Source organism: Rhipicephalus sanguineus, chromosome 3 (genome assembly GCF_013339695.2).
Source record: "Rhipicephalus sanguineus isolate Rsan-2018 chromosome 3, BIME_Rsan_1.4, whole genome shotgun sequence".
Taxonomy (NCBI): domain Eukaryota; kingdom Metazoa; phylum Arthropoda; class Arachnida; order Ixodida; family Ixodidae; genus Rhipicephalus; species Rhipicephalus sanguineus.
Genome location: NC_051178.1, coordinates 178248960 through 178315648, shown reverse-complemented (window position 1 = coordinate 178315648; position 66689 = coordinate 178248960). Strand labels below are relative to the sequence as shown.

General features: G+C 46.3%; 1 protein-coding gene across 1 annotated transcript; it reads left to right on the top strand.

The window, feature by feature from the left end:
• Window positions 1-8242: 8242 nt before the first annotated feature.
• LOC119387735 (nascent polypeptide-associated complex subunit alpha, muscle-specific form) lies at window positions 8243-61271 on the top strand. The gene is made up of 21 exons (XM_037655220.2): window positions 8243-8366; window positions 11810-12100; window positions 19889-19924; window positions 20981-21106; window positions 21721-27483; window positions 30057-30098; window positions 30222-30341; window positions 34113-34418; window positions 38792-38845; window positions 40640-40687; window positions 40794-40835; window positions 41573-41611; window positions 42230-42373; window positions 43932-44153; window positions 49840-49947; window positions 50794-50847; window positions 55144-55182; window positions 55282-55326; window positions 59005-59055; window positions 60033-60164; window positions 60986-61271. The coding sequence occupies exons 1-21, from the start codon at window positions 8330-8332 to the stop codon at window positions 61147-61149; spliced, it is 7863 nt and encodes a 2620-aa protein (XP_037511148.1). The 5' UTR covers window positions 8243-8329; the 3' UTR covers window positions 61150-61271.
• Window positions 61272-66689: the final 5418 nt, after the last annotated feature.

Here is a 66689-nt window from a genome sequence, read left to right as displayed (position 1 = left end):
GTGCTTGAAAATTTGGGGGGAAAACCCAAGTGGTCTTATCTGAGAGAAAAATAAATGCTTGCAATGTTTCTTGACTTGATACATGCTACAGTGCGGAATCTGCAAACTAATTCGTCCTCATTTCCTTTTTTTGCAGACAGAAGACCACTAGGAGGCAACGAATCCGGTAAGGCTTCGAGGCGAGCTGTCAGGAGCACTTTTGTTCACAACGTCGTCAAACGGTGGAAGGGCACTCTTTCTGTTGGGAAGAGGCTGCTAATCGCCTTACGCTGCGAAAAGCGGGGATGCGAGAGCGACGGGCGACAGCAGAGAACGTCAACTTTGTTCTGGGAGCTTAACTTGCTATATGTAGGAACAGCAATAATGTAAAAAAACGACTCCGCAGGAGCACATAGTGCATACCCACTTACACATTTATGAGCACAACGCAAATGAATTAGCGGTGGTCTGACGTGGCGATTATTAGCGGAACAAGGCCAAAAATGACACAAAGAAAATTAATAATTAGAGCGTATTTAACAATTCGTCACGTTTTCTAAGTTTATGCGTGTAGACGTGCTTGCGGGACGTTTCAGGTGGTGCGCAAGTAAGTACCTAACAGGAAATCATCGTAGGAATGTACTTTCGCGGACGCTCTGTCCATCGAAGCACACTCTGAGAGCAGGAGCATACAGGTTCATTGCAGTAACAAAAGCGTCTGATGGTGTATTTGTTTTCAAAGGGGAAGATCCAGTCAATTCTTACATTAGACATATCATTGGCGAAGACAGCTGGCCAGTAGAGAAGGGCTCTTCCGAAATAAGTGCTTTGGCGATTTGGCAACGGTAGGCAATTTCCCAGTGATTTCTGGAGGCCGGATTTTTAGGCATGAGAAAAAGCGTGTATTAGGCGCCCAGAATAGCCACGCAAAACAACGTTTTAGGCATCCGACATCGTAAATATATAGGCACAATAAAATTTTACGTAAATGCAAATGATTTCAAATGATGACGTGCGCCACCCGTATCTACGACAGCCAAACAAAAAAAAGTGGTTTATAATGGCCCGAACAGGAAAACAGAAAAAAGCTCTGTTTTTAATGGCACCAAGACCCCGAACAATTGAACACAGCCGTGCAATAGTCCTTATTCCCGCACGGTTCGCGGAACATGGTCTCGCCGCTTATTCTGTAGCATGCTGAGTCAACTGTCCACTCTCCAATCAACACACTCTTGGGTGTCTTTCTTTTCAGCATGGCTGAGTACAGTAGAGTAGGAGCAGATAGCCAGACCGCTAAAAGACCAGAGGGGAGTGATGCCTTCTATTAGCCGGGTCGAATCGCGTAGAGCCAATCCGCATTTCTGCCCTGGCGGTGAACACCTTAAAAAAGTCACAGTTTCGCCGCAAGGGCGAAGCAATGAATGCGATAGCAAGAAACTAATGCTATACCAGGGATGCCACTGACTTTCGAGTAAATGTCGCCAAACGACGAGCAGAAAGTCGCCAAAAGTCGCCATTTTTTTACGAATTTCGCCAAGAAAGTCGCCATTCTAGATATGTGCGGCATATCCTAGTAATAAGAATTTCTACTGATGTATAGCCCCGTAGAATACAGTGCCATTCAAAGCCCTTAAAGTATATTGACATTTCTCAATGCCAGGCGCATCGCCCCTTCACCATGGGAGTGCTTGGTGCACCTAGTTCTCCGACTAGCCGCAAGATGTGCGCGGAGGCGCAAGTATGAAAGGATAAAACGCTCATGATATCCTTCCATCCCTGTCCGCTCGTTTCAAAGATAAAAGTGTGGTAAACCTTAGGCAAAAGCCGCGAAGGCGTTGTTTGTAGACATCTTTACATCCCCTCATAAGAAAAAAAGGATTAACAGGTTCATTGAAAATAGTAAGACAGAATTCTGACATGTATCGTTCATTAGTGAGTCTTATGCCTTTCAGTGTGAACTAATATGATACCGGACGCCACTGTCCCTTTCATATATAATCACTTATATCTACCCGCGTCAATCCAGTGCGTTTTAATTGAACAGGTAGACATTGTAAAATGTTATATAGCAATTGTTTTCATTGCACACTTCCACCGAGAACAGAAGAAAATGCCTGAATAAATAAGTTTTTATTGCACGAACACCCGCGTATCCGCCCATCTTCGCTATATGAGCTCGATTAGGGGATACTGCAGCGGTGAATAGGTCGCCAAGCTATTCAGAATAGTTGGAGCTTTGGCGGAACAAATGGCCGGAACACACGACCAACCCGTCATCTAGCCCCTTCAGAAGCGAAACTAGCGAAGCTCTGAAGCATCTAGATGAATCTAGATGAATTGAGTTAGAAGCATCTAGATGAATTGAGGAGATACACACGAGTTACAGGGAGGACATACAGAACGGCGCGCAATGTGCACCTCAAAACACAGAAAAATACAGAGAATAGTGCCGCTCATTCGTTGGGAAGGCACTGAGGTTAGGATGCATAACTCAGTGGAGACCTAAGCTGAAAATCGCCAAAAATTCGCCATGTCGCCATTCATTTTTAGGTCGCCACGGGCCTCTCAAATTCGCCAATTTGGCGAAAAGTAGCCACCATTGGCAACCCTGCTATACGAATTGAGGCTCGCCAATGGATACTCTCAGTTTGAACAGCGCTCCTGTTGCAAAGGCGGCCGAAGCAGCGAAGGAAACTAGCGTGTTTTAAGTGTCGAGCTGTGACACTTGATAGTTCGCGCTCATCTTCTGTTTGTTCGTTTAGCGGCGTCCCTTGAGCTCGAGTGACTTTCGTACGCTCCGTTACATGAGCGCGGGCATCACGGTGAAAGCGTGAAACATCCCTCTTCCCCTCACCACGAGAAAACCGCGCGAGCAGACAGCGGAAGGGCAAGGTTCTCCCTGCGCAAATATAAGAAGAAGCGAGCGAGCTCGCCGACGACTTTTAAATGCGCCCGTCGCGCTCGTAGCGCCATCTCGCTGGTAATGAAGAAACGCTTATAAGCGCCGGCCGTCTCTGAGTCCGTCCAGCGGTAAAGGGTGTGTATATAACGCTCGCCGCTAGCTACGCGGAGGATCTGCGTTTCGTGGCGTAGTGGATAGCGCCACTTGCTGCGGAGCAAGAGGTCCCTGGTTCGATTCCGCGCTTGGGAAGCATTTTTCTGAATTACTTCTCTTTGGGGCTTTTATATATACATATACATATACGGTGCATGACGGCGGCGACGGCAGAATTCAGCCGAGACTGTCCATATAATTGCTATCGCAATAAAAGGAAATTGCAAACAAAACGAAAGCTTTTCGCACGTCACAATTTTTCTTCTTCTTTTGCTCCTCACTATCTTCTCTCCTCACGGCACTCCGCGGTTTCGCATTCGCCAACCGCCCGCGGCATGTCTGCGCGGCGGCGTATACGCTGGACGGCGCGTCCGACTTCACTGCTGCTACGGTTGTTTTCCGGGAATCGGTACGACTAGAGGACGAGGTTTAACCCCATAGATTTCCGAGCAAAGTGAGGTATTGGGCTAGATGGTTTCGCATGATTAAAAAACTGCGCTGCAGTTACAGGGACAAAATAAGGTAAGGAGGACACATATTACGAAGTATAATGCAGCGATGGCGTAGTGGTAGAGCATCAGCTTCGCATGCAAGAGGTCCGTGGTTCGAATCCCGGTGCCGGACAATTCCCAACCGGATTAAAAAAAAAAATCCGCGTGATGACGGAATTGTGTAAAAAGGCCTGGGGTGCAACCTCACTGGCGACCACAGCCAGTAATGCACTCCCTCACCAGAGCAGGATTGGCCACCCTGGTGTAGTACTTGGCCACTACCTCCCACATGAATACACCAATTAACCCTCGGCCCTCAGTCCCCAGCGGCTGCGAAGCAACTGACCAAGGCGGCGGTCAGACCTGCGACGCAGCAGAGGGTGCTAAGAATCTCTGGGTACGGACAGGCCGCCATTGGAATCTGAATTTGGCTACGTATAACGCTAGAACTTTATCTAGTGAGGCAAGTCTAGCTGTACTATTCGAGGAATTGGAGGGTGTTAAATGGGATGTTATAGGGCTCAGTGAGGTTAGGAGGCCACAGGAGGCTTATACAGTGCTGAAGAACGGACACGTCCTATGCTATCGTGGCTTAGCTGACAGAAGAGAACTAGGAGTGGGGTTCCTTATTCATAAAGATATAGCTGGCAATATAGAGGAATACTATAGCATTAATGAGAGGGTGATATGTATCGTAATTAAGTTTAATAAGAGGTACAAGATGAAGGTGGTACAGGCCTACGCGCCTACATCCAGTCATGATGATCAACTGGTTGAACGCTTCTACGAAGACGTAGAATCAGCAATGAGTAAGGTAAAGACACAGTATACTGTACTGATGGGCGACTTTAATGCAAAGGTAGGCAAGAAGCAGGCTGGAGATCATGCAGTTGGGGAATATGGCATCGGCTCTAGAAACGCCAGAGGGGAGTTACTAGTAGAGTTTGCAGAACGCAATAATTTACGCATCTTGAATACCTTCTACAGAAAACGGGCTACTCGTAAGTGGACGTGGAGGAGTCCTAATGGCGAAACTAAAAATGAAATAGACTTCATAATGTGCGGCCACCCGGGCATTGTACAGGATGTGGAAGTAGTTAACAAGATCCGATGCAGTGACCATAGAATGGTAAGATCTAGAATTCAACTTGACGTGAGGAAGGAACGGCAGAAACTGATACGCAGGAAGCCGATTAATGAACTAGCTCTGAGAGGGAAAGTTGAGGAATTCAGAGTTTCACTTCAGAATAGGTACGCGGCTTTAACCGAGGAAACCGACCTTAGCGTTGACGCAATGAATGATAATCTGACTAGTATCATCAAGGAGTGTGCAGTGGAAGTCGGGGGTACAGTTGTTAGACAGGACACTGGTAAGCTATCCCAAGAGACGAAAAACCTCATTAAGAAACGTCAAGCTATGAAAGCCTCAAATGCAACAGACAAAATAGAGCTGGCGGAGCTTTCGAAGTTAATCAATAGGCGTAAAGTAGCCGACATAAGAAAGTATAATATGGAGAGAATTGAGCATGCTCTAAAGAACGGAAGAAGCCTCAAAGCTATGAAGACAAAACTGTGCATAGGCAAAAATCAGATGTATGCATTAAGGGATAAGGAAGGCAAGGTCACAAACAATATGGATAGAATAGTTGAGGTAGCGGAAGAGTTCTACAGAGATCTGTACAGCAGCCGAGCCATTCAGGATGATAACGTAAGAAGGAGTAATAGCGCAGAGGAATCTGACATCCCACCAGTATTGACAGGAGAAGTAAAGAAAGCCCTAAAGGGAATGCAAAGAGGCAAAGCAGCTGGTGAGGATCAGGTAACATCAGACCTGTTGAAAGACGGTGGAGAGATTATGTTAGAGAAACTGGCCACCCTGTATACGAAGTGCCTCTCGACGGGGAGGATACCAGAATCTTGGAAGAATGCCAACATCATCTTGATCCATAAGAAAGGGGACGTCAAAGACCTGAAAAATTACAGGCCCATAAGCTTACTGTCGGTTGTCTACAAGCTATTTACAAAAGTAATTGCTAACAGAATTAATACGACATTGGAGTTCAATCAACCAAGGGACCAGGCAGGATTTCGTACAGGATTCTCAACAATAGACCATATTCATACTATCAATCAGGTGATAGAGAAATGCGCGGAATACAACCAACCCCTATACATAGCCTTCATAGATTACGAGAAGGCATTTGATTCGGTGGAGACATCAGCAGTCATGCAGGCACTGCGGAATCAAGGCATCGACGAACCCTATATAAACATAATGGAAGAAATCTACAGCGGATCCACAGCCACTATAGTCCTCCATAAAGAAAGCGACAGAATCCCAATAAAGAAGGGCGTACGGCAGGGAGACACGATCTCTCCAATGTTATTCACCGCGTATTTACAGGAGGTTTTCAGGGCCCTAGATTGGTAAGAGCTAGGGATAAGAGTTAATGGAGAGTATCTCAGTAACCTACGATTCGCTGATGACATTGCATTGATGAGTAACGCGGGAGACGAATTGCAGCTCATGATTACTGAACTGGATACGGAAAGTAGAAGAGTAGGTCTGAAAATTAATATGCATAAAACTAAAGTAATGTGGAACAATCTTGGTAGAGAACAGCGCTTTGCGATAGGTGGCGAGACACTGGAAGTTGTAAAGGAGTACGTCTACTTAGGACAGGTAGTAACCGCGGAGCCGAACCATGAGAGTGAAATAACTAGAAGAATAAGGATGGGTTGGAGCTCATTCGGCAAGCATTATCAAATCATGAATGGTAATCTACCACTATCCCTCAAGAGGAAGGTATATAACAGCTGCATCTTACCGGTACTTACCTACGGAGCAGAAACCTGGAGACTTACAAAGAGGGTTCAACTTAAATTGAGGACGACGCAGCGAGCGATGGAAAGGAAAATGATAGGTGTAACCTTAAGAGACAGGAAGAGAGCAGAGTGGGCCAGGGAACAAACGGGGGTTAATGACATCATAGTTGAAATCAAGAAGAAGAAATGGATATGGGCCGGACACGTAGCACGTCGGCAGGATAACCGGTGGTCATTAAGGGTAACTGACTGGATTCCAAGAGATGGCAAACGCGTGAGGGGGAGACAGAAAATTAGGTGGGTAGATGAGATTAAGAAGTTTGCAGGTATTACGTGGCAGCAGAAAGCACAGGACCGGGTTGATTGGCGGAACATGGGAGAGGCCTTTGCCCTGCAGTGGGCGTAGACAGGCTGATGATGATGATGATATTACGAAGTAGACACGACAAGCGCAACTAGTTACGAAGTAGACACGGTTGTACCTGTCGTGTCTGCTTCGTAACGTGTGTCTTTCCTAACTTCTATTGACCCTGCAACTGTAGCCCAGTTTTTTTAATCATAGGTTTTCGAAGAATTTTGTCGCCCGGTAACAGGTCTCAAACTGCACCCGAAAGCGAAACTTGAGGCTAAACGTTGTTCATATAGGCGCCGGCATTGAAAATAGGCATGCCCTAACACCAAAATGGGCATTTATAGGCATTATAAAAACATTATAAAAGTCTTCCTTAACCTCTAATTTAAGCTCACATATCAAAGTGAGGCGATAGGAGCGCAAGAAACAACGTAGGCATTTGCCTAAAATTTGGTCTCTTGTGGTAACAGCTCAAGAGGACAAATCGAGGCGGACGACACGTGTGATGTGGTTATACAGTGAATTGATTTCCCGGTTCGAAATGCCACCAGGCCTGACATTCATGGGAAATTATCCTAACGAGACAGAAGTTCAGGGGAAGATGGAGAAGTGAAGTTATGAAATATCGTTGAATAGGGAATGTCGATGTAGAGGAACGAATTCTTGTCTTCCTCTAGGCGGCAGCTACACTGACGAAGACAAGCCATCTTGCCTGAACGTCGGCTCCAGCGACAATGCAGCCGCCGCGAATTCATCGTTTTCTTAAGCAGAAAAAAATTGCATGTGTCGCTGGAGCCGACATTCGCTGTTCATCTAGAGGAATTGCGAGAAATCGTCTCCGCACAGCGTCGCGACAGTCGCAGAAGGTGTGCTGCAATGTCTCCTCGATACCACAGTCCTCTCAAAGTGCGTTATCGGAGAGCGATGTCGCCAGCAACTATCCTCGAGTGTCATTTCGAAAACCTATCGAGAACGAAGGCAACGAAGGCGTTGTTAAAATTTTAGGGACAGCGGCCTTGCACTGGAGGATGCAGACTGATAGTTATGCCGTATACCGCACAAGACTGGCGGACTGTGACGTTGTGTGAGTGCTCCTCCTCTCTACTATTTTTTCAATCTCCCCCGTCTCTTTTCTCATGTGCAGAGTAGCATACCGGTTATTCTAAGCTGGTTAACATCCCTGTCTTTTCTCTCTCTGTCCTGTTTTGCTTCCCTCTTCAATTATTTCCCACCGTGGGAAATTACTGTCGCTTCAACCTTTACAAAAATGTGTTTAGACAGTCTATAATTTGTCTAAATGCATTTTTAGACAGTCTATAGGCTGTCGACATACATTTTTGAAAGGGAATGTTTCTTGCGCTCGCGCAGAGAAGTTTTTCGCAATTTCCGCATCACCATATTCGAGGAAGGATACCTTGAGGCAGAGTATCAATTTTCTTTAGACACATTTTCGAAGTCGCCGCAACCCTGCGTGCTCCGTGCAAGGAGTTCGGTAATGATCTGCGATTTGTGTTCCCGTGTCGCAATTTAACAGGTTCGGCGACGTGTGTCACGGGGAGCCTCTCAATTTTGGATGACGTCAGCCCTGGGGGTATCGATACTGCGGCCAATCATATCAGCTTCATCATGCGGTCCCATTGCGACTGCGACTTTCTGCGCAAAGGTGAGCTTAACGTGCACTGGTTACCCGTGACCTAGTAGGTTTATTCACGTGGTCAGCCAGAAGCTTCCGTGTCTATTAAAAATGAAGATAACACTGCACTTTAGAGTGCGCGAAGTACAAAAACCTCGGAACACTTGGAGACTTCTGCGCTGAGTGATTGATACGCGAAAAAGTCATTGTCATTGTCATAATATTGTGATCGCCCTCGTGCGCTTTGCTGTGTATCTTTCCATGTCTTTTGATGTATTATTTTCAATTCAATTTTTCTATATTGTAATACCAAATTTGCTATGTATTGTACTATTACGTAGTGCTTGTTTAATACTGTCACACACCCCCTCACACAATGTTTCAGGTATTGGAACCCGTGAGGTATCTGTATAAATAAATAAATAAATAAATAAATAAATAAATAAATAAATATTTCGAAATTTGTAACGTCACCCTGGTGTCATCGGCGTCCTTGCTTGCGCGCGAAATTGAAGATGAAAAGCTTAACCTGCATATATCAGATTGTTAAATGCATTTCCCTGCCTGTTAATACACCACAAATACACTGGAAGGGCTAGCATTTGCAGAAATTCCTTGTAAAACAATAATACCGGACAATTATTTGGAATCTCGTGAGTTCTTGCAATGCGTGGTGTCTATATTGGGGTTGGATGTGCTACTCTCCTATTTTTTCGTCTACAATGAAATTGTGAGCTGGCGTGGTAGCTGCGCCATCAATTGTAAATTTTTTGCAAAAGACCTGTCTTTAAATGCTTTTTTTTTCATCGGATTCCTTCAGCATTAATCACAAAATTCGTATCTTCCTTTTGTAGGTCAGAATGCTGGGATTTTCTCGATGCTCTTGGCCTCTAATACTGCTTAGATACATTTATTTATACATTTACTCCGTACTCACATAAACTAAATTTCTGAATTAACATTCCACGAATCATAACTGGTTATAGATAATTCTCTTTAGTGCACCTTCAAATATTTGGCACTCCCTATAAAAATATGCCACAAAAAATGGCTCCCCAAACACTGTTCGCTGCGTCGTATAGAGGTGCTTGCCGATATGTCTGATGTATCTGAGGTGTCTTCTGATGTATCTTATGTATGTAATATATTTTCTCTTAGCCTTTACGCTATTTCGGTCTTGTTCTGTGCATTTATGTCAATAATTCATTTGTTTTTAGTGTCTAACACTTTTACTGTTTTGTTTTGTTTTGTTTTTTTTCACGAAACCGCCATGTATGCCTTGTAGTTGCCCATCGGCCCAGTCGAGCTGTTTTAAGACCGGAGCTGTTTATGCCAGACGTCGGTTGCAATCCGCGAACAGATAACTATCATCGTCATGAACCGGCACGCGTTATCTTCGTCCTCTCCTTCATCTTCTGCTTTGCTCTCAGAACACGTGCGCCGATATGTCCGGCCTGGGATGGAATAACCATGATAGGTGAGAGAATGAGTAGAGAGAGGGAGAAACAAAGAGAGAAAGAGAGAGAGGGGAAGAGAAACAGAGAAATTCTTGGCGAAGAAAATTTTTTTGAAGAGGCGGGATTCGAACCCGCGCAGCCCCGATCAGAAGGCGAGCATCGTAACCACTCGGCTATCCAGGCACGCTAGCGGAGCATGACATAGCCTTGTATAGTATAGTATACCAAGGGGATGGGAAAGGGAAGTGAGGGAAAGGAGGAGGGGAGAGAGTAAAGCAAAGCATAGAAACAAAGAAGGAAATAAATAAAAAGAAAGCGAAGAAAAACAGAAAGAGAAAGAAACCAGAAAGAGAGAGAAATATATAGACAGCAATAGAAAGAGATATAAAGGAAGAGGAAGCTAGACATAAAGAGAGAAGAGACAGAGGGAAGAAACAGAAAGAAAGAAAGAAAGAGCGAGAAATAGAAAGAAATATATTGAGAGAGAAAGAAAAAACAATAGTGATAAACAGACACGGATAAGGCAGAAAAATAGAGAAAAAGAAAAGAGGACAAGAAGAAAGAAAGAGAAAAAAAAATTGGCCGCGTATCTGCGTGCTGCGCTGCAAATGTCGTCTAAAGACGATAAAAGAAGCGCTGCGTGAGATATGGACGCCATCTGGCAATACGTCGGGAAACATGAGTGCTGTGTTGCGGGCTGGTAGTCCCGGCGCAGCAGCAGGCGAAGACCGGCGGTGACCAACGCGACCGGCGGGGACGCCAGCCAGCCCGAACACGCGGTTTGGCGCGAAGCGCCGAAGCAGAAGAAACGTCCACACTCAACGAGTACTCTCCACACACTCTTTTATTTACACGTCGCCTGGGTAATACAGGAATGCCAGAGCGGCGCCTCATGGCATTCATACAGTGCAATACGGAACCGAAACCGAAACACAACAATGAGCTCATGCAGAGGGAACGGAGGAAGACAAGTTTCAGCGCAGTCGCATTTTCAGCGCAGCTTGGGAAACTAGGGTCTCTAGCATTACGTATCTATGTATTTTCTATTAAAAGAACACAGCACCTAATATTTACCTAGTGATGTTGCGCCTCAGATATGCGTAATGGCTGATTTTTGATCAACAATGTACACAAGTATGAAAATAGTCATCCGTTCAAGGTGGCTGGCCCTTGGGCAAGTGGTTCAACTTTGGCCGGTTGGCTGAATCGAGTGACGTGCCGACAAACAGAAAGACAGACCAAAATTTCTGCGTTTAAGTTCGCCAAGAAAGACTATCGTCTTTAATAAAGAGAAACAAAGAAGGTCGCGTAGTTCCGCACTTCCTTCAGGCTTGGCACGACTAGGGTGAAGCTGACTTGATTTTTTCCAACAACTTTCATCCAATGGTGTCCCCCGGAACACTTGCATTTCTGGATCCTCGAAGAAACCAAATGATTGAAACCGGACTGAATGACAAATTACGACTGTGCACAGGCAATGTTATTTCTTTTTAAGGCATTTCTTGAAAGCTCGCGTACGAGTCGACCGTTAGCTTGATCAACGGCTTAAATTCACGGACCCCGAGAGCGAGCGGGCATCCACAAGTCATGCTCGGTAGAGACAGACCCGCTATAGATGTAACTGGAGAAGGTGGTCCCCTACAGCCTTCCTTCCTCTTCGCTACAGCATGTAGTACTTGGACGGTGCTATAGTCCTGATATTGTTTTGTTTGTTTTGCCGCCTAGTGTCGTGACAGATTATTCTTCTCTTTCATCTTTTATACCCCTTTCCCCTTCTCAAGTACAGGATAGCAAACCGGAGAGTTCCCTTGGTTAACCTCCGTGTCTTTCCTTTGTCATTCTCTCTACCTGTATTTCTGGAAATAAATCTGTATTGTATTGTATTGTATTGTATTGTATTGTATTGTATTGTACTGTGTTGCATTGTATTGTATTGTGTTGTATTGTATTGCATTGTATTGTATTGTATTGTGTTATAGTGTATTGTATTGTATTTTACCTCCGCACACAATGCAGACGCCGGGTATGCCGTGTTGCTCAGCGACAAGCCCATTCCCAGGACGGGCAGGACTGTGCATCTAGACGGAAGCTTCACGCTCGTCTCCCTGCCACTTGGCGTCACCAACCTGACGTCGTGCTCCTCCGGTGCGCCGGACGAGATCGATGTAATGCTGGGAGATCAGCCGATGACAAACGGCCAGCGTCCACCGCTCGTTGCGCCAGCACCGCCGCTTGCGCACAGTTGTCCCGTGTGTCACAGCGAGCTCGAAGCTGACCTCTACAACCCAATCTGCGGAGCCTCAACCGGTAAAGCATTTTAGCTGAGCTCCCACTGACATTGCCGGTATTTTGAGACAGATCTCAGGATTTCGAGACCTCGCGCAACCGCCCGCTCCCTCCGTAACTGTATGTACCCCTTTAACAAGTGATTCTTGAACGCAGTGACTATTTTGCGGTCCAGACCACAGAATAGAGTGCAGCTTTATTCTGTGGACCAGACCACAGAATAGAGTGCAGCTTTATTCTGTGGACCACTCAATAAGTTTGTGCGCTGTGGGCTGTGCAGAAATGTTCTGTAGCCCAAGCAGCCCACCTCTCTTGACGACGGTCTTCTGTCACAAATTCCGAGGGTTCATTCTGTGGTCTGGTCCACAGAACAGGCACTTTTAATGCCCTCAGAAGGAACTGAACCCACCCCATAAGGACTTCGGTTTGCCAACGCTCGAGCTCCCTTGACGACAGCTTTTCTCGCGAATCTCAATATGTGCTCGCCGTTTTGTGAATCGCTATTGAAGACGCGTATGCGTGAAAGGTTCCAATGTTTTGACATACGCCAGTATTGATATCAGCCGCAGATAAACTTGTTAGCAGCAAAACGAAGGCGTATAAGTACGTTTGCATTATGTGAAAAAGCGCACTAACATTTGCATGGGAGACTCGAATTTTGAGCAATCCTTCTGAATGGGCGCGGCCATAAATCACCCGTAAAAGAACGCTAACGCCACCGTGAAAAGAAAACAATAATAAGAAATGACAGCGTGTATAAAATTTTCTGGCCTTGATCCATCGAGTACACAACGCTTAAGCCACTTTTGCCGCAGTACGCTTGTGTCAAGCAAAAAAAAAAAGCGCAATAAGATTGGCGAGAACCTACTATTTGTCACTGGACACAGCACACTTTGTCACTTAATTAGATACACTTGCACGCGCCGTATAATTACGAGTACTTGTATGATCATCAACGTCTGAAAACCTTACAGAAACAGCTAAAGTAGCCCCTCGCCAATCTCAGTGCTTTTTTTTGCACGACATTAATGCACTGCGGTGAAAGTGACTGAAGTGTGTCCTGACGCGAGAGATCAGGGCCAGGGTAATTTAGTAGTGTCGCCCTTTGTCGTTATATATATGATTCCCTTCTCGCGGTGGCGTTGACTGGAGATATGTGGCTGTGTTCGCACAATCGGGGGGATCGCTCAAAATTTGAATCTCCCGTGCAGATCTTAGCGCACATTTTCTTTTTGCATGACACAAAAGTACTGTGGTGAAAGTGACTTAAGTGTTCCGCACTCGATAGATCAGGTCCAGAATTTTTTAGAACCGCTGTCATTTGTTATTATACGCCTTCTTTTTGCTGCTTCAATTCACGACAAGTTTATCTGCTTTGGCATGTCAGACCAGCAGGCATGCCAAAGGTGGGCTTCGCCTTCGTATTTCGAACCTTTCACGCATAAGCGTCTTCCATCTATGCCTGGAAATGGCCTCCTTGGTCCGGACTTATTCACAAAGGTGCGAGCGAATATTGCGATTCGCGAGAGAAGCTGTCGTCAAGAGAGGAGGGCGCAGTGCTCATTCTGTGACTTAGACCACAGAATAAACCCTACCAATTTGTGATAGAAACCCGTCGTCAAGAGACGTGGGCTGTTTGGGCTACAGCGATGTTGGTGCGCACGGTCCACAGCACAAGTCTCTTTGGTGTGGTCCACAAAATAAAGCTGCACTTTATTTTGTGGTCTAGTTCACACAACAAAGCTGCAGTTCACCCTGTGGTCTGGTCCACAGAATAGACTGGGACTCTATTCTGTGGTCTGGTGCGCAGAAACCGTCGTCAAGAGAGGTGGGCTGGTTGGGCTACAGAACATTTCTGCACAGCACACAGCGCGCAAGTTTATTGTGTGGTCCACAGAATAAAGCTGCACTCTATTCTGTCGTCTGGTCCACAGAATAAAGCTGCACTCTATTCTGTGGTCTTGACCACAGAATTGATTTGACCCCTAAAGATGCACTGCCGAGACAGTGAAGTCAGTCTTCGTACCTCCGTGCAGCAGCCCCGAAAGGAGGTGCTACCTTTCTCCTTTGAAAAAGTCCATATAGAAACAGGGAAAAAAATTATGCATGAACAAAAACGCTAGTTATCTCACTGACGATCAAACATACTAGAAACCGTCTGGGACATTCCGGTAACATTTCAGTGGCGTGCCACAAAGCACGTAAGAGGCCAGCACATTTTAATATTTTACAATGCCGCCCATGAGACACCCAGGAGCGGTATCGTCAAACAAAGCAGCAACTACACTCTTAATCAGGTCCTGGTTAAATGCTGGCCATATCCAAGAAACCAGACGAAAAATGTCCCGTTTTCTGGCTATATCTATCACTTTAAGCGGGACCTGATTAAGAGTGTAGCCATAGCTCCGAAACTTCGGTTAAGTTTAACAAACGCAAGGTGGTTACTGTTCCGTTGCAGCTTTGCACTTTATCTTGCCTTCGACACTGGCAAAGCATTCTACCATCGCCATCTATTCTCGCTGCTTTAGTACACTTTAGCAAGAGCTGAAATATGGAAGCAGGCGGTGTTACGTAACTTGCGGGAACAGAAGAGGGAGCCGGAGACAATGATAAGGTGTTGTAATTACTGCTATAATGAACAAATTAGCCAGTCAAGACGTTCTGATCAGTTTCACTTCTAGTGCGGTGGGCCTTCCTGGTAAATATCGGGTATGATTTTTTCTCTGGCAGCAAAACGTAATTTAGACGAACAAAATTATCGGCTACGCTAAATGCTGCCTGGCGTCCGCCTAACGCACCAACATCTTAAAAGAATATCGTTGCTGTCAAAAACACCGCGAATCTCGGCTAATGTCTCCTTTTGTCTTAGGCATTACCCCTACTGCTCCTCGCTCAAGCCATAATCGATTAATCTTCTACGTCAAAAACGGGCGCTTACACACTGTCACTTCCTATTTGGAAGCCTCCTGAAGTTTGTCGCAGGCATTACCGTGTCAAAAAAACGATGTTTGAAACTTCCTACGAAATGATAAAGAAAACGCGAAGAGCGGTGACATTAAAGATTCTCTTGCGCGAGAGCTTCGTAAGTAGCTCAAAAATAAGAAATTCGTTTCGCTATATGTTTATACCTACTCCTTGTTTCTAAGGTCTTTGTTTTCTTGCGTGCCGTAGCCTTAAGAGAAACTCATCCAGCAACAAAGTTTTACTGAACAGGATCGCATATGCAGGCGCATACATGCTGCGGCCTGCATATGCAATGATATTCATCATATTCATGATGAATATGATGATGTATACTGCTGCTTAGACTTGCTAAATATTTCGCAAGTAAACAAATCACGTCAGAGTAAGCTACTCCGAAGTTATGTGCAGTTAACGACCCGCGTCGCAAGGAAGACCAGCAAGTTTAAAAATGGGAGCGCCGAAAGAAAAAAAGATCAAGTCGAAGGCTCATACATAATGCCCAATCAACATACGGTAAAGTATGCAGCGCTCTTCGCGTATATTCCTTTACTTGATTGTACTCATTTGCTTTGTTTTAGCATTTGTTGGCCGTTACTAGGGCATCATTTTCTATGTTTTTCGCACGCCGTGCGAAACAAAGAACGTAACACTCCATACTGCTCGTTTTTGAATGCCCGTGCGCCTTCATTCCAGCTCGCTGTGTCAAAGCTATATAGGTTCGTACAAAAACGCTACAAAGCGAAGCACCAAAGTACAGGGCTTTCTAACAATATCGGTCATCCGATTTCTTCGGCAGCCATCATTACGCCAGGACACTGCATTGACGCTTCCCTCCTGATTTAATGCGCGGCCACGCAACGCCGACGCATTGATTTCCGGACAAACGCCTCCGCCTTTCTCCGGCAAATTTCAGCGCAGCTGGGGCCTAAGCGGATAGATGCAAAGGACATGCTCGTGCAAACAACGTCGCCCATTCTGAAGGACGTGGCATCCACTCGCCTAAGGCCACTGTCTAATAAAACGCCTTGAATAGCAATACTCGTAGTCGTTTACAATTCAAACTCGTGCTCCGTTTCAGCTGCTTCCGTATTCCCTTCCCTGGAAACCCACCAATCATGCAGCTCCGATAAGATGGGTCGTTCCTTAGAATAAGGCCGCCCCCACACGATAATGCTTCTAAAGCGGGATGTTGAAAATTTTTTATCTATTTTTTTTTCGCGGTCCGCAGAACAGTGCAGTACATACACGTTGCGTATATGACCTCCAGCCTCCCGGTGGTTATTTCAGTGTGGACTCAAAGATGTACACCTTTTTCACCATTGCGCAGACAGGTTTCGAAGTCCGTGCGTTGTGCTACATTGTAAGAAAAAGAGTCCTTTGACTTTTTTTTGTGAGTCCAGACTGGCCAGGTATATGGCTCCCTGTAAAGAGACGCGTGAACTCTCTTTGGAGATCATTATTCTCTCGTCGGAGAGTCGTGAGACCAAAAGGAGAGCTAACGTGTCTCTGTAAAGTTAGTCATATACGTGACGACTCGGGACTCACCGAAAAGGCTAACACTCTTGTCCTTTTTTTTTTTTTTTTGCTTAGAGTGTAGGCTTCGCTAATGTCCAACGCAAGAAAAGAATTTCACATTGCACCGGTGAGGTAAGGATGCTGGTGTCTTCTAATACTGTACGCGATCAGCAAACATAATGGTTAAAAAAAGAAAGCTCCATAACGGCAGTTTGACTCACCCAGCAACACGTTCGAAAATGCAAAGGCAGCAAGCAACGAAGAACCGTGCAGCAGCTCACAAGTACGTCTTTGAGAAAATAGTCATTATAAACAGAAGGAAGAGAAACAATTACAACGCTCACAAATGGACTACGCAAGCGACCATGTATTTAAAACGTACAAGAAATTCACTGCAGGATATATCCAACATAGCATATTATATAAACTTTCTTAAGCAGCACATGAAGTTCTGTTCATCAATTAAAAAACACACACACACACCCTCGCTAGTACACTTCACACTATATCGCCGCAGTCTGAGACTGCAGTTCGTAGACCGCCGCGGTGAATGAGTGGTTATGGTGCTCGGCTGCTGACCCGAAGGTCGCGGGTTCGATTCCGGCCGCGGCGGTCGCATTGGTAGAGGCCCGTGTAACTGTGCGATGTCAGTGTACGTAAAGAACACCAGATGGTCGAAATTTACGGAGCCCTCCACGACGACGTGCCTCATAATCATATGGCGGCTTTGGCACGTAAAACCCCATGTATTAATTAAATTAAACTGTCGTTCGTATGGAGTCGTGGAACGTTCACTGTGATTTGTTAAACGAAATATCGGATTTCGTGCAAAATACGCTATATATCGTACGTGCTGGCGGTTCTAAATGACTTCGGATTAAAAATTTATGAGCAGCTAGTACTTATGAATGATCTCGATTTTCAATGCTTCAGAACCTCGTAGACAAGTTCGAAGCGTGTGCATTCTGCTGGTGAACCAGTGACATAAAGCAATATCTCCTTTTCTAAGATTCTCATGTGATTCAACGATCGGTCTAGTTCTAACAGACACAAGGAAAGACAATAACACAATAAATAAAAAGTTAAGTAAGAGGGGGGGGGGTAGGGGGCAAGGCATTGTATATATATATATATATATATATATATATATATATAGAGAGAGAGAGAGAGAGAGAAAGGAAATGAGAGATAACATTTTAAGGGCTTGTTTTCCTTTGTTAGACACAATATTAATGAGAACTAACAGACAATAATGCCAAGGAAAGTATAGGGGATGTTATTTGTAGTAATTAGGATATAAGGTGAAGAAAGTAAAGTGGACGAAAAGATAACTTGCCGCCGGCAGGGACCGAACCTGCTACCTTCGAATGACGCGTCCGATGCTCTACCACTGAGCTACGGCGGCGGTCATCCTCCCATCCACTTTTATGGGTTATATATTATGGGGAGAGCGAGAGAGAAATGTGTGCGTGTACGTGTGTGTGTGTGTGTGTGTGTGTGTGTGTGTGTGTGTGTGTGTGTGTGTGTGTGTGTGTGTGTGTGTGTGTGTGTGTGTGTGTGTGTGTGTGTGTGTGTGTGTGTGTCAGTACAAACTGACAATTTCCTAACTAAGCCACCTATATTATAAAGTTTATTGTTAATATAACCACACACACATCATGTTCGCAATGACTAGTGCTTATCAAAGATTTGAAATTTTTACAGCGAAAGCTGTTATGAGATCACTACAAGGGCCGTTTTTGGCGCCGTAGTTGTCCGCCGAAGCCGCCGCCGGTGTCTATAACCGCTATCGCTCGAAATAAGAAAAAAAACTGAAATAAGAAAAAAATACCCGGGATGGAACGAGGTTCGAACCTGGGCCCGCTGCGTGCGAGTCCTGTGTTCTACCTCAGAGCCATGCCGGTTTTTTTTTTTCTTTCGTGGTATTTATTCAATACAGACATGGCACTTGAACGCAATTCAATACAGACAAAGAACTAATATGTTGATTATGCTCTTATCGCGACACAATGACTAACAGGCGGCACTATAGAATTCGGAATCATCTCTATAGCGAATACATCAAGTAACGCTATAGTAACGGCCTTTTCCGGTGCTTGAAAATGCTTTGCAAAGTGACCCTTTACAGGCTTGATGTCGGAAAAGAACCAGATTAACATATGTAATGTAGAGTGGTAGAAGAGTAAAATAACAACCAGGAGTCACACAACGCGAATTCTGTAACCAGACGTCAGGCAATGCGAATTGCGCAACGAGAGCGTTGTTGAATGCTTCCAACCCATTACAAAGGGATCTGCCATTAATTATTCATCGTCATCAGCCACAGAATCAACAAAGTGAACATAATGTCTTACAGGTGTTTAGCGGGCACCACGGTTCTCCGCAGAATGACGAAAAATTGCATAGTGGCTGCTTCCCTTGTTCACAAAAATTATGGTTTATAGCGTAGTGGGTTCCTAGCAGTGCACTTCTATTGATTGCCATGGAAGCCCATAAGGCTCCCATGATCCATTTCCTCAAGGTCTCAATAAAATTAATTCCCTCTCTCTCAGTCTTTCTCTCGTTAACGTATGTTATAAAGCACGGTGGGGGAGTTCAATAACGACCGGGCGTCACCCAATGCAAATTACGTAACTAGTGGGTCTTTTAAAGCTTCCAACCTATTACAAGGGCTCAGCTATAAATCTTCATCGTCATCAACCGTCGCATCAAAAAAGTGCACATAATGCCTTACAGATGGTACCTCGCTTCTCCGCAGAATGACGAATAATGTCGTGGTTTGTGCTTCCCAACTTGACAAAAATTATGACTTGTGGCATAGTGGGTACGTTGCTAGTGTACTTGTATTAGTAGCCACAAGAGAGTTTATAACGGGCTCTAGAAATGCCGCTCTTCCAGCTTTCGCTGTGACTGTGACTTTCCGCGCAGGCCTGGCGTTTCTTTTTGTGTGTGTGTGTGTGTGTGTGTGTGTGTGTGTGTGTGTGTGTGTGTGTGTGTGTGTGTGTGTGTGTGTGTGTGTGTGTGTGTGTGTGTGTGTGTGTGTGTGTGACCTTGAACTCAGCTCAATTGAAAGCTTCTTCAGCGACAACATGTAGAAAGCAGCATAACGGAGTGCGTTCTAACGCAAAGCTAGACCTCATATAGATAAATGCTGAATGATAACTTGATTTGACCCAGTTTCAAGTCTTCTCTGATATTGTAATTAAATAATCACTCTAAAGTTTCAAACTCGCTATAGAAACCATCAGCTTGTTTTCAACGTAGAATTCTTCACAAAAGATCTCCCCTTCCTAACTGTTTCCTGATTATTTTTTTATTTTTACTTTGCAGTTGTCCGAATGCTGTCCCTGAATCCTGCGGCCAGAGGTACGTTCATTCATCGCAACTTCCATGTTTCACACACATAGAAAACGCATACGCGTTACCGCTCATTAATGTTCGGTTAATTTCTTCTATGGCAGACGCCCCCTCCCTTCCGCCCGCCACAAAAGCTTTATTATTTTCATTCTTCGTCCCTGAAGAATTTGTGCCAAGACAAAAAATTTAAAGCGAGGACATCGTTACGCCGTCGTTCAAACTTTTGTAACATTCATTTTCCCTTTCATTCCAAAGCTGAAGGTATATGTATCAAAGGTCTTCGTCTCAGCGGTGTAATGGCGCTTGGCGTCAAACGAGAGCCATTTATTCTGCCCGGAGAGGGCAATTAATCACGACCTTTCACGAGCAGCGGTGGGTGCCGCCATATTTTGTTAACGTGCGGGCAAAACTGTGGCGGCCACGATATGCTGCAACACACGCCGCTGTTCCTGCGTCACGCCAAGCTACACAACTGCGCTCGACAAAGTTTATACGCGAAAGAAAAAAAAACAGACAAAGCCTGGTCATGATAGTAGGTACTGCCATGTCGTCTATCAATCCAACTCGAAAGAGGACAATACAAAACTACACCTATTCGTTTTCTTGCTTTTTGTTAATTGAGAACGTAGGCACAAAAATTTGGAGCCGCATTCGCGACTCAGTTTTCATATAGTGATTTTTCTTGTCCAACAAGCTCTTTCTTTTCAGATTAAGGCAAGGTAAATCATTGCGTCATTGTTGATTCATTAAAGTTTCCAGATTAGCAGCCCCTATACAATAAGTCTTTCATGTTTTAATGTATATAATTTAAAGTCGTGTTAATTGAATTTTTAATTAAACTTGTAGAACAAACACGTCCTCAGAATTATCGAGATAGGCGAAGAAATCTGCATTAAGTGAACCGCTTGTAATATGTTATTAAAAAATATATTTCATAATCGAAAGTACTTTGAAAGTTGAACTGACGCTGCAAAAAGGCTTAGGGCATTGAACTATTTGACGCTTTCAATATAAGTTCTTGCTGACTTTTTTTTTTCGTTATTTTCTGATTTATTCTGCGTGCAGGTCCACCCGGCATGTACATTGGGAAAACAAGAATCGTCCAGCCCGTGAGAGGAGCGCAGGACAAGATTGGAAATACGCTGATCTATACCTTGCCACAAAACTGTAAATGTGACTACGTGACCAAACGTAAGTATAGTCGAGAAATGTGTTATCACACTACGTGCACATGACTCTGTAAATATTAAACGAGCAATGTGGTGCGCTGCACACGGTAAGGGCTATATCACGAACTGCAAGAATTGGTAACCACTTTAAGAAGCTTAATTTCTCGTTTCTATACTGCATACGCTATGGCAAGATATCACAGTTCGAAGTGGACTTCAGTTAATTAGAGACGCCAAGCAAAGGCGGTGCTATAGCAAGGCGTGTATGAAGAGTCACTCGATTTACTGTTCACGCGAACCCTGCTGACCGCGGCATCACAAATCGATGGCTGAGATTTTAATAGCAGTCTGACTTAACCTTTTGTTTCAATCTATTTTCGTTACATGATATTCCTTTACCTGCACTACATTATACAGTAATGCAACCGTTTCCTTTCCTATGCAGCTTATAAGTCAGTGTTTGACAGAGAACAAGAATAGACAGTGCTTCAGCAGCCCAGCTCTGGCTATGCATAGGTCCTGTTATAACTCTTCTCACCGATCACCCTTTCTTTTCTTCATTTATCAGTCTATTGTTGACATCAAATCATAAAAATACAGCAGCTTTTTTACGGTGGTGTCGATGGTCCCTTACAGCGTCCAGGCAATACTTCGTCTTCACGGGACAGCTTGCTAGTGCCGCTGGAAAGCCGATGCACGTGCCGTTCACGGATCAGATGCACATCCTGGCCTACAGCTACAAGAACGCCCGACTTCTGCATGACGCTCTGTCGGCCTGTCCAAGCACTTCGAGTGCGTCGCTTGGCTCGATACAGAAGCGAATGGACACCTACGCAGTGGCTGACCAGGCTGAGTACGCTGGTAGTTACGGAGGCGCCTCTGGTCCTCTCTATGGTTCAGGCGCCGGTGCAACTCATCATGCCGAACCAAAACTCTACGCCGGATACGACACATACGACGCTGGAAGGTCCGCGCCTGCGAATTACGGAGCAGCGCCGTCTTCTGCGAGCTATGGCGGCGCTGCCCACTCAGCGACTTCCGGCAACGGGCCTGCGTACGCTCCAGCATCTGCATCCGGCTACGCCGTTCCGACAGCGACCGCCGCTTATGGGCCTCAGGCGCCACCTGCAGCTTATGGTATAACCTCATCGTCAAGCTATGGCTACGCGCAAGCGCCTTCGAAATACAATGCCGCTACTGCGACTTATGGAGATTCCGCAGTTACCACTAGTTATCCCGCCCCGTCTCCAAGCTATGGCGGTGGCGCTCCAGTCGCTTACATGCCCGCAGCGCCAAGCTATGGAGCTCTTCCTGCTCCTGCTTATAGTAGTGCTCCTGCTTCAGGACACGGTGTGCAAGCTAAGCCTTCCAACTACGGTCCCGCCCCTCAACCAACTTACTACAGTGGATCGGCTTCGACATACGGCTCTTCATCTTCGTATTCCCAGGGGCCCTCGTACAACACTGCTAATAAAGGAGCCGCAAAACCACCGGGCTACAGCCCTGCTCTTGCTCCCCCTTATGGCGCGACAGCTGGCAGAAGTTATGGTTCTGCAAGCTCAGCAAACTACGGTGCTGCGGGCGGAACGCATGCTCCCAGCTACGCGGCACTGGCTCCAAGTGCAAGCTACGGCGCTGCAGGACATGGAGGAGTGTCGGCCTCTGTGTACAACCAAGGAGGTGCGGGTTACGACTCTGGGGCACCTAGTTATGGTTTGGGTGCTCCTAGCTCTTCAAGCTATGGGTCACCACCGGCAGCAAGTCATAGTGCACATCCTTCCGCGGCATCTAGTTATGGACCATCAAGCTACAGTGCTGTACAGCAGAAAGCTCCGGCGTATGGCAGTCCAGCTACAGGCTACGGGTCTCCGTCTTCTGGAAACTATGGTTCGGGTATGGCTGCCAGTTACGGGTCTGCGCCGTCTTCGGGCAACAAAAATACTCCTACTTACGCTCCAGCTCCTAACGCCGGCTACAAAACACCTGCTGCTGCTTACAGTAATGCTGCTTTGCCTTCCCCTGGAGCATATGGATCAGGGTACAGGCCTGTTCAAGCTTCTTCGCCAACCTATGAACCACCTCCTTACACTGCTGGGACAAATGCAGCTTACGAATCCAGCGCATACGACGGCTACAGAGACGTGACTTATGTTCCTCCACACGGAATGGCCGAGTATCCGCCATCGGCTTACGAGTCACTGTACCCGACAGATGAAGACCATGCCACGGTAATATCTTACGTTCCGACGTATCCTTCTGAACACGATTACTATAGTGGCAATCAGGAGTCGCACGGTAATGCAGGATATGGTTCGAACGGGGCGACTTATTCTCCCCCGCCGTACGCTGCTCCGGCTTACGGAGGACCAACCTACGCTCCTCCAGCGTACACAGTTGCTCCTTCGTCGTACAGAGCTAATCCTGGATACGACTCGCCGTACGGTACCTATGCACCCGCTACTGCTGGAAACAGTGCACAAGCCTCCAAGGAAGTTCCTTCGAGTCCAGCTTATTCTTCAGCGCCACACGGTTCCGCTAAACCTCCAATGTACAGCCCACCTCCGGCAGCCCCAGCTTATGCTTTGCCAAGCTATCCTTCCGCCGGTAGCAAAGTGCCTGCCTACAGTGGCGCAGATGCGAGCCAATCACACAGTTCCGCGTCGCACGCCACACCGGCTGTTTCGTACTCTCCACCCGCGTACGCTGCAGCGCTAGCCTATGTCCAGCCGTCCCACGGAGGTAGTGCCGCAGCGTCACCTTATGCACCAGTTTCTCATGGCACTGCCGGCGGAAGCTATAATGCTAACGCGTATAGCGCAGGCGCTTCTGGTGCCCCGTACAACTCCGTCCGTTCTGGCTCCTCGGCTTATTTCCCGCCGAAGTATCCACCGGCATCCAACCCAATACCCGCTTCCTCAGGTCCAATGTACCCCTCTCCTTACAAACCGCCTGTTTCATCTGCTACTTCGTACACAGCAGCGTCAGCTGCACCCATCTATGCGGCACCGCAGCCATACGGTCAGGCGGCGCATAAACCTTCTGGCAGTAAGCCAAGTTGCATGAACGTGCCAGTGTCTGCTGCCACTTACGGTCCTCCGCCTTATTCTGCTCCATCGTATGGCGCGGCCGCAGCAGGACAGGGAGTGGCCTACGTCACTGCAAGTTATGGAAGCAGCAGTTACACAGCCACTGCGTCTGCGCCCACCTATACCGCCCCTAAGCCGCACGTTTCTCAGCCACAGTATGCAAGCGCGCCAGCTTCTAGTATCGGCAACTCCTATAATCCAACTGCATATGTTACAACGGCGGGATACTCAGGACCCGATGGACACGATGCATCATATGGCATGGCTCCCTCCTACCGGTCGCCAGGTAACGCTCACGAACAGTCGAAAGGCCGCAACCCTTCTTACAATGGTGAACCAGGCCCCTCTTATGCTGCTCCATCCTATGGCACAGATGACGCGCAGCCATCCTGGTATGACAGTTCTTCTTCGCCACAGGCTTATACGACGTCTTCTTACAGATCTGTTTCATACACAACGCAGGGACCTAATGCTGCTTCCTACAGCGCAACTTACGCTCCCCCAGCGCACAATGCGCCAGCTTATTCCCAGCAGTCGAATTACGCGCCGACAAAAACTGAAGCTGTGGTACCTTCGGCACCTGCAGAATATTCGGGAGCGACTTACGCTCCACCGCCTTACAGTGCACCTTCGTACAGCGATCCGAGCTACAGTGCTTCGAGCGCACCACCGTCTTATTCAGCCCCATCATACGCAGCTTCCAACACCGCGCCTTCGTCCGCTAGCCAAGCGTACAATCCTTCGTATGGCGCAGTTGGCGCGGCGATGCCGTCCTATGCCAGTTCGCCGTCGGTGCCACCAGCGGCGTACAGTGGCGTAAAACTCTACAGCGCTACCATGTCCCCAGCGGTGTATCCTGTAGCTTCATACGCGCCGCCTGCCTACGTTGCCCCCAACTACGCCCAACCGTCGTACGCTGTTACTTACGCTCCACCCGCTTACGCCGCACCCGCGTACCATGCCGCCGCTGCTGTTCCACCAACGTACAACCACCCATCATACACGCCTTCTTATGCTCCTCCCGCCTACTCTGCCCCAGCCTACGCATCTGTGCCTACCTACGGGACCGCCCCGCAAAATCCACTGCACCCTGCTCCGGCTTACATGACTGTTACTTACCCTCCGATGGCATACGTTCCTGGTCCATACGATACGCCTTCGTACACTCCCCCTGCCTACTCTGCGCCTGTCTACCCACCCAACGCCCAGCCTACATACGCAGCTGCAGCGTATCCCATTCCCGCTTACGCAGACCAGCCGTATCCTCAACCCGGCCCACAATATACTCATCCTTCATACAACCAGCCACAATATGGTGGCGCAACCTATGCCCCACCGACATACATTGCACCATCTTACGAAGCTTCGTACGCGCCACCAGCTTACTCGGCCCCTTCTTACGTTCATCCTTCGTATAACATGCCCGCCAATTTGGTTTCCTACGCGCCACCAGCGTACGCCGCTCCCCAGTACCCACAGCCGGCTTATGGCAAAGGGGTTTACAGTGTGTCTCACGCACCGCCGGCATATCCGGCACCATCCTATTCAAAACCAATGCATACACATCCATCGTACGGCGTCCCCAGCGTGCCGATGAGTTACAAGGCGCCAGTTTCCGCTGGGTCTGCGTATGGCCAGCCTGCGCACCAGAACACGGCTGCGCACATGGTCGCAGCCCAGCACGTTCCTTCATATGGCGGCTACGGAAATGTGGCAGCTGGCCCCAACAATTATCCTGCTGGACATCCTCCAGCACCGGCCTACAGCGCCAACGCTGGCCAAAATGCCGCGTACGGCAAGCCCTCGTATCCGCGCTACCCACAGCAAGTAGCTACGCTGTCTTACACTTTGCCAGCACAAACGCTTCCGCCTTACTATTCCCCGTCGTATGGCAAGCCTGCTTATGGCGCCTCTTCAAATCCTTACGGGCCAGCCAAACCTAACTACGGTCCCGCGCCTCTGCAAACGCCTGTCCACAGCGCCACGTACGCGCCCGCTGGTCCTCAGGAAGCTAATTCTTACGGGCAACCATCTGCGTATGGCTCAGGGGCAAATGCGCAGGCGACATCAGCACCGGCTTCATATTTCGCTCCATCATCTTACTATTCCGAAATCCCACTAGGTGCTAACGGTGGCAATGGCGCTTACGGGGCCCCTGCCAGCGCTTCTTCGTACGAGAGTGGTGGTGGAAACGACGGCTCATACGGACAAGGAGCATCACAAAGCGGAGCGTACACCACCGTGTCGTACACCGCTTCCGCACCAGCCTACGAGTCCGCGTACACCACCTATTCCCCATCTGCTCAGACACAACACACAACGGACGCCACGCCAAGCAGCTACACACCTTCATACACAACCTACACTGCGCCCACGAGTCAGCCGAGCTACACAACTTACAGTTACTCCCCGTCGACTTACACAACGCACTCTACGAACTACTATCAGCAGTCTTACACGACTCACGGGACGCCGACGGCATATTCGCCGGCTACTACGATGTCACCGGCGTACTCTGGCCACGCGGACCCTGACTACTGGTCTTCGTTTAACAGTGGGCCCACATCGTACTCTGCCACCTATCCACCCACAGTTTCTGCGGCTCCCGGCAACTCTCCGCCAAGCTATTATCCACCTGCCAGCTACTCCGCTCCAGCCGATTACACTACTATGAGCTACTCAGCAGCTACGCACGCGCCTCAGGGTTATAATTCTCCGAGTTACTTGCCACCCGCGTACTCAGCTCCTTCGTACGGTGAGGCCAGCCACGCTCCTCCGGGCTACATCGTCCCTACTGCTGCCGGTCATCCACCGGCCACCTACCCGCCACCCGGCTACTCCGCAGCAAGCCATCCTCTACCGCCTTACTCGGCGCCTCCCCACGCCAATCCAAGTTATCGTGCGGCTGCGCACGCGGGTGCCACTGACGCCCCTGCTGGCTACGTAGCAGCCACTCAGATGCCTTCACCCTACTCGGCCGGTGTCTACGCTGTCGCCACTCATGCTCCTGTAGCCCAGCCAGCACCTGCCTACTCGCTTTCAATGGCTGACTACCGAGCGCCTCCTCCCGCTGCCGACTACCCGCCTCCGCCTCTTGTGCAACCCGCCTACGGCAGATCAGTCCACCCTGAGGCCTTGACGCATTACGCCCCTGCGAAGACGATTGAGCCGACGTACAGCGAGGCTTTCGCGATGGGCTCGCCAGACGTGCCACCGTACAAGCCCAGATGTCCTCAGGCCTCGCACACGTGTCCTATTTGTCCACCAGTTCTGCACAAGGAGCTGCTCAAGAACATCTGCAACTACGACCTCGGTGAGTGACGGGTTCCCTTGAGGTAATCATTAAAGCTTGCAGCTTTCTTTGACGAGTCCCTTTTGTCGAATGTACTGTGATCAACGAGAAATCACGGCGACTGGGAGAGAAAAACTTGTTGAACTAAATCCAGATCATTGTTTCACGTGAAAGGTTCTAAATGTTGCCCTATAGAGTTAAGAACATCGGGAACACAGAGGGCCTACGAAGAGTAGTGCGAGAAAGAGTATAAGAACGCTGGAAAATATATGATCGCGGAATAACAGTTGAGACAAAGGTAATCACATTGATGTAAAGAGGTTAAATACGGCAAAAGAAGAAGGATCAAATAAGCCAACATTTCACATTTCGAACATCTCTTTATTTTATGGTGGAGGCATAGGACCTATACGAGAATGAGTGGGAGGCTCCCATGGTTGACAATTTGGAAGCCGACCCCAATAATATAACATATCATTTCATCTCTCCGTACCTTGGCCATTCGAACAGAATGTGTTCCAGGATTTCTAAAACACTGCGCTAATCTCGATAACTGCTGGTGTTCAGTCCAAGACGGCACAGCTTGTTACTGTTTAATGCGGCGTTCGGACAGATTTGTCTTAGAGTGGAAGAAATGCTCATGTGGAAGACGGGATTCACTAAGCACTGCCAGCAGAATGCCAGCAGACTGCCACTGCCAGTGTCTTTTTTTTCATAATTTCGAATTTACCGTAGTGTCGTGATCGCTTCATGGAAAGACGTAGTTTTCACTGTTTTACAAGCGTATTGCGCGTCGTGCGTTAAGCAATAGTAACCTGGGTCCCGCGTTCACAAAAATAACTTGCGCAAGAATTCTTCGTAAGAAAATATTTTAGTCATTCCTGATACTAGAGATGCTTCTAAATAAAGTATCTAGTTAACGGCAAGAAAACAAATGGCAGAGCTTGCACTAAGTCGCGCAAGGCTTCAAACAGCGGAACTGAACGATTCTGAAGTCTAATCTGCCTGCTTCTAGGTTGCTGCGAGGCTTTAGCTATAGGTTAGTCACGACACGGATGTCGTGTCGTGAAGATTCCTTGGCCACGTTTTGCGGATCTGCTCGGCGCCGTCGATTTCGTTCTCGTGCAGCGGCAAGCCTCGCTTCTCGGATCGCGGCTTCTTCCTCAGAAGTGCGATTTAGCTTCGGACGACCCATGGCTGCGCATGGTTAGGCGCGAGCTTTACGCTAGCTTTTATAACCGCTAAATAATCACGTGACAATGGCGTGTTTCACGGCCGTTGTTGCGTGGTTCTAAGTAGGTGGCGAGACGCTCTCGAAATGACTACCGTTGTAGATGGCGTGATCGGAGGCGGAGTACAAGCAGGTGGTACGGTATACCACGTGATTATTTTGGCGGGAACGGGTGACAGGACCAGTTAAGATGATAATAGTTTTCTGCGATCGACTCACAAGAAATGATTTGCTCAACAGCTTCGCTGTTAAAGGAGCAACGAAAATCTTTGCGAATTCCGTCATATATCGTTTCTCATTGTGAAGTCCATGCGTATCAGTTCATTAAGAATTAGTGATGCTAGGTGTGCACCCTTCAGGGACAGCAGAAATTCGCCTTGGCTAACCTTTGACTGAGCGCCTTCGGCGGCACTTTCCTATGCGACATCGCTCATTCGACAAAATTGTTTTCTCTTTAAAATAAAGAGTTGTTTTTCAATGCTTCAAATGCCAAATTTTCATTAACTTTCGAACCGGTGTACCCCTGCTGTGGAACCAGTATACCGCAGTGTATCGAAAGAATGTTCCAATTAGCTATATACTATAGTTAATGGAACATTGTGTGGAGGTAGCCCGCCAAGGATAAGCATGGATTTCAAACGAAAAGCTTGTTTAATTCAGCTCGGAATCGATTGCGAAATTTTCCCTTATGACGCGATTCATTTCGTAAATTTTAACGTTCATTGTACGAAATTGTACAGCTTGTTATTTTTAAAATCTAGTTCGTAAAGGACGATCTTACGCTCATGCTACACCGCCCTATATACCGGGACCTTGCATTCACGAGGTTTGGGGGCCAGAGTCATGCCTAATAACACGTGTCAGTCTGCAATGCTAGCAAATATATTTCTTAGCACATGCGACAAGCTCCGAGATATTATGACACTCCAAAGGAACGAAAAGCTTACAAAACTCGGAAACTTCTGGTCCCAAATGGCTCTTATAGAAAAAAATCTTTATCGAGTGGTTTTTTTAACCCTTATAGGGATTTCTTAACACTGACCGGCTGTATTTGCCACCCTGGGTAAATGTTCCAAATAAAAGTTATTACGCTATAACAGTTAGCAAGACCAACTGCCACTTACTCGTGTTTTTGGACGTATTAGCTTTTGCAGCCAGTCCCTGTGAAGCGGGACTTCAACGATAAGCTTTGTAGCGGCTCCAGTAAAGTAGCAACGACGGTGCGTCCCTCGCTAAAAGATTTGCCATTTCTTTCGGCTCGCGGTTTGGAAACGCCTACTGCTGCATCGTGTGCGAAAGCATAGTCAGAGGTTTCCTAGGTGCAACACACACTCAGTTTTCTTCTCCTTCTTCTTCTTTGTAGTTGCTGAAACCGAAGTGAGCTATCCACCTCAGGCAGGAAAATGTAAGTACAAAATAGTAGTCGATTAGGCCAAGTTACAGTAGCTCCTCACGCGTAACAGTTAGGCATGAGTGCAATTTGAATGTACTGCATCAGTAAACATCGTCACACTGTCTGTATATGTAGCATATGGAGGCCTCTGCTCGGAGATGTGCGTCGGTGAAGTGCTCCACGGAACAGCCTCCGTTATGGATAAGATTCGCTTCTCGATCAACAAGTACTGTTCCTGCGATGCCGCGTCTAAAGGTAAGTTCTTTTTTTGTTCTTTTGTTTTCGGACGAGAATCGAATTAACTTCGTAGCCTAGCTCCTATAGACTGACTTAGCAAGGCTGGTATGGAGGAATGGTTCTATCACAATTATATTACTTTTCGCATTTCGGTAGTGGTCAGAGAGTCCATCACATACAGGCAAGTGTTCACGAAAACCTCTTCAGACAGTACTGTTCATAACGGAACATTTCAACCAGTCCTGATGCCAGACAAATTATTAGCTAGGCGGGGCGGTCACAGCAAACATCATTAATGAAGAGTTTTGTGTATACGAGTCCATAAGCTGACTCCATAGTGCCCAGTAGAGAAAGGTTGAATTCAAATTAACCAGGCTTTGTGGGATAGTTGCGTGAATGATCCGTTCTATGAGGCTGTACTGCAGCAAACAGGGCGAGTCCTGAAGGCGATGTAATACAAAGAAGGACATCAAAAAGAGTGTAACTTATTATTATGCGCTTTCACAGCGCAATGAAACTTGCAGCGCTGACATTTTTCACAGCAGGCAAGTAATCGCACAGCCTAGAAATGTAGATGCGCTGAGTGAAGCACAAACGAGAAACGTAACAAGCGACAAGACCAGTGGTGCGCAAGCTTTCAACTGTTTATTTTCGCAAAATCACGTCAAAGATATACACAAAAAACACTGAAGATAACAAGAACTATATTGCAACGTGTTGTTCATGGAATCAGGTCATTTTGGTGCTATCATGCTCCGCGTGTGTATTCCTAACTAATCTGGCGGTTGTCAATAAAGTTAAACGCTGGCTCACTGAGGGCAATAGATGCAGAGCTCACGTGATTGAGTGATTTAAACATGAAAAATGCCTCCATGATTTCGCGTGTTTTTTTAGAACTGCAATGCGCCAACGTCTGCGTTTGGTTAAAAATGGGATCACATCCGCATCTTGCGCAATGAGTAGCTAAGTGCCCTGGTGACTGCAGCATTTCTGTGGCGTACCTATGTTCTCTTAATCTTGTGTTTATGCAACGCCCAGTCTGCCCAATATAGCATTTTCCGCACGTGAAATCAAGGAGGCACTTTTCATGTTTAAATCACACAATCACGTGAGCTCTGCATCTATTGCCCTCAGTGAGGCAGCATTTAACTTTATTGACAACCGCAAGATTAGTTAGGAATACACACGCGGAGCATGATAGCACCAAAATGACCTGATTCCATGAACAACACGTTGCAATATAGTCCTTGTTATCTTCAGTGTTTTTTGTGTATATCTTTGACGTGCTTTTTGCGAAAATAAACAGTTGAAAGTTTGCGCACCACTAGTCTTGTGCCTTGTTACGTTTCTCGTTTGTGCTTCACTCAGCGCATCTACATTGCTATGCCGTACCAACTAGCCCAAATTGAAGCTTTGCTGAACCACACAGCCACAAAACATGGCGTAGTAATAAATTAATATAATTTAGCTCACCACTTCTTCAACATATTTTTGAACCGTCTGTGTTGTATCTGCCCATTTATTGTTTATTTTCAATTGCAACGTTCTTTATTTTTTCTTTTGTTTGCATTCACCTTTCTTTGTGCTTGAACTTCAGCAGAAGCGCGGATGATGTTGAATGCAGGCACAAACGTGGAGATTAAGCTCATGACTGGCGCAATGCATAAACATAGACGTTGCAAACATTTCCCTATTCATGCGATAAAAGAAGATATGAACGCGGGACTTCGAATCCACCACTTCCACTCCCGCTTTCCCAGTAAACGTCGACAGAACAGTTACCGGGTTACGGCCGCACGACGGCGCTGTAGCCAGGTTGGGACCTCATGAAAGTGACATCAATTCTACACTTCACCGTCATGGCCGAATGCTTACAAGTCCCACCGGTACACCGGTCCAGTTTCTCGCAGCGACGGCCAGGAGCATGCGTCTAGAATAGAGGCCCACCGGTGTGCCAACATGTTGCCGAGGTCGAAACCTCTTCTACCTTCCAATCCCTGCTTGGGTGTCTCAAACCACCCAGTCAAGGTATTGGTAGCAGGAGAGGGTTTCAGCGCCTTTATATATATGGAGCAGTTTTAGCACAGCAATTCGCATGAGCCATTGGCCTAAAATTGACGTGCCCGCACAAAAAACTAACATGATTTGGTTCCACCCGGCAACGTTGTACTACAATGGTAGTGTTAGGCTGGCTAGAGTATAGTGCGCGAAAGCACATCCGACAGTCGCGGACAACGCCAAACGTGGTTGGAATCTCGAGGAACGCCTTTCAAGTGGGACAGGCGCGATGCCGAAGCGGACGAGGAACTCCAAGCCCGACTGGGTGAAGCAAACGCGTATACAAGCGCCTTACAGAGCCGAGGAACGCCTCGCCAGAGCATCGGCCGCGACTGCTTCTCTGAGTCCTCCTGAATCCTCGTGTTCTTTCCCGGCATCTGCGAAATGTCGGTTTGTAGGGCAGAAGTGATTTAGCTCTGTAAAGAGCACCATTGCATAGGCGTCAGGCTTTCGTGTGTAACATTAAAGAAAATGGTGCGGCCTTTTGCGTTGGCTGAAACACACTAGAACGGGCGATTGAAAGAAGGGAATTTCGAGGGCTCGTTTCTTTGTTTGACACAACCTTAATGTAAACCAGCAGATAATGAATCCAAGGAAGGTACAGGAGTCCTTAATTGTACTGGTTTAAGTGTACTGTAGTAATTACGATATAAATGTAACCGAACCTGCCACCTTCGGACCCGAATGTAGGTTCAGTCCCTGCCGGCGGCAAGTTGTCGTTTCGTCCACTTTACTTTCTTCACATTTGTATCGTAATTGTTACAGTACACTTAACCCAGTACAATTAAGGAGTCCTATAGTTTCCTTGGTTTCATTATCTGCTGGTTTTCATTACGGGCACAAGCGGGAACACTGAGCTGACAGTTCCGTCATAGTTGGCGTTGGTAGTGGTGCCGGGCCACGAAACGTAGTGCTCGTATCGAGTAAAAAAAAAACAAAAAAAGAAGAGCACTGCAGCGTGCGCAAGCTCGTTAAAGCTGTAAGTTGACGCTCAATCTCGGCATATGTGGGCATGCCGAAAAAGCTGCTGCATTCCGTGGTGTCTTTGGAAAGCAGAGAGAGAGAGAGAGCTCTTTAATGAAGGACGGGGAATTCTGCCGGCGTATATGAAGGCACCTACATGCTACTCTGTATAGCAGAAGGGGATTGAGGACAGAAAGGCCCTAGGGAGAGGAGGGCAGGAAAGAAAGGAAGGATGTGAACGTGGGATACCACGACTTTCCCTGTGACACTTAACGGCGTTAACAGTCGAGATTATAAATTAAGAGATTGTTTCTCCGGATGAAAGTAATGCATCCAGGTGAGCATTTAGGATAAAACGGCGGCCTCCCGCCGTTTTCGCGCCGCGCAACAGGCCCAACTGTGGCTTCAACAAAGTTTCGCTTAACGTTGATTCGAACACGTTGCACTGATTCTGCATGGTATTTTAATACGTCGTCACTAAGAACGACAAACATGAGTTTTAAAAAATGGAGTGTGAGTCTGTGTGAAGCGTGGCGTTTGCGCGTGGTCTTTATACCGTATTTACTCGTGTAATTCGAGCACTGTTCTCTAGTGTGAACCTTCAAGGTAAGTGACGGTAGTTATTGTTAAATTAAGGTAAATACTAAACAACGCTTCTTTCCCGCATTTACTACTAATCCACTACTGATATTATATTTATTCTCTTGTAATCGCGACACGTGACACTAATCCCTTCCTTGACTGGCGTTATATGGCACCCCCCACCAGAGTACGCGAAGGTGATCGTGTTCAGCAAACGACACAGTTGGCACTCCCACGGAGGTTCCTACGGGGAGCTGATGCTGGACGACAAGACCGTCCTGCTGCCTTCCAGCAAGGCTACCCTGAAGGCGATCACGGAGGCCCTTAAGCAGTGCAATAGAGGACACTGGTATCCGGGACCGCAGGCGTACGCGGACGCCGCTTACGCTGGGCCTGCAGGCTGCCCCGACCCTTTCGACGAGTCGTGTCCCCATTGCGCCAGCGCCGTCAGTGAAGATAGTCTCGCCACGGACTTGTGCACGTCCGAATACGGTGAGTGCGATGGGGGGACAAACTGCGAAAGATTCGTAACTGAACGAGGACGAAGAACACAAAAAAAAACACGACGGGCGCCAACATTTAAATAATTTTCTTTCACACTTTGAAAAATAAAATTAGTCAATTCAATTAGTCAATTCAATTCAATTCAATTCTATTTTATTTTCCAGTATATACATGCTGGATGGTTGCGTTGGGTTAAAAGCTACATAAGTAGCTTGACGGGACCCAACGACCAGACTATACAGGGCAGTAACAACAAGCAGTCCGGTGCAACGGCGAGCAAATCAACAAGCAAAACAGAATACCATATCGTACAAAATGAATACATATACAGCGGTTTACATGTATTTCCAGCACGAGAACTGCAGGAAGAAAAAAAGGGGAAAGTAAATACATGTGCATAAAAGAAAATACTGGGGAAAAGAAAAAAAATGCTACATACAATCGGGCGTCCATTTCCAACTAATCTTATTTCACGTTATAAGTGTGAAATAAAATTAGTTGGAAGTTGACGCCCGTCCTCTTGTTTTGTGCGTTCTTCGTTCTCGTTCACTTTGAAGCGGAAGGTTTATTCTGTTCTGTACCACTACCATCTAGCTCATACCAATATTCTGCGAGAGACGCCCCGCTTACGCGAAAATACAGTCACGTCTGGGTTTATGAAAAATGAAAAAGAAGAAAGGGCCTGTGTATATAATATATAAGAAACGTTCTTCTCCGAGTAAAGTTGGAAAGAACAAAAACCGTCTACTAGAGACAGCGAGCACAACACAAGATCGAAGGTCACCGAAGTATCAGAAAATTTTGTTGTTTCTTTTTTTTAACGAAGAAAAGCATTTGCGAATTCCCAAGAATGTGATACGCACGGAAACATGGACTCCTCTGGAAGATAGCGAAGGTGAAAGAGGAGGGGGGGGGGGAGGTGCTGAATTTGCGAACATAGAGGTTCAACGTTTTGTACACATATATAGGTTGGTTCATGTGTTATTTAAAAGAAGAAAAAAAAACCAGAGCGAGTGCACGGCTGGTGTTGGTCTCTTATGGTTACATGCCCCTGTTCTTTTGTTTAGATAAATGGTAAGCTTGCTAGTCTTTCGCATTCTTAACCATGGTGCGTCGTGCACGTTAGCAATAAAAAAAAGCATAAGAAAGCATCCTCATTGCCTTTCCAAGAATAAATGATCGTCCATGCTATATGCTGTGTGACATACATACGTTTCACGTTCGTCTACCTGACGCAGGCAAACGGGGAAGATTTTGTACGATGAAACCTTCATTTTAATGTGCTCTCTCTGCTTCACGTTTTCAAAGGTGCATTTTCGTCATATAAATGACCGTCCTTGTGAAAATGCTGCACCACGGCCGCGCGTTCATGTTAGGAACTTATAATCCGCCTCTTTCATTTTCCGGTGCTGCCCTCTGCCGTTTTGGTAGGGGTTTGGTAGCGGCCAGGACAACCGGTACTGGCAGAAGCAAAGCCTCCGAGATCATGAGACGTTTCGCGACTTTTCCGCTAGGGGAGAGCGCATGCGCAGGGGCGTCGTGAAAAAACATGGCTGATCCCTCCGACATAGGAATCGGTATAACACGAAAGTGAAACGTGTCTACACAGAAGTAGTGCTCATTGTGTAGTGATATATGAGAGCTTGTACAATGTCTATTCGTGTTTGGCAGCTATAGCACCGTTTGACGTGGATACACCCATGTTGACAGCATATCTCTATCGCGACGACTGATTAAACCGTTGGGGTAGGTGACGGTGTGAACATATATTTGGACACAGCGAATCGTGAATCCCGCGTAAGGATGATATCAACAAGCTCATAATCAGCACTGGTACCCGGTACGCACTTCTTCAAAGCGTCGTCAATTAAGGAGAGAAACGGCATGGCGTGCGCTTTCTAGTAATGGGTAGCCGACGCCTGTGCTCATGCATACATAACACACACTGCGCTTCAGCAACACGGGAGGTAGAGGTTCGTAGCCTGAGCCGCAAACCCGTGCGTCCCTCTGGCCTCTGTCTCGCAGGCGCTGCTCTCGCTCCACCAAGGCACGACATTCGCCCGTCGAAATCGCGTTCTTTCTGCGACGCGTATTGCAGCAGTTTTGTTAGTCGGTGCTCTCGCAATTGAAGCAGTCGGCGGCGGAGAAATCCCGTTGGTGCACGTGGAAGCTGCACTACAGCCCGAACCATATAGAGCGTTTTTGCCGGCGTTTCCTGGCGTTGCGTCCCTCGGCGTCGTCGCATCAACGCCGTCAGAGAGGGCGGCAAACCATATGAAGAGCGTTAGCTCAGCGTCACACAGTGTGACCACAGGGAATGAACCTGACACCGCTGACACCTCGTAAAGCAGTGTACAGTTTCCGTCAATGGACCAACAAGATATATTCCTGATTATAGCTTTTATGTCTCATTAGCAGTTCTGTGGTGCAGAAAACGAGTCACCGTGACACAACGCCACCGAAAAGTCTATTTTTTTTTTATTTGACTTGTAGCGCCAGCTATTGGCATTAAGAAGAAGCACAAACTCGTAATATATGGCCTCTGAGCTTGAAGCTGCCGTACATCTTTGAGGCCACGTATTCGGCCAATACACTCATTCCTGCTAAGCCTACCGATGAACTTGAGTACGGCACTCGGAAAGACTTCAAAGATATCACGATCGCTTTGCTGTCGAAGCTTCTAGGGAACAAGCTAAGTCAAATACAAGCATCAGTTGAGAACTTAAGGGCCACACAGTGCACGGCGACGACTTATTAGATCCGAGGCGGGCGGCAGCCATTTTGGCAGCAGTGACGACGCCGTTACGTAGCGGAAGTAGCTGCCAGCCGCACGCTGATTGGTTCTGCGTCCATCGAACTGCTTCCGGCGTCGACGCTGCCGCCCGTGATGTCTGGACCGTCCAGAGGTGGACGTTTCGGCCACCGTCACCGGTAGCGTCGACGTCGAGGGACGCCGGCGTACGAAACGCCGGGAAAACGCCGGCAAAAACGCTCTATATGGTTCGGCCTTACTCCGATGAGCCGACGCACGCTAACACGAAGCCAAAGGCAAAGAACGTAACTGCGTCAAGGGTGCCTCGGCGACGCCAGCGCGGCCAGTCTAGCTCTCGTATCGAGACGCTTTAACCATGACCTCCGATATCGCATGCAATCTCGAAGTAAGCGCTAGTAAGTGTCGATCGTGAAGTATTACTTCTTGTCACATCTCACAGACGGCGGCACCGTCCCGCTCCGCCCGCCGCGAAAGAGAATGTGTGAAAGATATAAGGCGCGTTCGCGCCGTGTCTACCATCTCCCGAGTTAGCTTAGTCGGTAGCGCGTCGGGCGCTTGCCGTCGTGGCCACTGACCTCCATTAAAAAGGCTGGACGGCGCATCCTCGCTCTGCGAGGCGGGCGCTTGTGAAGCCACCGGAAGGTGCCCTGTTTGTCCCGGAAGCCGGCGTCTTCTGTGCGTCTCAGTCGCGCAATTCGAATATTCTCGGGTGGCAGCTGTTGTTATGATCGCTTTTATTTTTTATTTTTTCAAACTCTGCGATTACGCCTCACTTTAGACGCCGACGAACGCTACACAAAAGATGACAGACGCCGTGCCGACACCGTCCGAATACGGCGGAGTGCTGCAACGTACAAAATGCGTAAAAAGTAATGCAACTTTGAGGTACTTGCGCGTGAAATGTTTTCCCGGACGACTTTTCCGGTCGATTCGTACAGTTTACTGCGCTACAAGCAGGTATTTCTTTAAAAAAAGAAGAGAAAAGCTCTTTTCCGGGACAAAAACGGCGGCTTCCGGTGGCTTCACGCCCGCGTGCTCGATGCGCCATCCAGCTCCTCCTAGTGGAGATCAGTGGTCGTGGCCGCAACATTGTGGGTTCGATTCCCAGCGGGGTATCTTTTTCTTGCTTTTTTTCTTTCTCACCCGTTGGCGTCCATTTTATCAACGTCATATCCGTGACGGATGTACTTGGTGGACCCCGGCATAAAACACTTTCGTGTTAAAAAGGCGGAATGCAAGCCGATACGTCGGGACTCACTGTACTTAGCAACATGTCCTGTTCTTTTGTATCTGTATGTCCCAGCGTGCCTTAGGCTAATCGGTGGACTTTATCCCTCGCTAATTAGCTCTAAACCTGGTGAATCTGTATCGCTTCTTCTTACAATCATAATTCTCATAATTATTCCTACTATTATGTGAAGACTAGTCGCAGGCATACTTCCACAGTGATTAAATTGCTTTCGTCGCCTGTATTTCGATAAAACAAACCCACAGCAAACGACATTTCAACGTGTTTTCGGCCTTTTATCGGGCATGACAGTATGTCATTGAATGACCTTCACTTCATTTTTTTAACGTCTCCTTACAGCCTCGGTCGTCGCAATTGGACTCGACTACAAGAAGATGGCTGTCTACAAGAACGGTAACTATTCTATTTGCAGTGTCTGCCTTGGATAACACAGAAGCCGAGCGTTTATTCTCTACAGACTTGCCTAATTGCTTGCTTCTAGCTTCTCTTCAGTGTCGTCGCGACCAATTCAGGCGTGATTTAGAAGCTTATCAAGAGAAATTAGTGTTCAGTATTAAACAGTGCTTGAACCGAAAGATACGACAAAACTAACAGGGTTAATCTTGCGAAACAATTGCCCCAGCTAAAAATTTGGAACTTGATTTACAGGAGAACATTGATTTACTTGATAACATTCTAAATTCTGGAGAAGTTTTTCCGTAATAGTTGTTTTTCATATAGGAAGGCAAAATTGACACGAGAAAACAGGAAATTGTTTCAAATACGCATGTATACGGTGATCAGCACATTTATTTATTAATATTTGAGGTTTTAAGTCCCAAAACCACGATATGATTATGAGAGACGCTGTAGTGGAGGGCTCCGGGAATTTCAACCATCTGGTGTACTGACATCGCACAGTACACTGGACTCTAGCACTTCGCCTCCATCGAAATACGACTGCCGCGGCCGGGATCGAACCCGCGACCTTCGGGTCAGCAGCCAAGCACCATAATCACTGCTTATGATGCACAATGATCGGCATATTAGTGAACTTATTAGGGAATTACCTTATTACGAAACCAATATGAGCATATTGGTGAAAATAAAGTTATTTCATTAATTTATTTATTTTTTATTTATTTATAGTGCTGACGTGAATGAACCTATGACAAACGGAATTGAATTGCCGAGAGACTGGCACATTCACGTATGTAATACAGCTGCCCAACCATGGATTTCCAAGAGCGTTAAAACGTTTTATGATGCGAGCAGCGCGTCAAATATTGCTTGGCGAATTTGAGTTCACTGGGTGAGGAATTGTCCGGGGGAAGGAGTGCATTCTTTTTCGTTATGTAATGACTGCATGCAAAGACGAAATGCCAGAGAGAACCAAAACAAGCTAACCACACCTCTTCAGGGGGGCTCTGTTGATACGAGGATGCTTTTATATGATAACCCACCATTTTGCACTGCTTTCTCTTTCTTCTTTTTTTTTACATTGTTACCTTTTCTCTCTGTCCCGCCTACTTGGCCATCGTCATTTTCTCATTTTTATAAGACAATGTTAGGCAGAATCGAGTTCCTCATTTTATTGCAGTTGGTCCGCTGAGTTTATTACAGTTAATGTAGTAAATAATTGTAAATTTGGATGATACGGGACGCCATTTGTATTACCGCGCGTGATTAGTTCCATATTTTTCAGTGATCGGGTTTCACCCACAAAAAAAAAAAAAGCTGTTACCATCGCTCGGCGCCCCAGTGTTTGCGATATTTCTCGATCGTTTTAGACTATTCCGATAAGATTGCGCGCACAACACGAGTGCTCGAGTTTTATTCTGGAACTAACGCGAGCCCCAGCGATAACGCTAGAATTTTTGATCACTCATGTACAAAAGACGACGCGTTCCACCGACGATCAGATTACCGACGGCCGTCGACTGCGATCGCCGTTATCAGTGTACAACGTGCACTGCTTGTACTTTTCAATTCCTAGGCACAAGTTCGCCCAATAAATAGCTCCGCATTTATCAGTGTTCATGTTAGTTTTGAATAGAAAAAAAAGATATAGGGAGAGAGACAGTGTCATGCTACTCCAGCAGAAATGTCCAAGTATTTTTCGAAAGCCGCACTGATTATTTTTCACTACTCCCGTTTTTTCTTATCTTCTTTTTATACAGTGCTTTTAACTCCCTTCCTCTCCCACAGGGCGGTTCACGTGGAAACAAGCTTATCTCCCCGACATTCAAGTGAACGGTGAGCACGTGTATCTTTGCCGAACTGTTCGTCGGCGACGATGAATTAGAGCGGAATGCGCCGAAGACACAAACCTCGTAACTTTACATTCCATGCTATGTTTCAGAAGAAACTGCCTTCAGTACCAACCTAAGTGTTGTCATCAAAGGTGCGTTCTTGGCTACTGCCCTTTATGTTTTTTTTTTAGTAAGCTCTTTTGTTTTAGTTCAGTAAAGTTTGCCAAATATACGACACGAGAATCAAAGTTGGGGGAGTTGGTGATGCATTATGGGATAAAAACGGCGCGCAAACGGACGGCACGGAGAAAGGTAGCACGACGCAAGCGCAAATGTACGACTTCATCACATGGGAATGCACGGCTCATACCGAAGAGCAAGAGGTGGATAACACCAGATTGAGAGAGAGAGAAAAAACTTTTATTTCCGAAACCCAAGTCCGGGTCTGAGCTCTAGGGTGAGGTTGTACTGACCTCCCCTAAGATCGTTAGTATGTGGTTAAGGAGAGTTGCCCACGAGGAGGTGGTTTCGCCCAGATTCGCAACCCAGGCCTCCCATGTAAGCTCAGGCTGGTCCGGTGGGCCGAAACGATGGCGAGGGCCAGCGGTGCCTTGGAATAGGGGCCCGACCACACAGCGTTGCTTTGTTTTCAAGGCAACGAAGTCTTGCGCAAATAAAGTTCTGTTCTTCTTCTTCTGAGCGTAATCGTGCAAATGGACGGACTCAGTACGTTTCTGCCTGCACTGATAGTACAGCTGGCCGACTCACTTAATACGGCTCGCATTGCGGTAGATCTTAGTACTGAATGCTATGGTGTTGCAAAGAAACACAAATGTTTAATACCCATTCACGCCGCCTGATAGCTCATATTGATTGTCTCTCCCAACAGTTAACGCAACGCCACCCGAGACAGCGCTAGCCAAACCAGGTAAGTAATCGAATCAGGAAAATTATAGCTCGCATTGCCTAAACTGTCTTGGTCTGTGTATAAATGATATACTTGGATCTCCATGAATATGTAAGCGAAAGTTACTTTAATAGAAGACCTCTTTTGTAAAGGTTTTCATCCCTACAAAAACGTGTAAGAAAGAAGAGCGTGAGCTTTTGTGACACTGTTTTCACAGAATTAACAAACAATTTCCCATCAACAAACGTGTTTCACTAAATCTACGTCACATATTTAATGCAGTAATCAATGCAGGCGAGTCACTTTTAAAATTTAACAAAAGCTTTTCCTCCATAAAAATTAGAACACTGCCTTATGCGAGGCAGTCATTTTATGAAAAGAATGCACTAATTAGTCGCCACCGTAACAAAGTTGAGAGAACTACTTAGCTCCAAGAGCATAAGAATAAGAAGTCACAAGAACGTTCGAACCGTTCATTCACCTGCTGGCTTGAAAGGCCGTATTGGTGCACCACACATACACTATATAATGCCACAAATAGCCTGGGAAATGTTATAGAACGGCCCCCAATACGATGTTTTTTTACCGTGACCATAGACGTTCAATGCGGTATTTCACAACATCACGGAATGTACGCAGAGGCTGACAGCCTGACGGACTTGTGTCTGACGTACACAGTCAAGGCACTGTACAACGTGAGCCACGGCTCGGACCCCGTCGCGGACTCGTACGACCTGCAGCTCTTCCTGAACAAGCAGTGCCCATGCCAGCAACTCAAGAGCCGTGCGTATCTTCCTCCCTCTCTCTCTCACTCCACAGCTTCTCTTTCACATGATGTCTGCTAAGTTCGCATGCATTCACATCTACTAACTTAGTGATTTCTAGGGTATGTTCGATACAAAAATTTTAAACTCCTATTAGCGAAGCTGGTTCGCAGTAAGCTTTACGAATATGCGCTGGGCATCGTCGTAACAGGGGTATACATTTCCAATAATAGATAGCTTTGCGCGAACTCCCTTGTCCAAACTGTAGCAGTGGACGTCCGACGTAATTAAGCGAAGCACCTCAGACTATCAGCCCGTCAGGTTTAAGCATACGCGTTTCTCGCTAATGAGTTAACGAACGTGTTATGTCGTGTTATGCACAATGCATAAATATGGACGTTTTTTTTTACCGATTTCCCGAAACATGAGGGGGGAAAAAAGAAATGAGACTCATGAACGCGGGACTACAAATTCACCACTTCCACTCCCGCTTTCTCAGTAAACGCCGACCGGATAGCTACCGGGTTACGGCCGTGTGACGGTGCGGTATCCACGTGTGGCCTCGTGGAAGTGACATCACTTGTACACTTCACCGGCATGGCCGAATGCTTACAAGTTCCACCGGTATATCGGTCCGGTTTCTCGCAGCAACAACCAGGAGCACGCGTCTAGAATACAGGCCCACCGGTGTGCCAACATGTTGCCGAGGTTGAAACCCCCTACCTTCCAATCCCTAACTGGTTGTCTCGAGAAGAGGTTCTTGATGGAAAATAGAACGGTGGGGGAGTGACACAGTAACTGTCTCTCAGAAACCACCCAGTCAAGGTACTGGTAGTAGGAGAGGATTTCAGCGCCTTTATATATCGAGCAGTTTCAGTAGAGAACGTTGCAGAATTGAAGTGTGTGCGCGATAAATATGGCAGACGGTTTGGTTCCGCCAGGCATCATTGTAGTACTGTTGTAGTACAGCTGAACCTCGTTATAATGAACCCTGGTATAGCGAATTATCGGTTATAACGAACTAAATACGAACTTTAGTTGGTGACGCTTCGTTTCAGTGGCATTTATTCTTTTTATAACGAAGCCGAAAACGCGAGAGACGCCACGATATCAGCTGTAACGAATAAATATTTGGTTCCCGCGAGGACAAAAACGCCAAAGGGGGCATAAAAAGTCAAATAAATATTCGAAGACAATTCACAACCACGTTTTTTTTTTTTTTAATGTAGTTGTGACATTGAAAATTTGGTTTTTTTAGAAGCGATGAAACACAGTCGAGGCTGGAAAGACGGAAAGATAAAGAAATGATACGTGATAACGTCGAGAAAACTACATTTTAAATTAAGTTGGAGTTTTACGTGTCAAAGCTCCGATTTGGTACGATTGTTATAAGGCGAAAAGAAAGTGGTGGTGCGCACGTGCACCACTGCTGTCAGTTCAAAACGTCATCCTTCTGTCGTCTTCCGCTTCATCAGCAATCGTGTGTTTAGCCTTCACATAAAAATAGCTTACGATGATACATGGTACAAGTTTCTTTTTGACCATATGGTGCTACCGTTCATTCTGCCCTTCCGCAGAGTTGCCCGGTTACGCGCTGCTCGTAGTCGACAAACGGTCGAAGCTCTCGGACGGAGTTTTGCAGCTCGGATCAGGAGCCAAGCTGTATCCGCTCCCTTACGGCACGCACGTACTGCCCGCATGTTCTGCCCAAGGCGACTCCATAAATCCAAGAAGCGATCCTGGCCCGGAGACCAAACTGCCGCTGCCTGAACTCGAGATATCAGTGGAGGACGGTGAAAGTAAGTGGTACATTAATATAATTTCTGACTGCTCAATTGCACAATAAACCAACCAGCCAGAAATAATGGAAGCGTATTGCTTATGTAAGCGAACAGCCTTGTAACGAAAATCGTTGCTGGGCTACTTGGTTCATAACCTTAAATACTGGATAGTGCGGATTCGACGCAGGACATAGAAAGAACACTTATGCACAGGACAAGCGCTTGTCCTGTCCATCAGCGTTCTTTCTATGTCCTGCGTCGAATCCGCAATACCCGGCATTTAGGAATAGCTTTATGCCTATGCAGCATTCTGGAGCTCCGAAATGCGTTGGGCGAACGAGACAACGAGATAGTTAAGATAGCATGCCTAAGTGAAAGCAATCATTTCTAGGGGGTCAATCAAAGATTTTAGTTTTTGACTTGAAATATTTTTCTTTTCTTTTCCTTTTTTTTGTGTGTGTGCGTTAGACGTTATCAATGCGCTAAATCCCCACTGCATTGATGGTGTTTTATTTTTCGAGATTATAGAAGCTGCACAACGCATCTCTGCGTACTTACTACGAGACGAGCTAACATTGCACACTTTATGCGAGAGCAACCCTTATTTCGCGTTTACTGCCGCCAGGAAGTAGGTGTAATGAAAGGGCTTTACCTAGACTATGTAGCGTCGACAGACTGTCCTATTTTCAACGCAATAAAGGTTACCAACATCAGTCTAGTACCGTTACGCCTGTCAATCTGGCTTCACCGCAGTAATACCCTAGTTGAGGTGAAGCAGTTGCGTTGCTTGTGCAGGGGCAAACGACGTGACATTGCATTGCTTCGTGAGGAAAAAACGATGTTATACGTCTAAACTTGCGATAGCAATTATGTGTTCAGTCTCGGCTGGTTTTTGCCGCCGCCGTCATGTCCCGTATATATATATATATATATATATATATATATATATATATATATATATATATATATATATATATATATATATAAAGTCCCAAAGAAAAATAATTCACAAAAATGCTTCCGAAGCGTGGAATCGAACCAGCGACCTCTCGGTCCACGAGTGGCGCTAACCACTACGCCACAAAGCACAAATTCTTCACGTAGCTAACGGCGAGCGTTATATACACACCCTTTACCACTGGCAGGACTCGGAGAAGGCAGACGCTTATAAGCGTTTCTTCATTACCAGCGAGATGACGCGAGGAGCGCAACGCGTGCATTTAAAAGTTGTCGGCCAGCTCGCTCGCTTCTTCTAATGTTTGCGCAGGGAGAACCTTGCCCTTCCACTGTCTGCTCGCGCGGTAGTTGCTTGCGGGTGGATAGATGTTTCTGCAGCCTAGCAGCGCGTTCATCACGGGCCGCTTTTATTGCTATTGCATTCATTGCTTCGCCCTTGCGGCGAAACTGACTTTTTTTAGGGGCGAAGCTCCTTAAGACGGCACCCGTTCGTCCCTCGTAGTCGTAGTCGTAGTAGTCGTAGTGCGTAACCAGTCTTACGCTTTGACCTCCAAGGTGGTGCCGGTGGGAGATTTTTCCTGTGCGTTGTTGAACAATAAAAAATTCGCAGCGTGCGCGTTAACTAAAAGCCGAATTCTTCTGTCTCTCATTCCCCATTAGCAGCCATTGGCATGTTCCAGTAGGAAACGTTAGAAGTAGAAGTGTAAGTGTTAGCTAAAAGCCGACTTCTTCTGTCTCTCATTCCCATTAGCAGCCATTGTTTACCTCCAAAGTAGTGCCTGGTGAGATTTCTCCTGTGCGTGATTAAACAATAAAAATTTTGGTCAAAACGCCGTTGATTGATGAAATAAACCAACGAAAGACGCCAGAAGTTTAGTAAAAGCAAAACGAAAGAACGCCAGATGTTTCTAAAGCAAAACGAAAAGACGCCAGCTGCTTAACGAAAGACGCCAGATGTTTTCTAAAGCAATGGTTTTCTAAACAATGAAAATTCACAGCGTACATGTAAAATTAAAGTGAGCTGCAAGTCGTCATAACTCATCGAACCTTTAGTATAAACGCGCCCGATCTCACGTCGGTGATGATGTACTGGGCAGAATTCACGGAAGATTCACGGTTTACCGATGAACCTCCGCAGCTTCGCCCACTCATCATCATTCACTCCGTGGATATGCTGTGATTTTTTTTCTAACGTAGAGACTGCGCATGGCAAGCCCGGGCGCATGCTCTGCTATAATAAAACGCTTGCTTGAATTTTAAACTGGCAGCGTTTTATGAAATACGATTGCTAAAACAAAAGCTTACTATTAATTTTCCAGTAAATGGTGGGAAATACAGCGATGATAGCGTGCATTTTATAATAATCTTTTTAGTGGCACAAGCAACGAGTGTCACTCTTGTTTCTCTTCCAATCACTTCCGGTCAAGCACTTACTTCCGGTTTTCCGATTATTCAGTGTTTTTTAAAGAATGTTACTGGTACGAAATCCATGGTTCTGGTTCAGGTTAACACTTGTAATGGATACATATAATATCGTAGCATAAGTTTACTTAAGATGACGGCCAGCTAACTGTGAGAAAAATTAATGAATTTTGATTGATTGACTCCATTGAAAAAGCAGGTTTTCTTGTGAGCAACTGGGATGGTTGCAGCACCCGGCGGAGCAGATCTCAACCACGCACTTCTTTCTACGTGGCCTCTGAGATCCGCTTCGGCCGTGCGATGAAATGCTAAGTTATCCCAAGGAATACACAAGGGCATACGAACGCTGAGGGGCGAATGCCACTACCAGACACTTAAGTGAAGATTTAAGGTCGCCTCAATTCCTTTTTTATTGCGATGGCAATTATATGGACAGTCTCGACGGGTTTTTTGCCGTCGCCGTTGCCGTCGCCGTCATGTCCGTCCGCTATGAAGTCCAGATTGATAAGATCCCCCCGCGCATCGTATGTTCTACCGCGGGTAAAACCGCGCGAGCGGGGGCGACGAACGCGGCCGAAGCAGAGATCAAACGAGCCGGCCCATTTCCGTTGCTCGGAGGGTGCATGCGATAACATCACCCCGCTCGGGAGGCCTGCCGTTGAAGCAGACAGACGCGAGGTGGGGGGCAGGGGAGTGAGGGGGGGGGGGGTAAAGCTAAAGCCCCTGAAACTTCATAAAGTAGCGACACTCTCCTCCTCCGCTCTCGTTCCTGCTCTCGTTCCCGAACGTGGCGCTACCTACCTTGCTCCTGCGTAGCAGACGCCCTTTCGCGGAGACAGCGCTTGCTTGACAGGCAGCGCGCTGTATTCGCACCAGCCGTCTAGCTCTTAATATTTTTTATTTGTTTTTGTTTAGGAGATGTTAGCGCTTTTATATAGTACCGGCTGCTCCTTTTCGCAAGTAGAATTCGGGAAAATCACAGCAGTGAAAAAAAAATTGCGTAAAAGAGCACCGAGTGATAGTTCATGTATCTTCTTCTATATAGAGCACAGAATTTCTCTCCGGTGGCTTATCCCCATTTATTAACTGCACCTTTTGCTGTTTGAAAACTGATTCTAAAATTATCTAAATGACCGTAACGCTGGCCCGTGACAGCTCTGTCTACTGCCGCATAGGTTATACAATATGTGCCGAGAGCATGTGATTGCCTTTCATTGGTAAATTTAGTAGTTTTTTCATTAGTAAGGTAGTTTTTTTTCATTGGTAAATTTCAACTCACGAGACGCACTGCAGTTCCCGAAGTCAGCACGCGCGCAATATCAACTAGTCCTGTACATCAGGCGTTTAGGCAAAATTTACAGGACTCTTATGCATTCGCCTAAGACGACTGAAAACGAATACCAGCTTCTTGTTCTTCAGTCGACGTATTGATCCTACCCCGCACCCCTCCGAAAACTATCTGCACCTCACCTGGTTTAGCATTGCCTCTGTGATTGTTGGGCCGATCACGGAGGCAATGCAAAGCGACGATGTCATCTGATGCCATCGTGCGACGTCACGTTATGTGACGCCATGATGACGTCATGCGACTTTGCCATGACGTCGCCAATTTTGGCGATCTGTGACGTCATGATGACGTCATTTGGTGACGTCTTTGCGGGGTGATATTTTGGATCACTCTTGTTTACGCTGCCGACACAGGACGCCGACATCGCCAACAGCGAGTTTTTGCGTTTGATGAGGCATCTAAAGCTTTCGCATTAATATTGCGCGAGAAGGCGTACATCAATTATAGTTGATATATTTGGACGGCGTTGGTTGCTTCGTTAAGTGATTAAACGCACCAACCCTATTGCGCATGTGTGCCTTATAGATGTATCTGACATAGGAACTATACCGCTGAATGAACGAGCAAGCGAATGTAAAAAACTAGCGTGTCACCGTAAACGTTTCCTTCGCGAAACCTCCACTCGCGGATATAAACGTTCACACGAGATAGCACGTAAACCCCCGCGCGAAATGGCCCGTATACGTAGGTTCCTAGACGATGAACGCGCCCTGCGACTCGGCTCGGCACGCACGCTTTGCATAGCTACCTTCGCATCGCAAGCGCACCGACCGATCGGTCAACGTAAAAGAACTAGTGAAAGCTATTTGCTCCGAGTTAAACGAGCACGCACCAAAAACAAACGGAGAGTCTAAATCCTAATGTAAGCTTTCGCACTCCGGCTTTGTTTATTCAAAAGAGCTGCGCCGACTCTCTGAAGTTTCGCAATCACATTGTTTATCGTCAGTCCGCGTGCATAATGCTAGCTGCGCACAAACCAATACCATGAACTCGTACCAGTCGGCACATCACGTCAAGCAGAAAACGTAACCACGTATTGTTGACAAAGAAACGAAAACTAAGTAACGACCCCGCACAAACAGTAATAAAACGTGCGTGAGAGATGGCGACGTACTGTAGTGCGATGCCCGCTTACTACGGCGTTAGAGTGTGCATCAAACTTCGCGTACCTCCACGCATACTTACAGTGTGTGGGACCCACAACTTACCTCGCATAGTCGAGTCGAAAATGTCGACCTGAAGCTCTCCCTTACGATAATGTGCAACGAAGCCTTTCGTCGCAACTCGTTGCGCTTACCGGACGGTATCCTGGGGAGCTTCTTGCCTTCGCTAGACTTGTTCTGACATCAGAAGGCGTGGTAACCAACAGCGACGTCCTGTGAGAAATATTTCACAGCACAACGCGCACGGTATGACAAGTGCGTATCCATAAAACACATGCGCTGTGCACCGGCGAGTCCACGCTTGACGGGCAAAGATGGCAGTCGAGAGCGACTGTAAACAAGCGAACGCTGCGCACGGTCCCACGTGACGGCAGTTGGCCAATGCCGACGCGGCGTCAGCCTCGGAGATGGCGGAGGAGGGAGAAAAGAGAGGAGGCGCGCTTTTATGCACGTATGTCGCTACTTTACGAAGTTTCATGGGCTTTAGCGCGAGCAGCCACTTAGAACTTTGAATTATAAGGGCGCGGTCGCGATGGCTGGCGCGCACGCTATCTCGAAAGCCATCTCAGCGGGCGGCTCGTGTACCCTTCTACGTGCTGCGCTCTCAACGCGAAGTGACTATGCAGGGAGCATATCTCCCTGGAGCCGCCGTATTCTCTTATACCAGCGTTTTGTAGTTACGCGAGATCGAATACAAAACAGTTAGCTGCCAGCCTCACTTCGTGTAAAACTACAGTTTGTTGCTATCGCATTCATTGCTTCGCCCTTGCGGTGAAACTGTTGCTTTTTTTTTCTTTTTTAATCACGTGTGCAGCTGACGCGGAACCCTGCCCGGAGAATGTCCAGACCACTTGTCCCGTGTGCATCGACGCCTCCGAAGAGCCGGCTGCTACCGCTACGCAGTACTGCAAGTCAGAATACGGTCAGTATAACTGCAACCTTCGTCGCTATAGGGCGCCTTCTCTCACTCTCTCTTTCCTTTGTTTGTGTTCATAGTAGAAAATAACGACAATATACACGTGTTTAAACGCGCAGTTGATTTCCTCGGATCAATCGAGTGCGATAAATACTGCAATAAACTTCACGTAAGCGCGTTGTCAGTCTCACAAGAAGATATTGTAGTTGTATAAACCACACAGAAAACTAAGAAATTCCAAGGGGCTTACCCAGGAAAGTCCCCTAAGGCCATGCAAAACAATAATTTTGCGTGGCAAAAATGTCTGTCTAGCGTGCTATATTGGCTGTGACGTATATCCAAACTGCAATCATAATGAGTTATGAACCTAACAGACTGTAACAACGAAGGAACGCATAGAACAGATTACCTAATTTTGCTCAATCAAAGTAACCGAATCATTAAGAAAGGAAATGAAAGCGTGAGAAAAAAAGCTACTGTCACTTCCTTTTTTTTTTATTATGCCATAGTTGCACTAATGAAGTATTAGGCAATTTTTCCGTGCTTTCCTTGGTTCTCATTGACTGTTGGCTTTATGATGATCGTGATTAAAAATTGAGCTTTGTCTTACCCTTCCCATATATCAAATCAAATCGAACGTGTGATTATGTGGTCGGTCACGGTACGAATGAGTGGTTAGTCATTACGTATCGGAGTGTCACGTCAGTGTGAGCATCTTGAGACCAAACAACTATCGTAGGAACTGAAGCCCATGAAGTTACAAGCACGTGTTAAGACGTGAAACTTGCCTTCTAGAAAGACACGTTCTTTTTGAAGTGTGCGCTTTATTCTGTCTCCCGTTCTCTCCGACAGCTGCCGTTGTGAGCATTCCGGACGACGCCTTCACCGCCAGCACCGACGACTCCGGTGAGTGGCTGCGCTTTCCCCGAGATTTACACGAACCAAATGAAGAACGCTGCTTTTAACACGCAGCAGATTATAGGCAGTTTTAGAATAGCGTACGCTAAGTTAGCGTTAGCGTTTGCGGCCCGCTATTTCCGTCACTTAACGGGAGCCCGCGAGCGGTTAGCGTACGACACATGCGCAGTTGCGCGAAGAACCAACGCAAAGCTTTGCGTACGCTATCGTAAAACTGCCTTATAAATAGTTATCAAAATATGGACTGATGACATTTTAATTTAGCGACAATTACAATGCATGTCGCCCGTAGCAATAGCTATCTAATAACTCTCAGCTCTATTAAAACGCGTTCAGTATAAATAAAGGCCGTCCTTCTTAGAGTTAAAAAAAATTCGGCAGATCCCACGCACTGTGGGAATCGGTGTAATGCGAAGCAGCCAGCAAAGAGCTGCATACATCGCCTTGTTTGTCTTTGAGCCAAACGAAATCATTCATGCCATGGCACCTAGTTCACTATGTATCGCACGTTTGCCATGCACGCATGCATACACAATCTGGTATATACCATGCCTACGAAACGTATATTCTGGTATATACAATGCATGACCTGTCATTTATGTTCATCACGCACTCGCGTCATGCCATACCAATTTGGTGTATATCCAGTTAACAAGCCGGAAGTGCACCATGACAGTGTCATGTAAATCATACCGTACATGTCATGCATGTCATGATTTTGATGTTAACACCTCTCATTTACGTTCGTGATACAGTCGCGTCGCGCAATACCAATTTTGGTATATATCAAGCAAGCGAAACGGCCACGAGTGCGCCATGAGCATGGCATGTAAATCATGTCGTACATGTCAGGCATGTCATAATTTTCACGTTACCGCCTCTCATTTACGTTCGTCATACAGTCACAGCGCGCAATACCAATTTTGGTGTATATCGATCTAGCGAAACAGCCGTGAGGGCGCCATGAGCATGGCATGTAAGTCATGACATCCATGACATGCACGTCATGGTTTTCATGGTACCAACTGTTATTCATGTTCTTCATACAGTCACATCGCAATATACCAATTTTGGTGTATATCAAGCAAGCGAAACGGCCACGAGTGCGCCGGGAGCATGTCATGTAAATCATGTCGGACATGTCATGTATGTCATGATTTTCATGTTACCACCTCTCATTTACGTTCGTCATACAGTCGCGTCGCGCAATACCAATTTTTGTGTATATCAAGCTAGCGATCGAAGCGGCCGCGAATACATCATGAGCGTGGCATGTAAATCATGACATCCATGACATGCACGTCATGGTTTTCATGTTACCAACTCTTATTCATGTTCTTCATACAGTCACATCGCCCAATATCAATTTTGGTGTACATCATTCTAGCGAAACAGCCGTGAGGGCGCCATGAGCATGGCATGTAAATCATGTCGTACATAACATGCATGTCATGAGTTTCATGTTACCATGTGTCAGTTATGTTCGTCATACAGGCATGTCTCGTCATACCAGTTTTCGTATATATCCATTCATTTAAACGGCCGCGAGCGCCCCGAGACTATTTCATGTAAATCACGCTGCACATGACATGCCTGTCATGATTTGCACGTTAGAATCTGTCATTATGTTCGTCATGAACTCTTGTCACGCCGTACCAATTTTGGTATATAGATAATTAACGGAACGGCCGCAAGAGCCCCAAGGCCGCGGAATGTAAATCATGCTGTTCATGACATGCATGTCATGGTTTTCATGTTATGACTTGACATTTATGTTCGTAATAAGGTCATGTTATGCCGTATACATCCGATTAATGAAACGGCCAGAAGAACACAAAGACGTAGGCGGCTAGATAGATAGATAGATAGATAGATAGATAGATAGATAGATAGATAGATAGATAGATAGATAGATAGATAGATGATAGATAGATAGATAGATAGATAGATAGATAGATAGATAGATAGATAGATAGATAGATAGATAGATAGATAGATAGATAGATAGATAGATAGATAGATAGATAGATAGATAGATAGGCATGCTACCGACCTCGCGTCGTGGAACGCGAAGAGGGACGCTACGCGCGTCGTATCTTCCATCTAGCCTGGCCGTTAATTCTCACAGGGCGAGCGGGGAACGCGGTCGACAGGCGGGCGAGAGGGGGGCAGCGTGGGAGAGGGGAGAGAAGCGGAGGGGACGCGCATGCGCTCCAGCTCATCGCGGCGTTGCGCACGAGAGAATTTCGGCATGTCTAGTCCGCGTTTCAGAGGAAGAGTGGAAAGGGGGAGGGAAGAGGGGGAGGGGAGTGGGAAAGTGGATAGGGGAAGGGGAGAGGGATAGTGGAGAGGGAAAGGGAGAGGGGAAGTGGAGAGGTGAAGGGGAAAGGGAGAGGGGAGAGGGGTGTGTGGAGAGGGTATGCGCATGCGCAATAAGGGTGGTCACGCCGCACACCACCACCACCACCGGATTGAGCTCCGCCTCAAGATACTTCGCATCTAATAAAGCTTGCAAGCATGTGTAAGAACGCGTGCGTAAGGATAACATCCGTGCCGGCTTGCGGACTGTGCAAATAGATAGAGGTCACGTTAGACGGCATACACTCTTTTACTACCCCTTTTGGAGTAGGAACATTAAGTCGTTAAATAGAAAGTGTGGGACATCAAAGATAACGCCGCTTCTTCTTGCGCATATTATGCGGACTTGCGCATATTATGGGAGGAACACGGCTTACCTCACCTGTATTCGACCAATTTTAGAATATGCTTGTACTCTTTGGGACCCGTCACAAGTAGGCTTGATTAATAAAGTAGAAAAAATTCAAAACAGAGCAGCCAGGTTTGTCCTGAGTCGGTATGGAAGAAATCACAGTTGCACCGAAATGAAAAAAGAATTAAACTGGGAGTCACTTTCATCACGACGTAAAAAACTACGTTTGAAGTTGTTATATCAGATATATCATAATAAAACAGGAATTGAGAGAGACACTTACCTAAAACAGCCAGATTACATATCTGAACGTATGGATCATATACACAAAATAAGGCCATACCGGGCCAGGAAAAACCTGTACGCGAATTCATTTTTTGTGAAAACCATTAACGAGTGGAATGGTTTGATGTCTGAGCAAGTGTGCTGTAAAAATGAAGATGTGTTTTTTTCATGTTTGTAACCCCCCTGCTGTAACGCCTCCGGGCAAAGCGGGGTTATGTATGAATAAAGAATAAAGAATAAAGGACTTGTGCGTATGCATATGCATGTAGCTGTGCATTGGACAACAAAAATATCATATGGACGCCGCAGCTTTCTTTGGGTGACTTGGCCCGTAGTTTCAATCTTTTCCTCGATCGAAAGCTCGAAACTTCTGATGGAATTGAATAAGTGAAAGCGTTATAGTGCGTAAGTACATCATTTTGTTGTTGTTGTTGTTTTTGCTGTATTCCATAATAATTATTTGCATATTGCGATCTAATAACTCTAGCGCTAATTTATTTAAGATATTTATATAACACATGAAAACACTGTATTCTCTTCGGTTCTCCATTTACGCGTAACTAGTTGAAGAAGGCACGCTGATATGCCCACATATTGATTGCTCGTTTTTGCAGTGAGTTTGCAGTGAGCGTTCTTCAGCTTTGTAAAGCTGCGGTTTCTAAGCTGAATAACGATTTCGAAAGGCTCAGAGCGTTTGTCTTTTCTTTTTTTTTTCTACGAATATTGTTATTTGTGCTCTTGAATAAACATGAGTCGTATTTTTCTATCCGCTCCATGTTTTAAAGTTTTCGAATGATCATTCGATATCCAAGTAATTGTGACCCATGTAGCAAAAAACAACACTTAAAACAAAAAGAAACTGCTGAAGATGTCGTACGGACAACGTAGATAGTGCCAGCTTATTCATAAGAGTGCGAGCGTTGAATTTCATACGATATTTTTTTAGTAGAGGATATCTGAGAACGGAGAAATTTATTAAGCCTCAGTAAACATGTTCAGTTAACATTAATCAGCTCTATCACTTCATCTTACAAACACGTAACTACCTCGAATTTATTTATGAAGCGTTCAAATACGTTAAGTACGCAACACTTCGAAACTGATTGCTGTCATATCGGTTTCGTGAAGACTCCGACTTATCACGATATATCGAAAACCGAGTTTCCGGAAATTCGTGAGAAACATATCATTCACATCGTTCAGAAACAAAAAATAATATTTTTTTTTCGAACCGCCGTCAAGTTTTAAAGACTAAAACGCTTTCCTTGCACCAACTTTTCTGTTCACAGCAATACAGCCTTGGTGGGCACCCAAACTGAGCCTTTCAAGTAAGTTTTCTTTCTGTATATTTTTTCTTTAGTTTGAACCAGTAATTCCCTAAAAAAACTACACTTTTACAATGCTGTCTTTTCTTTTTTTAACTACAGCCGTTTCTCATGGATCCAGTGTTCAGGTTAACGTGGACGTGAAACGTAAGTTCCTTCAAATCTCCTTCGTGCGCTTTTTTTGTCGGCCACCAAACATTATCTAGCGTTCTCGTATGCCTGCAGGATAACTCAAGCAGAGACGATCAGAACAAGATGAAGTCTAGAAACAGTGTTTGCTTTGCAAGCTCCAGCTTGAGTTGTTCTGTTCTGTTCTGTTTTAACTGGCTTGCTGTGGAGAGGTTAACGTTTATATTACCTCGGCTACTACTTTTCTAGAAGTACTGCAGCGGAAAAAGAAAAAAAAAAGGTGATTACCCAAAATAAAAAATGAGCAACTAAAGGGAAAAATGACATAGCTAACTGGAACAACATAAAAAATAATAACACGGTAATATACAGTTCGCTTGCCGGAGTTCACATTGCAAGAAAGCGTCCACACGTACACATTTCTAGTTCAGCCCACAGTATATAATAACACATCATTCCATATATAGCAACGCATAGCTGTTCATCACATTCGCTTTCATAGAAAGTAGCACTGCTCCAAGCTGCGTTGCCATATGGTCGTGGTATGTTTGTATTGCCAAGCGGTCACTCGAGCTATAAAAATGGCAACTGAGCCATAGTGAGTACCAATGCTGCTCTTGAATGTATCAATCACCTGTCACTGCACGTGGCTCCGGCCTGTGATGTTCCGAAGAAATAAAGCACTACCATGTCGCGGCGCTTATAGATGGCGCTGCGTATCCTTAGGATGAAGCGCGAAAAAGGAGCGCGGCTGCATGGCACGCTTTATACATAGCGCGTTTCCGCAGTGGCGTTGCGGCCCAACGTCACATCGCCTAACCGCATTAGCGTCAACATTCACCGTGAGGCGCAAGCTGTGCCGGAATTTTTTCTGCGCTACTTCGTCGTTCGGGTGCGCGCAAGCATCCGAAGTCACTGTCTACCTCGCAAAAATAGGAAAAATAAAAGAAAAGCTCATGCCAGGTCGGAGCAATAGAGCTGCCCTGAATTAGAAACAATAAAGTCGAAGAAGTTTAGGGATGCCAAGGAAGTAAAGCTATCCTTAAAAGAGACGAAATAGCCGCACTGGACAGATAGCGTTTCCAGAAGGTGCGCGGATGGTTCGCAAGGAAGTGTCGGTTATTCTTTTCAATTATCTGTGGGATACTGGCCTAATTGGTAAACAAAATACTGGAAAGAGAAGCACGGGCAGAGCAATTGCCGGCCAGGTCTGCCCTGCTAAAACCTCCTGTAGCAACAACGCCACCGCCATCAGCACCGAAATTATAGTTAACTGTGATAACCATGCATGACGCTTCGAATGACACGAGTCGAGACAGCGTCTGTAGTTAACACGAGGTGCGAGCTTAGGCGGTGAAGCGCAAGCAAGAAACTCGGACGTTGGCTTCATGAGACACCGCCGGATAAGGAGTGCTGATAAGCTATACCCGTCTGTCGAAATGAGTGCCGGCGAGTAAAGAAGAAGAAGGTGAAGAAGGGGGGCAGGAATGCCCGTATGGGTTGCGCGTCCAAGTGATAAGAGTTCTCTACGGTGGTTATAAAGGTTGCAAACAAACAATAGTACGAGTAAATAGGGGCAGAATGGGCACCACGCGTAGGCATGGTGCTCGCTTCGCTTCTCAACTGACCGCACGCACAACACCGCTGATGATGACGATGATAGGTACCTCCGTTGCGTCGCACACCTGTTTGCGCGAGTGCCGATTTCACTTACTGTGGCGATTCCTACAAAGACATGTTGGCGACCTTAGTAGTTATTGAAGACTCGGGCTTGCCGCGCAACACAACAGTCAGTTGCAAAAATGAAGAATCCTTGAACATGGGGTGACGCTGGAGCCAATACGTTTCGACAGGTGGCCTTGCCTTTTTCAAGACAGCAACTGCCTTGAAGAAGACGAAAACACCTGTCGAATAGCTGGCTCCAGCGACATCCCATCTTCAAGGATTCTTCATCTCTTCATGCTTCCATCTGCCCCTGAACCTCTGCCTTGCTTGGATTACAACAGTTGCAAGCACAGGTCGGCAAACTCGCCGATGAGTCGATTCAGTCAGACTCACTCAGACTCAGGAGGAATTGACGTACAATTTGGAAATCTCTGCTTCTGGCTCTATATTCGCGGACTTTTGAACACAGGAATTCGGTACATAGTGCAACACTCGCAATAGCCAAGAAAAACTACAGTGAGTGGTCCACAGGTCGCAGAATGTGCCTCATCTTCTGCAACCTACGAAATAAATAATTTCGTTTATCATTGATCCATCACCGCCGTGATCTCTGCCACATTTTCTGCAGCAGGGCATCCACGATGAGCTTAAAAATGAAATCTATACAACTAGCAACTGCCGAAATACAATGCACGACCGCCGGAATTATGTGCCTGTTACCACTGTGGAGTCACAGTCCTGCTCATCTGCTGTACGGCTGGTCATAAACACTGAAGTGCTTTGTCACCTGCGCTGCACTTAACACATCTGTGATGCTGTCAAGTTCGTGGCAACAATGTGTTCCTGGAGGCCTTGTACCCGCACTCACGGAAGCTTATTATGTATATATTTAGCTTTGGATATATCAAACTACTGTGTCTTCTTCAAGGAACAGCGTAAGAAACGACAGGACATAGAGAACACGCACGCTTGCGCTGTTCCTTGAAGCACAACCAACAAACCTAACTATCCGCACTTTTGGTACTGTGTCTTCGTTATGATTAAGTGCAGCTCAACCAAGTCGTGCACCTGTCAACCAGAAGAATATATATAGATTTTTTTTGTCAGTGAAGTTTACTTGTATTCACGCGTTCTAGCCAGCTGGTCAGCCTTAGGGTAAGCAAAAATACAAGTAAAGGAAAGGGAAGACTTATTACCCCGACGTGAAGACTGACAGAATGTTCCAAAGACGCACCGGAAACTTGTCGAGCCGGTGTTTACCGGTGTCTACCAGTGTTTACCCTGTATAACATCACGGCTAGCCACAATTCGTTCGTTCCCCCAGCTCCGGCGCCCTTTCCCCGCAGTCTCCATGACGCTGCATTTTTTGTCGATGTGCATGTGTTTACCAAGGTAGCGCGAAAATACAGCAAAAAATTAAAAAAACAAGATTCGCTTTGTCGTCATGAGCTGCGAAAAACCGGCAGCACTTGAGGCAGATATCTTTATCTGATATACATAGACGAGACTTGGGCTCTGTCCACTCTGAGTGCAGCGCGACAACACTTCTAAGGTGAGATAACTTGCCGCCGGTGAGCTGACTCACAGCGGCGCGCCCTACTTGCACAGCCATTTGAAAGGTCTGTTCTGGCGCACTACAGGGTTTCAGCTAAAACGGCAACTCTTCACTCGAAAATCCGTACATGTTGATACCTCGGCCGTCCGCTTATCTCTAGTGCTGCGTCTTCAACGATCAATCAACGAACGTACCAATGATGAAAAAGGAATCGATGCATGTAAAAACTGACCGCGAACAACGCGCTGTTCTGCACAGTTTCAAGATTTAATTCCACTGTTGGCCTTGTTATAGATTGCACACCATGTGCAACGTAAATTACTTATCATATGCACGTCGCTTACAGATCTGTTCACACGTGTCTTGTGTCAGCGTTTCTTGCCTCAGCTCGAAGACATTAGATAGAAACAATCACTTTCTTTTCTTTTTTTTTCTGCTGGTTACATAATGCAGTTGCTTTTTCTTGCTTCTTACAGCCAAGGCACAGTACCAATTCCCTCAAACAGACCGAACCGTTGGTCATGCAGGTGAGAATGCGGGAAGCTTGTTTTGCTTCGAGTGCTCTCAAAAGTTCGACCACTTTACTATGCCTGGTAAAACACTCCGCACTCAAATGAAAGCACGTTTTGTGTTTTACCTCTGACCCATCGAATTGTTCTGCGAATTTGCGCTCAGCTATTTGCATCACGGCACATGTTAGATGAACGTATAATGTCATACACAGTAGTTTCTCCCAAGTTTCCCTGTTACTTTCGAAGTTCTACAAAAGCTGTATCTTTTGTTTTTGCTCAGGTAGTGTTTTGAGTATTTATAGAAGGTACGAAACCCCTCGTTAAACACATGTATATGTATATTGATTTTGTAAGTGCTTCTAATTTTGAGAATGTTGGGGGCCATCAGTAATATCGAAGAACCAGTGCATTTCTTCGAAGGATGAAGCATAGACGTACAGCGCGCCATTGCAACGCAGTAAGTATTTCTAAATCTATTTCTATTGCGGTTTTTCTGCGCTTACCAACACTTCACTTTCAATCTCGTCCCGCATAATGTCCTAGCCATAGCCAGGAAACTAGACAAAAACGGTCTGCCTTCCTGGCTTTATACGGCTATTCACGCCGAGCTTCATTAAGAGTGCAGCTCACGTTTGAATGTGCAGCAAAAAATACAGCTGTCTCAGGAGCTCATGGCATGCGCAAGGTATCGGTCGGAGCAGTGACGGTTGGGCGTTCATCATCGAGGTGCTCAAATATCTTAATATTTTACATTTAAGTTGATTTAGACAAAGCCACTTCCTAATTTCTTCTAACCAATGTCTACATGACACATGTCTCAAAACATGACTCCTTGCGGTTAGCTGAGTTAGTGTTGCGATAGTGAGTGAGTGCGGATGTCAGTATGAATGCGGACGAAATCAAATGAGCGTGCGTGTTGGTGCGTTGGTGAAGGTGAATGAATCACTGAAGAATGGTTGTCGCCTAACTTTTCTGAGCTGCGCTCGTTGCAGACGAGAAGCGCCAGTGTCGCTCGGGCAAGCTGCACGTGAAGCAGCAGATAACGTCCGATCACGAGGGAGAGCCCACGGACGCCGTCAAGTTCACCATCATGAGTTCCTGCAGGTGTGCCTTCCTGGAACAGCGTAAGTATAGAATATACCTACCCTCGTTTGTTGTTCTCAGCTGTATCTATGAAAAAGACGTCTGTGCATGTTGACGATGCCGGTTATTTTTTCCAACGTTACGGTTGCCATCAGGCGAATGAAAAGGATGTCAGCAAAGATCATACAAGTTTAGCGACATCTCTTCTAAGGTCCACGCATGTTGTCGTTTTCATTTCACTTTCTCTAAACCGCGATGTTGTATTGCTTATATACGGCTCTCTTCGAAGCATTGGAACTCATCATGCTACTCTAACAATTACAGCGGCTGTTACTCGCTATGCGCAGCTCGTAATTTTCTGTTTATTTTTTCATACAAGACATTGCACGACAGGCTCCTGTTTATCCTCCTTTTGGACCTCGTCGATAAAAAGAAATAATAAGTGCGCTGTGATGAGATACAAGTCGGGACCCTCCAGCGGCAATCGCTTAATCATCTTCCCAGACTCGAACGCACTAACCTCTGATTCCCTGGAGGCGCAGTCGAGTTGGCTGGGTGACAGTGTCTCATAGGTGTTTCAGGTCCGATACCTCCGTACCGCCTTAACAATTTGAGCCTCCTATGACCTCCAAGTGTCCGCGATGTCAAGGGTTTGCTTATTTTTAATGGTGTATGCATGGTCCATAAAACTACTAACTTTTTTATAGCTGTCAGATGCATTGCTACCCCTGTCAGTGCTTCGACTTTAGAGCGAAACTGCGACCTTCTTCGTTTCAGCGAAGAAGGTCGCAAGTTTCAGCCACATATGCGAGCGCTTCTTTATCTCTGATTCAATCCTTGTTCATCTGTATTCTTTGTGCAGCGACTCAATTTGCCGTGCTGGCAAGCAAGCTGGCGCCTAAAAGCGACGAACCGCTCCATCTGAGCGAAGACGTGACGCTCATCGGCCTTCCGCTGGGCAAGACAGAGCTGCCCAAGTGCGTGCGGGCCCAGCCTACCCGCAAGCCCTTCTGGAAGATCTGGTGATCACGTCCACCGGAGACATGCGCCACGCAGCTCCGGGAGCTTTCTCCGTGCGAATCCAGAGTTGGTGTCGCATGTGCCATGCAATGCGGCCGCAGCGCCCTAGAGAATAAAGTGCCTTACTTGACGACAGCGCAGGCTTTACGTCTTATATATATATATATATATATATATATATATATATATATATATATATATATATATATATATATATATATATATATATATATATATATATATATATATATATATATATATATGTATATATATATATACACATGGGTATTGGGGTTAACTATCTCTGCATCCCACATTCTCACACAATGTGGGATGCAGAGATAATGCTATATAGTGTATCATGAGTAATGCCCTTCTTAAAGCATACATAGGAAAGATGTCGCTGATCATTCAGGTACGTCTCGTAACACCCGGTCTATTATATTTTTCATGGTGAAGGTCGTATAAAACCTTGCCTTAGCCTAGTCGAGTCCGCCTTGGAAGAACCGTAAACGAGGAGAGAGTAATCCTCCCGGTGTTCCGCGACTGTCACATCACTCACGTTATTCAACCTTGCCTCTGCTCATTCCCCGAAGGTCTCCCAAAGATTGTGGTTGTACACCACTCAGCATATCATCGGGTAAACGGACAATGTTTATAAGTGAAAGCGGCAAGCGCGGTACATGGCCGCCACTTTGTACGATTACGAGTTTCATAATCAGCTCCAACATTTTGGAGATCGTCGTCTCTTCTATATCAATAACAGATAGCGCAACGATACGATTCAGTCATGCATGACATGATAACGATGCGGATGTCACCGTTCAAAGAAGCTAGAAGAATGACGTCGAAGTGAAAGTGAAAGCGTGATAACGTTGATAAGGTTATCAAACAGAGACAGGCAAATGCACCGGAAACAAAACATATGTGGCAATGATGTCTGTTTTCCGTTTCTATGTATAAACTTATATATGGCTGTACACTTACTTACTGTACAGGGACTATCACTGAAGAATACTGGTCCAGCTGCTGCTGAATAGATTATTGCTGCATGAATTTTCAAGACATTAATAAGTTACCTGATTGATTGATTGATTGATTGATTGATTGATTGATTGATTGATTGATTGATTGATTGATTGATTGATTGATTGATTGATTGATTGATTGATTGATTGATTGATTGATTGATTGATCGCTCAGTTGATTTATTAATGCTGTCGTTGCTTGGCTCAGTAATAACAAATGACAGGGCGATTACGATTAACAACACAACACAGAAAGTTAACGCCTGCTTAGCAGTTATGTCTGAAGAGGAGGAGGAGGAATAAACATTTATTAAAACCAGCAGTTTATTTGGCTGGGCCTAGGCCTCCCACCTTGGGACGTCGAGGTCTTGCCTCTTCGTCGCCTCGCGGACTTGCTGGGTAGCCCAAAGTTGGTCATCGAGGTGGGAGCTGCGCAGGGCGGCCTGCGGTCTCGACGAGAGGGTCTCGGTGTTAATGGACGGGTATTGGGGTTTACATGCCCACAGCATATGCGGGAGCGAAGCCACCTGGGTCTTAGAGATCTTACAAGTGGGATTAGGATAAAAGTCTGGGTATATTTTGTGGTATCGATACAGTGATGGGTACGTGCTTGTCTGTAACAAACGGAGGGCGGTTGCCTGTGCGCTATTTAGCGTGTGATGGGGGGCGGGAAAGGTTCTTCTTTTAGAGATAAAATCCTTTCGTGATGTCGTTGAAGCTGGTGAGGTGATCGCGTTCCACGGGTACACCTGCGCTGTCTCCAGCACGGTTGACTAGGCCTCGTGTTACGGAGTCTGCAACCTCGTTGATGTTGGTGAGGTTGCGGATGAACGTCGCCTGCATGTTCTGGAATCCAGACGAGCGTTATTTGGTTTTCTGGTGAGTGAGGGGCTTGGTGTAGGATGCGTAATGCTTGCTGTGAGAGGCGACCTTTGATTGTGAGTTATGTCTGAAAAAAAGAAATTTAACGTTTCAAGGTTGAGTACAGGCTCTGAAGCACTGCACCTTGCGTTTATGAGAGTAGATTGAGCTGTATCTTTTTTTTTTGCTTTTCATGTGCTTTAACCCATTCATAAATGTTTTGCTTACGTTATCGTGCAAACGAAGGTCACTGTGCACTTGTTATCTACGGCACGTGAGCATCACAGTACAAGAAAAACAATGGCAAATGGCGGCGATTGTAATGGAGGGCTAATAATATATTATCTAGGATATGAGAAATCTGTGGTGCTTAAATGCCAACTGATAACTCGGCACAATAGAATCTTAGTATTGAACTTCCGTACAACAGCCCCAAGGACATCGCATCCGCAGTTTCGATCTCAAGATAACAACGCTTTAGCCGCTTGCTAAGCTACAGAGGTGGGAGAAATGGACAGTCGACAGTTTCTCAGGTCACCCCTAACGAAGACGCCTTATTACGGTTAAAAAATATATATATGTCCTATACATCTGTCCCTTACGTAAAGTTGGTGGCAGCTCGAAGTAGGATCTCTTCCGCTAAGCTTTGACGAACACGAAAGAGAAAAAAAGAAATAATAAGGGTCGGGCAAGAGGATGTACTGTAGAATGAAAAAAAAAGAAGACAGTGGAGGGGGGGATACAGCACTGCTCCTGAAAGAGTTATGTGCGGCTCCTCAATAAACATCAACGCCTGGGCTGCGCAAACAACACGACAAAGATAGAAGCACAAAGAACGCAACAGCGCAAGAACGAAGACAGACGTCAGCAGAGACTGTTCGAAGAAGCGTCGGGCGAGTGGGAGCCTCGTCAGGCAGCTCTGCTTTAGGACGCCGGCCAAATCCGCTGACAAACAACGACGCATCCAAACTACCGGAAGCTTCCGCGGTCGTGGGGAGGAGCAGGGTTAAGCTGGCCTTTTCGCAAGGTTGTCTGCCGGAGTGGACAGTTCGTTCCTGCAGTTCTTGCCTTGGAGCAAGACACGCAAAGACGATGAAGCTATGGCTGTCCCTGTATATATAAGCGGTGTTTATTCTTATTTGCCACTGTCCCCAATTTGATGAAGATCGCCTGAATCCCCAGTGTGCCTTGAGTAGACTCGATGATCGGTCCTTTAATGAAGGAAATATCTTGGGAGCCTGGTCGCACAGCACATCAGCCCAGAAAGCCACACGAGCCCTCCTGCAGTACTTGAAAGCAACAACGTTGAGCGGCCGCCTGTGAAACTCTACACTGTGTGTATGATGTGAAATATCTCTCCTCTCTCTCTCTCTCTGTTACTCCCGTATTCCTCTCCCCATGTGTAGGGTAGCAAACTGGACGTATAGTCTAGTTAACCTCCCTACCTTTCCTATATTCCCTCTCTCTCTCTCTCTCTCTCTCTCTCTCTATATATATATATATATATATATATATATATATGCTCGGACAAAAAGTTCTGGAGGCGGTCATAATCCTTGACTTAGGTGTCTGGTGGTGGAACTCCCACGTCAGCGTTTGAGCCCTGGTGTGTTCCTTGGGTTGACTTTGCGCTTCCCGCGCTGCCGAAGTGGATCTCGGAGGCCGCGTAGAAAGAAGCGTGTGGTTGAGATCTGCTCCGCCAGGTGCCACAACGATCCCAGCCGCTATCAAGGTGCTTTAAGCCGCTCACAATCCTGCCCCGCCCCCCCGCTTTTCCCACTCCCACTTGGTATCAATAAAGTTTATTCTTCCACTTTCAACGAACTCAATCAAATAATTTTCATTAATTATCCTGACAGTTATTAGCCCTTAAGTAAGGTTATGCTCTGATATCATATGTATCCAATATAACTCTTGAAGCAGAACCATCGATTGCCATATTTAGAAGGCCCTTTATGAACATTCTTAAAACCGGAAGCAAGTGCTTGACCGGATATGCTTCGAAGAGAAACAAGACTGTCACTCGGTGATCGTGCGACTAATAGACAGAACTTGTATAGTAAGTGTATAGCAGGATCATTTATTGTTCAAATACACAACGTCGTCAATCTAGGGAGGGGTAATAATAATAATAATAATAATAATAATAATAATAATAATAATAATAATAATAATAATAATAATAATAATAATATGGGGTTTAACGTCCCAAAAACCCGATAGGATTATGAGATACGCCGTAGTGGAGGGCTCCGGAAATTTCGACCACCTGGGGTTCCTTAACGTGCACCTAGATTTAAGTACACGAACCTCAACAATTTTCGACTCCATCGAAAATGCAGCCGCCGCGGCCGGGATTCGATCCCGCGACCTTCGGTTCAGCAGTCGAGCGCCTCGAGAGGGGTGGAGGGGAACGGCAACCGTACCCCCTCCCCCCTCAACTCGTACAGAGGGTGCGAAACCCACCCCCGAATCGCAAAATTTAAGAAGTTCTACTTACCGGCTGCAATATTTTCTGGAAACGCGCACCGTGGGAATGCACCATGTGTATATAATGACCACGCATTAGAAATAAGCCAGGCATAAATGAACACTCACATTTAAATTTCAAAATTCCGAAACTACTTCCATCTGAAGGCGAGGGGAGGGAGAGGGCCTACCCACATTTCCGACCCCGGCAAAAAGAGAAAGCTACGCCTCTGCAAATACTAAAACTCACGGGGTCCCTTATGCACACACCTAAGACGACAGGAAGGCGAATGCCATCTTCTTTTTCTTCTCAGTCGATGTGTTTAACCTGCCCCGCCACCCTCCGAGAGCTTTCTACACCTAATGTGGTTTTGCATTGCCTCCAAGATCGAAGGCATCTCACCTGGTCTTGCACAGCCTCCGAGATGGGCCCACCGTTGATCAAGCTAAGATGCATGTGATGACGTCATCATGTGACGTCACTGTGACATCATCATGACACCACTAATTTTGGCGACATGTGACGTCATGATGACGTCATACGGTGACGTCATCACGTGATGATTTTTGCCAGAGTTCTCTTATTTTTGCATCACTCGTGAGAACGCCGACGGGAGACGCCGACGCGGGACGCCGGTCAATTTTCGCATTTGATGAGGTATCTCAGGCTTCCGCCTTAATAAAGTTAAGAACATTTTAACTAAGTAAATAAGATCATAAGTTGCAATTTGGACTCTGAGACTGAGCAGACGATTAAGTATACACTAAAGTAGAAAATAGCCAGGCTTGTAAAGGCTATCAGATATCCGCTTTCAGAATCTCATGCGTTCTCAATGTGCGTGCGGACGATGTAAATAAAAATACGGTTTATATTGGCGCTAAAAGCATTTGTAACGGGGCAACCGCGGTGATATCATGGCAGATAACCAGTAAAGAAGAGAGCCGTCAATGACCAACGATAATAATGTTTTAGATGCGAAGCAGCTTTTGCGCTGGGCTTTGTCTGGTAAGACGGTGTGGCCTCTCCCCCTTACACTCTCTCAGCAATCACTGATGGCGTCGAGGAACGAGATTCTGCAGACGCGCGATGAACCCGCGTGGCGTGCTCCAACAAGAGTTCGGGACGAGTAACAGCAACAGCAACTACAGTGAATTCATGGTGTGCTTCACGTGCAAGGACGCGTTAAC

Coding starts and splice junctions, on each gene's coding strand:
- LOC119387735 (XM_037655220.2), top strand. CDS start 8,330: ATGCGGTCCCATTGCGACTGCGACTTTCTGCGCAAAG. Junction 8,367..11,809: donor CTGCGACTTTCTGCGCAAAG/GTGAGCTTAACG, acceptor CACACAATGCAG/ACGCCGGGTATGCCGTGTTG. Junction 50,848..55,143: donor CGCCAGCACCGACGACTCCG/GTGAGTGGCTGC, acceptor TTCTGTTCACAG/CAATACAGCCTTGGTGGGCA.